At 37.4% G+C, this 72089-nt stretch overlaps 4 protein-coding genes across 4 annotated transcripts; all 4 read left to right on the top strand.

Moving 5' to 3' along the window:
* Positions 1 to 19672: 19672 nt before the first annotated feature.
* LOC104248434 (DNA-repair protein XRCC1) lies at positions 19673 to 26747 on the top strand. The gene is made up of 7 exons (XM_009804684.2): positions 19673 to 20025; positions 20589 to 20777; positions 21489 to 21600; positions 23628 to 23713; positions 23829 to 23939; positions 24270 to 24356; positions 26174 to 26747. Exons 1-7 carry the CDS (start codon positions 19846 to 19848, stop codon positions 26504 to 26506), a joined length of 1098 nt encoding a protein of 365 aa, XP_009802986.1. The 5' UTR covers positions 19673 to 19845; the 3' UTR covers positions 26507 to 26747.
* A 1252-nt stretch (positions 26748 to 27999) lies between these two features.
* On the top strand, positions 28000 to 45581 carry LOC104248435 (N-terminal acetyltransferase A complex auxiliary subunit NAA15). Its single transcript, XM_009804685.2, has 26 exons — positions 28000 to 28150; positions 30623 to 30701; positions 31989 to 32071; positions 32180 to 32329; positions 33168 to 33283; positions 34157 to 34262; positions 35141 to 35212; positions 35290 to 35405; positions 38008 to 38140; positions 38585 to 38662; positions 38743 to 38796; positions 38898 to 38968; positions 39835 to 39889; positions 39985 to 40080; positions 40301 to 40429; positions 40555 to 40637; positions 40722 to 40952; positions 41417 to 41549; positions 41626 to 41733; positions 42116 to 42247; positions 42500 to 42556; positions 42721 to 42818; positions 42938 to 42996; positions 43086 to 43197; positions 43308 to 43408; positions 44822 to 45581. The coding sequence occupies exons 1-26, from the start codon at positions 28100 to 28102 to the stop codon at positions 45016 to 45018; spliced, it is 2700 nt and encodes an 899-aa protein (XP_009802987.1). The 5' UTR covers positions 28000 to 28099; the 3' UTR covers positions 45019 to 45581.
* A 3836-nt stretch (positions 45582 to 49417) lies between these two features.
* LOC104248436 (auxin-induced protein AUX22-like) lies at positions 49418 to 54441 on the top strand. The gene is made up of 3 exons (XM_009804686.2): positions 49418 to 49923; positions 51110 to 51203; positions 54018 to 54441. Exons 1-3 carry the CDS (start codon positions 49608 to 49610, stop codon positions 54124 to 54126), a joined length of 519 nt encoding a protein of 172 aa, XP_009802988.1. The 5' UTR covers positions 49418 to 49607; the 3' UTR covers positions 54127 to 54441.
* Positions 54442 to 60674: 6233 nt separating this feature from the next.
* LOC104248437 (auxin-responsive protein IAA1-like) lies at positions 60675 to 63261 on the top strand. Its single transcript, XM_009804688.2, has 5 exons — positions 60675 to 61225; positions 61843 to 62033; positions 62115 to 62226; positions 62782 to 62843; positions 62985 to 63261. Exons 1-5 carry the CDS (start codon positions 60969 to 60971, stop codon positions 63014 to 63016), a joined length of 654 nt encoding a protein of 217 aa, XP_009802990.1. The 5' UTR covers positions 60675 to 60968; the 3' UTR covers positions 63017 to 63261.
* Positions 63262 to 72089: the final 8828 nt, after the last annotated feature.

The following is a 72089-nucleotide window of genomic DNA, read 5'->3' as shown; positions in this document are numbered from 1 at the left end:
CCCACGGCTAGTGGATCTGTGTTCAGGGGGTCGAGGAGGTCCTAGGGTGTTAAGATGGTGGTCACCGGCGTCGTTGCCGCCGAGTTTACGGTGAAGGTGCACAGGGGCGGCTAGGGTTTGGAAGGTATGTGTTTGGGACGATGAAGGGGGGATGTTTGGATGGGGGCGTGGGGTAAGGTTTTGGGTTTATATAGTTAGTGAGTGATCGAATCCTGGCCGTTGGATGAAGCGAGATGAAGGGCCAGGATCTTTCAGCTGGTGAGGAACGGTGTCGTTTCAAATGCAAGGGGTTGGGTTGGTCTGGGGTTGAATGGGTCGGGTTTAAATGTGGGTATGGAGATGTGATCTTGGTCGTTGATCATTCTGAGATCAACGGCCAAGATCAGGCATGACCAAAACGACGTCATTGGGATACCCCTGAGGCCAACTGACCTGGACCGGGCACAACAGTGTTTTTGGGCCTGATTCTGGGTCCAATTTAATGGCCCAATTCCGATTTAACTCATTTCTTTTTCATTCTTTTGATTTAAATAAAATTCCTAACTAAATTGTAAAATCAAAATAAAACCATACAAATATTAATTAATACTCAAACAGCAATTATCACTCACATTAAACATTTAATTAAAAATAAAATCATTTAATGACAACAAATAGAATAAAAGACGTATATTTTATGATTTTTCCTTTTAAAACCAAATTGTAGTTTGATTAACTCCTAATAATAAAATGACATCCTAAACTCACATGCGACATATATATTTTTTTTTTGTATTTTGTTCGACAAAACTAAACAATCATAAATAAAACTACAAATAACTGCCGAAAGTGCTACGTAAAATCCAAAATTGTACAACAAAACTATTTTTTTTATTATTTCTTTTGGAGTGATTGTCGCGTAAACAAAAATCACGTGCTCACAGCTGCCCCTCTTTGTTCGAAAACACCAAGAGTTTTCGTGCAAAGATAAAGTGAGCGGATATGAGCGATTTTTGCCTATTGGAATACTCCGTGTGAAGCACATTTTGAAAGATTTGACCGAATATTTGCTTCAAAGATTTCCTACATATCCTGGGCTAAACAGGAATCAGGTCAATGTAGTTCGGGAAACTTTGGCAGCTGGGACTACCATGGGATTTGCAATGCTTGCCGTTACCGCTGTTGTTGTTGCCACTACTGCTTTACTGACCCCCTTATTACAACCAAAGGAAATTGAAACTGAACTAACTATTTATGTCTGTCAACCGCTAGTTACAAAATTCCTATCTATAATTCTTTTGCAACTTGATCTTGGGTCTTAGCTGATTCTGCTTGTAGACTTCGATCCGAATCTTGATGCTTGCAAGTTGTAGGCGCTTGTTTATTTCTGCAGTATTGAATGAAACGGGATTAGCGGAGCTCGGGACCTTGATCAAATTTGGAGCGATCCGCCCTTTGTTTGTTCCAATATCTCGAAACATCCTCTTTTTGTCCTTTTCTTCTTTTCTTTATTCTGGATTGAGACTCATCCCGTAGGTTGTCTCGATCCATGCGCCTCGAGGTCAGACCTGCTGAGACAAACAAAACAAACGAACGAAATTTTTCTGCCCCAATATTACTAGGAAAATTTCGTGAATTAATCGCCATAACAACTTACAGAATTGATGAGGGGATTGGAAAACTCTAGTCTACAAAACGCAACTCAAGGGATTGGAGTCCTAATGTCGTCATAAGGTAAAAACGCTCAGTTCAGGGATTGGAGCCCTAATGCTGGCTAACAGAAAAATGCTCAGTTCAGGGTCGGAGCCCTAATGTTGGCTAACAGAAAAATGCTCAGTTCAGGGTTGGAGCCCTAATGCTGGCTAAATGGAAAATGCTCAGTTCAGGGTTGGAGCCCTAATGCTGGCTAACAGGAAAATGCTCAGTTCAGGGTTGGAGCCCTAATGCTGGCTAAATGGAAAATGCTCAGTTCAGGGTTGGAGCCCTAATGTTGGCTAACAGAAAAATGCTCAGTTCAGGGTTGGAGCCCTAATGCTGGCTAAATGGAAAATGCTCAGTTCAGGGTTGGAGCCTTAATGCTGGCTAACAGAAAAATGCTCAGTTCAGAGTTGGAGCCCTAATGCTGGCTAACAGGAAAATGCTTAGTTCAGGGTTGGAGTCCTAATGCTGGCTAAATGGAAAATGCTCAGTTCAGGGTTGGAGCCCTAATGCTGGCTAACAGAAAAATGCTCAGTTCAGGGTTGGAGCCCTAATGCTGGCTAACAGGAAAATGCTCAGTTCAGGGTTGGAGCCCTAATGCTGGCTAAATGGAAAATGCTCAGTTCAGGGTTGAAGACCTAATGCTAGCTAAATGGAAAATGCTCAATTCAGGGTTGGAGCCCTAATGCTGGCTAACAGAAAAATGCTCAGTTCAGGGTTGGAGCCCTAATGCTGGCTAACAGGAAAATGCTCAGTTCAGGGTTGGAGCCCTAATGCTGGCTAAATGGAGAATGCCGGTGATTCTAAACTGACCCTTTTTTTTGAGTTTTCTTCTTTTAGTAAAATGTAAAAGAGAATTTTGGGGAAACTTCCCTTCTGAGTGGATTCCTTTGCCGAGCCGTTTCTTGCACTCATGTATTTCTTTTCTTTTTGGGCGGTAACCTTCCTTTTGTACGGTTGCTCTGGGTCACACCTGTTTTAATTTCCAAACAAAGAACAATTGTCAGTTCGGCAATGACGGTTGATTCGGTGACCTTGATTGTTCTAGTTGCTTTGTCGCGTCCTTATTTCTGTTGAGAAACTCTGCCATTGATTGGATTCACAGGCGAAACCCTTTGGACTACTCAGACTCGCGTTTCCAGATTTTGTGATGATTTGCCTTGTAAGGCTTTGGTTTTTCCATCCCGTTCTGCTTGGGGATTTCAGTGGAGATTTTTATTGGGGAGACTCTGTGGGGATTTGTACAAGGGGAGGCTCTGTGGGGATTTGTCTAAAGGGAACTCTGTGGGGATTTTTTACAAAGCAGACTCGCTGAGGATTTGTTGGGGTAGACTCTTTGGGGAATTTTTACAAAGGGAGGCTCTGTGGAGATTTTTACAAACCGGTCCTACCACCTATTCTTTCCTGGTATATCTGGAACTTGGAGTTAAAAATGGAAGGGATTCAAAGAAAAGTAAAATGAATAACGGAGAAAGCAAATTTAGAAGAGAGCTGTCCCTTTCGGGACAAGAAGGACTTATCTAATGGAAATATGCTGACTTTAAATTGACATGACATGCTTTTTGGACTGGACGTCTGACCTTCAATGAGCTTGCATTTCCTCATGAACCAAAATGGATCTATGTTTCCAAACCGGTGGAACTTTGCCGAGACTTCCTGAGGTGGAGCCATTCTTTCGGCCGACAACGCCCTTTGCGGTTTTTCGCTAGTTGACCTCTCTCATTTATCTTTTTGTCGTCGCTTGATAGCACTATTTGCGAGTTTTTACTAAACAAGCTCTCTCATTTAGGTTTCTCTACTCCCGTCGCCTCGCGGTGCCCGAAGGTTTTCACCGACAAGACTCTCTCATTTTATTTCTCTCAATTCTGAATGTACCGGCCTCCAATCGTGATATCTCTTGGCTCCCCTACCTTTGGTAATTGATCCAAAGGACTTGTGCTTGGTAAAGAATGGTGGATGACACTACAACTTCTAAGCCGTTTGGTGTGCCCCGGTTTCAATTTCAGGGTAAATGAGATTTTATTGTTGGTGTGACTGAACCCCAGAGAGAGGCTGCCTACGTATCCTTTCGGAATCAAGTCAGACGTAGTTCAGGCTCAATCAATGTTTTGTTTTTATTTTTTTTATTTTTTTTATAGGTAGCCAAAGAAATGTAACCGGCTCAAAGAACTTGTAGAGAGAGTTGATAGTGTTTGGGGTAGTGGGAATAAAACCTTCATCATTTCAAATGTGTCAGGACCACTGGAGTATAACTCAGACATAGTACCTTTTGACTGCATCCGCATTCACTGTTGTTTCAGGATCATTTCCTTCAATATCACCTAGATGCAATGCTCCTCTCGGCAATATCTTCCTGATGATGTATGGGTCTTTCAATTTGGAGCAAATTTTCCTTTCGCTTCCTGGTGATGGGGCAGAATGCGCCTCAATACCAGTTGACCCACTTCAAAATTCCTGGGTCGGACTTTCTTGTTGTAAGTACGGGCCATTCTTCGTTGGTACAACTGCCCGTGACAAACCGCAGCCATTCGTTTCTCGTCAATCAAAGTCAACTGCTCCAATCGAGTCTTAACCCACTCGCTATCTTCAATTTCTGCTTCGACAATGGTTCGGAGCGAAGGAATTTCTACCTCTGCTGGTATCACAGCCTGGGTCTCATAAACCAAAAGATAAGGGGTTGCTCCTACTGACGTACATACCGTAGTGTGATATCCCAACAATGCAAAGGGTAACTGTTCATGCCATTGTCGGGAACTCTGGATCGTCTTCCTCAAAATCTTCTTGATGTTTTTGTTTGCTGCTTCCACAGCGCCATTGGCCTTGGGCCGATAAGGAGTGGAATTCCTATGCGTTATTTTGAACTGTTCGCATACATCCCCCATCAAGTGACTATTCAGGTTTGCCGCATTATCTGTGATGATAGTCGCAGGAATACCAAAACGACAAATAAGATTTAAATGCACAAAATCCACTACAGCCTTTTTAGTGACTGACTTGAGAGTGACAACTTCCACCTATTTTGTGAAGTAGTCGATAGCAACCAATATAAATCTGTGTCCATTTGAGGCCTTCGGCTCGATCGGACCAATGACATCTATACCCCAAGCAACGAATGGCCAAGGTGCAGACATGGGATGCAGTTCTATGGGGGGAGCATGAATCAAATTGCCGTGCACCTGACACTGATGACACTTTCGAACGAAGCTAAAACAGTCCTTTTCCATTGTCATCCAATAATAACCTGCTCGAAGGATTTTCTTTGCCAAAACATACACGTTCATGTGGGGCCCGCACACTCCTGCGTGTACTTCATGCATGATTCTTCCCGCCTCCTCGGCGTCAACACATCTTAGCAGATTGAGGTCCGGGGTTCTCTTATACAGCAACTCGCCGCTCAAAAAGAAACCACTTGCATGCCGCCTAATGGTTCTCTTTTGATCTCCAGTAGCATATTCGGGGTATTATTGTGTCTTCAAGAACCTCTTGATATCATGGTACCATGGCTGTGTACACGATCATGCCTCGATTACGTTACAGTAACCGTGTCTTTCCCTGATTTGGATTTCCAAAGGATCGACGTGGGTGTTGCCTGGGTAGGGTAACATTGAAGCCAAGGTAGCAAGTGCATCCGCTAGTTCATTGTGACACCGTAGGATATACCTAAACTCTATTGATTTAAAACGCTTGCCGAGGTCCTCCACGTGCTGTCGGTAAGGAATAAGCTTGATATCCCGAGTTTCCCATTCACCTTGGGCTTGCCGGATAATCAGGTCAGAATCTCCCATAATCAATAAATCTTCGACATCCTGATCGATCGCCATATGCATGCCCATGATGCAGGCTTCATACTCAGTTGTATTGTTTGTGCAAAAGAAACGCAGTCTAGCTGTAGTAGGATAATGCTGACCAGAGGGCGAGATCAAAATTGCCCCGATTCCTACACCTTTGGCATTTACGGCCCCATCAAAGAACATCTTCCAAACATGAGCGTTTTCCGAGACTACTTCTACAGTGTTTATTTCTTCGTCCGAAAAATAAGTACTCAATGGTTGGTATTCTTCATCAACCGGGTTTTCGGCCAAATGATCGGCTAACGCCTGGGCTTTCATTGCCGTGCGGGTGACATAGACTATGTCAAATTCAGTAAGTAAGATTTGCCACTTGGCCAGTCTTCCAGTAGGCATTGGTTTCTGAAATATATACCTCAAAGGATCCAGCCTGCTTATGAGGTAAGTAGTGTGAGCTTGGAGATAATGTCTCAACTTTTGAGCAACCCACGTCAAAGCACAACACGTTCTTTCTAGCATAGTGTACTTGGCCTCGTAGCCGGTGAATTTCTTGCTCAAGTAGTAGATCACTTGTTCCTTCTTTCCGGTTATGTCATGTTGCTCGAGGACGCAACCGAAAGAATTTTCCAAGACTATTAGATATAAGAACAGTGGTCTCTCTGGCTCTGGCGGGACCAAAACAGGGGGATTTGAAAGATATTCTTTGATTTTGTCAAAAGCTTCTTGACACTCAGCCGTCCATTTGATCGCTGCATCTTTCCTCAATAGCTTAAATATGGGCTCACACGTGCTCGTCAGCTAGGCAATGAATCGACTGATATAGTTTAACCTGCCCAACAAACTCATCACGTCTTTCTTCGTTCTTGGGGAGGTAGATCTCTGATGGATTTTATTTTTGTTGGATCTAATTCGATGCCTCTCCTGCTTACTATGAAGCCCAAAAGCTTGCCCGATGGGACTCCGAAAGCGCATTTGGCTGGGTTCAGCTTCAAGTCGTACTTCCTCAGTCTCTCGAAGAACTTCCTCAAGTCTTGGATGTGATTATCCTGCGTCCTGGACTTGACTATCACGTCGTCCACATACACCTCTATTTCTTGATGCATCATGTCATGAAAAATGGCAGTCATGGCCCTCATGTAAGTTGCCCCAGCATTCTTCAGACCAAATGGCATAACCCGATAACAATAAGTGCCCCAAGGCGTAGTGAAGGCAGTCTTCTCGGCGTCTTCTTCATCCATCAACACCTGATGATACCCAGCGTAACAATCTACGAAAGACTGTATCTCATATTTGGCGCAATTATCAACAAGGATGTGGATGTTGGGCAATGGGAAATTGTCTTTGGGACTCGCCCTATTCAAGTCTCGATAATCCACACATACCCGAGTCTTTCCATCTTTTTCGGCACTAGAACTACATTCGCCAACCATGTGGTATACTGGACTACCCGAATCACTCCCGTTTTCAGCTGCTTGGTGATCTCTTCTTTAATTTTGTCACTGACATCACTTTTGAACTTTCTTTGCTTTTGTTGAACTGGAGGACAGTCAGGGTGAATTGGCAATTTATGAACCACTAGATCAACACCTAATCCTGGCATGTCATCGTATGACCAAGCAAACACATCTTTAAATTCAAAAAGGAGTTGAATTATCGCGTTTCGCATTTTCTCGTCCGTGTGAATGCTCATTTTGGTCTCTCGGATTTCTTCAAGAGTTCCCAAATTAACCGGTTCAGTGTTAGATTCGGCTTAGGTTTATTCTCAAAGTGTTCCAATTCTCGGTTTATTTCCCTAAAAGCCTCTTCTTCGTCATATTCTGGTTCTTGGTTCATTATTTCACAATTAAATAGCTCGTTGTGATCTGGGCGTGAAGTCCGCAAGCATGTCATATTATTTAAAGCCGCATTATTATAACTGAAAGAAAAGATAAAGGAAAAATAACAAAAATCAGAACAAAGGAAAAATGAGAAAACAATGATTTTTATTTTCTTGGAATTTGGAAGATAACAATGTTTATAACTCAGGAATTCAAAACAACAATTGAAGGGAAAAACATCCAAGTTATATCCTGGGGATAACTCGTGATGCAGGAAAGGTGGCAGGGCAGGTCTACCCGGACTCCTGTCTAGTAGGGAATGGCGTGGCCTCCCAGTTTCGAAGCTTGGCGTTTGGCCCCACATATAGCATCTCAGCGGTGCTTGTGCCTTCTCCTGGTTGAACCATGTGAGCTTCGTAGAGCATTTCTCTCATTGCCCCACATATCTCCTCGATCTCTTCGGCCGTGAAAACCTCATCGTCTTCTTCTTTGGTGTATTTTGGTCCGACGAAAGTTTCATATAAATCCAGCAATGGCCGAGGCAGTTTCCAACCCTCATTTTTCCTCTTCTTTGCCCACCCTTCATCTTTTGGAGTGGGTAGGAAATCTATCCCAAAAAGTTTCTTGGTGGAAGGCAAGGTGATGGGTTCCGTTATTCCTTGCAATGTTCGTCCGAGCCCTTTCCCCGGCCTGAATCCATGTCGGATCATTTTTTTAGCCACCATGATCGAGGCGTTAGACAAGAAAGGTTGGGAGCAAGGTCTTTCCTCTTCATACTGCTCTGCTAGCACAACTTCGAAAGCCTGATAAACCGTGTGCTCGCTCCCTTCCCTTGGTTCAAGATATGGGATGGATGGGTCCCGATAAATAGACTGTTCGTCTTCTCCGTGGACCACAATTTCCCGGTCTTCGTACTCAAACTTCACCATTTGGTAAAGAGTGGAAGGCACAACTCCTGCCGCATGAATCCAAGGTCTGCCGAGGAGAAAATTATAGGACGTATCCATGTCAATCACCTGGAAAGTTATTTCAAACTCCACTGGTCCTATAGTCAACACCAAGTCTATTTCCCCGAGGGTATCCCTCTTGACGCCATCAAAAGCCCTTACGCAGACATTATTGGGGCAGATTTTTCCGGTCCCAATTTCCATTCTCTGCAGTGTGGAGAGCGGACAAATGTCAACACCTGATCCTCCATCCAACATTACCCGCTTGACATAGTAGTCCTCACATTTAACTGTCAGATGTAAGGCTTTGTTGTGAGCTGCTCCCTCTGGAGGTAAGTCGTTCTTGCTGAAAGAAACCTGGTTAATGGCGAAGAACCTCTCCGTCATCCGTTCCAGTTGTTCGACTGAGGTTTCAACTGGTACGTATGCTTCGTTCAGGGTCTTGAGCAAGATCTTTTGGTGCTCGGCCGACCTCATCAGCAGTGATAGCATGGACACTTGCTCGGGGCACTTGCGTAGTTGATCTACCACTTCGTAGTCTGACATTTTCATCTGTTGGAAGAAAACTTCCGCTTCTTCAACGCTTACAGGCTTCTTCGGTGGGAAGCGTCTCCATGTGGCGTTGTTTAGCTCTTGAGTGTTCGAATACCTTCCAATGAAAGTATTTTCCAGAAGTTCTCCCGTGACTTCTCTACCTTTGTACGTAACCAACGTTATTTGATAGTTCCACGACACTGTGGACAGGTTTGTCATCGGCTTCTGTGGCCCGCGTCCGATAACCACTGGCTCATTCAGCCGAGGTGGTTGAATCGTCCCCCGGACCACATAGGCCCCTTTTGGTACGTACATTGGTTTTGCCCTTTTAACTTCGAAACTATGCGGTTTCTCTGCTCGACCTCGTGGAACGTAAAGAACTTCATTCCTTACAGGCACCATCGTTACTGTCTTTTTCTCCACCTTCTCTTCGGGCTCGCCCTTGACAGTACTGACCTTCTTTTCCCCTTTCTCTATCTTCGAGGTGGTTTTAGGCCTTTTCCCTACATCGACGATGGCGATTATGGCTTTTAAAGCAGGATCAAATTCTTTGTCCTCGCAAATCATTCCAATCAGCGGCCCGTTATTGTGAGCGGGCAACGGATTGTTAGTCACATTTGGGACCTCCTCGTCCCTTAATACTATTTTCCCCTCCTCTATTAAATTCTCGACTACCCTTCTCAAAGCCCAGCAGTCATTTGTATCGTGCCCTTCTGCTCCTGAATGATAGGCGCACCTAACACCGGCTTTGTAAGTAGGTGATGCCGGATTGTGCCTTGTCTGAGGGACTGGCTGCAGGAAACCCAACTGGACTAGCTTTGGGAACAAAGTAGAATACGGTTCACCGATGGGTGTGAAAGTCCGTCTTCTAGGTGGTTCCTGAGGGCGGAAGTTATTTTGAGGAGGTTGTGGATTATAGTGGTTGCGGTAGGGAGGCTGATTTCTGGGAGGTGGAGCTTGGCCTCGATTAGCTTGCTGTGGCGGATGGACATAGGGCTGGGTGTTCATGACCATGTAGGGTTGAGGAGCATATGTAATATTTTGGTGGGGGTAGTAGTGTTGTGGGGTTCTTTCTGGAAAACGGGGCCTGGGATTACGATATTCCCTTGCTTCTGATGCTGCCATGGACGTTTCTTCCTTTTTCTTTCCTCTTGCCATTCCTCCGGACCCGCTTTGGACGGCTTGGGAGGTTGCCCTTATGGCTGCCTGACTTAAGATTCTACCCGTTTTCAAACCGTTCTCCACCATCTCCCCGATCTTGATTGCTTCCGCGAAAGGCTTTCCTATGGCTGACATCATATTCTGGAAATAGTCTGATTCTTGAGCCTGGAGAAAAGTAGTGACCATTTCTATCTCGTCCATGGGAGGTTTTACCCTCGATGCCTTCTCGCGCCACTTAATAGCATATTCTCTGAAGCTTTCTTCTTCAAGTTTGACAGAGAATTTCGGTCGGGTGCAATGCCGATGTTATACTGGAACTGTCTCACAAAATCTCTGGAGAGATCATCCCATATATGCCATCGAGATATGTCTTGGTCCATATACCATTCTGAGGCTATTCCTGCTAGACTTTCCCCGAAATATGCCATTAGCAATTCCTCTTTGCCGCCGGCTCCCCGCAGTTGGTTGCAATATTTCTTGAGATGAGCAATGGGGTCGCCGTGCCCGTTGTACTTCTCAAACTTTGGGGTTTTGAAACCCACGGGTAGGTGCACGTGAGGGAACATGCATAGATCGGTATATGAGACGCTCTTCTGTCCGCTCAAACCTTGCATGTTTTTCAAACTCTGCTCAAGGCTTCTCATTCTTTTGGCCATCTTATCTTGTTCAGCAATTTTGGGGTGCTGATCCTGCCCAGGTGCAAACTCGTATTGAGGCTGTGGAGGATGAGTGCTGGTGGCGAACCGAGTTGGTTCCAGTGAGAAAGATGGTGCTTGGAATGTGAATGAGGATGAGTCAAAATTTGGCTTGTCTGTAGCAGGTTGCGCCACGATCGGACAGGGAGGTGCAGTGAATATGTTTGTAGTTACGTCTGTTGTTGACATCTGGGGACAAGAATCAGAGGGTGATCCAGCAGAGAAGGCTGAAATGGCTGGGTACCCGAATGGGGTAGCCGGATAGCTTATGGGGACGTTAGAAGTCCCACTTGTCCTGGAGAACAACTCAGGGAACCCAGGGATAACACTTGGTGGGTCTTTTCCGTTATTCCAGTCATCCAGCATTTCCAACATGTGGAGCCGCAGGATTCTATTTTCCTCCACAGTTGCGGATTCGGGCGTGAGGACGGCCGAGATCGAACTCTCCTAGGATACAGGAACTGTCGGCAAAGGCATTTCTGAAGACATTTCTATGCTTCTCTTTGATCTTGTGAAGTAAGTGTGAGTACCACCTCTTGACTTATCAACAAGTAATTGAACACTCTCTTTCGACCTCGTGAAGTATGAATATGAGGCCAGACTTTTCACCAAACCAACCGCCTTTTCTAAAACCTGGAAGGACTCAACGACAAACGAACGATTAGTTCAAAACAAATAACAGATATGCAATCTCACGTTGGGGCATGATGCACCTACACAGTTAAGTGAATTCCTACATGTTTGCAACGAAAGCATGCGTCATTCTGGCTTCCTTTTAGGCTTCCCTTTTTTTTTATTTCTCTTTTTATTACAATTTTCAATTTTTGCAGTTAAAATATGACCGGATCCGATGAGGATTGCCTACGTATCACGATGCCGCGTGAATCAGATCATTACGTAGTTCAAAATAGAGAAGCACACATTTTATTACTGAAACGATCTATTACAACCCACATTTTTGAAAAAGGAAAAACAAACCTTGAAAATAAACATAGACTCAAACAGACTAATGCACCCTGATGCGAAAAGACGGACAAAAGATGCTAAGATACAGACTCAACCTATGAATACATTAAGGTTTCGAAAATTGGTGCCCGCGGGGCATCGTTCGGCCTCGCCGCGGTCCTAGGTGTGAGATCCCTTTCAAGTTGTTCCAGCTCATGCATGGTCTGCTTGACATAACCCATCACTGCCGAGAGAACGGTAATGCTGGTCATGTTCTCACACCGTAGACACCGTCTGATGATGGCATGAGCAATGGTCCTGATCTTATCTTTGGTTTGCTTCTTCTCTATGAGTAGGCGTTTTATCTGATCACTGCACGTCTTTAAAACCTGAGAATCCTGCATATGCTGATTCTTCAGTTGCCGTACTTCTACCTTCATCCGGGCCAACAAGTCGTAACAGTATCTGCTCTCAATTTGGAAATCCTCGGCCTGATTAACTGCTTTAACCTCAAGTGTAGCCATTTCTCTCTTCATTTCGGCAACAGTTTTCTCGTGGTCGCGTTTCAATTGATTCAAGTATCGGCGATGCTTATTTGCTCTTGTACCCCACTGCACCTTGAGCTCTGCCATGACGTTTTCAGACTCTTCTAAACCATCTCGACATTCCCTGACTTCACTTTTCATCCATTTTATCAACTGCTCGTCTGATCGACTCCTTGGTTGTTCATCAAGAGCCAATCTCAATTTCTGGATTTGGGCCCTAAGTTCTTCATTTTCTTGGGCCAATCTATTCTTTTCGCCTCGATCGGTAGCAACTTGCAAGTTGTGCTCATATTTCAGACCTTCCACTTGTTGCTTCAACCTGCTGATTTCGGTACGATAGCCTCTTTCTTTTGCCAACCAATCCCACTGCTTTTGCGATGACTCGGCGAAATTCAGGATGTGGGGTCTTTTAGCCGGCCTTTCGTGTTCGATTTCTCTTCTATACCATGCAAGGTAACTTGGTGCCATTTCACTTTTGGCCCGATCCTGTACACAAGTATCTGCTTTCAAATATTGACATTCATTCCAGATCTGGCGGATTTTTGCTTCAGGAAATTGTCCGTCAGGGCTTATCTCAATTGTTTGAGCACTAAGATCTTCCTCGTGTGGTACTATCTGGTATCTTCCGAGTTGTCTCAAGACTTGGCAGGGCGCGTAGGGTTGAATGCTCTTAAGTCCCATCAGTAGGAAATGAGTTCTAGTTGCTGGCATATACATTACCTCATCAACAGGCAACCATCCCAGTGTCCACTGTATTTAGCTGGCAGTAAGAGCTTGAAAGAATGAGGTCCATGCCATAACTCCTTTGGGCAGACTGATTTCTTTGGTTCTCGTGTAAAACTCTTCTATGCAAGTTTTCTCCGAGGAACCATGGCTCAAAAGCTCGGAACGATGGCAGAGATGTTCAGTCATCCACATTTGTAGCAGCAAGTTACAACCTTCGAAGAAATTCCCCCGGCTTTGCAGGCTGTGAGAGCTCGAAAGATATCGGATACCACCATAGGCGCGAGAGTATTGTCATTTTGAGTGAGTAAAGTACTGACGACCCCAGATATCTTCAGATCAATATTTCCATCTTTCCTTGGAAATACCAGAAGGCCCAAAAACGTTATCATGAAAGCCACCCGTCTGTGCTTATCCCACTTCTGACGACTACCTTTGCTGCATAGCTTGTTAATCGGATTGTTGAATCCTCCTACATGACCATACCTGTCGTATATGAAGCATGGATTACAAAAATCGGCGACCAAATCTGGGTTGTGGACCGTCCTGGGTATTTTTAGTGAGTCTAGAAACCGATGCACCGTGACAGCCCTTGGGGCGACCAGGTATTTTTGCCTTAATGGAAGTTCAGCAATTCCAATGTACCCAGCCATTTACTCCAGAGTCGGGGTGAGTTCAAAATCGGAGAAATGGAAAACATTGTGCGCTGGATCCCAGTAGGTGACCAAAGCTCTTATGATATCTCCCCGAGGCTGGATTTCCAGTAAACCCGTGAGACCTTTCAGATATTTCTTGACCTCGTCTTGCCCTTCAGCACCTAGATCATTCCACCATAGCCGTAGCTTGACAGGGATTTTAGTCATTATCGAAAAGTGTTCATTTTGCATTGTGCTCATCCTGCACATTTATTAAGGCGACTTTAAACAAAAATGATTTGACTCAAAAAAAAATATTTTGACTATTTTTTCTAAAAAAGAAGATCAGATTTTCGAACACGGCCTTTCAGCACTTCGGGGATGAAGATTTTAAGGCTGTGAGGGACAACCGACCAAAAAATTCTAAAAGACGACCGATAGTGGCTATTTATGCAAAACCAGCCTTCCGCCGTCCCTTGCGGGAACATTTGGCTATTTTTGACAAAAACAATCACTTGATTTATTTATGACTCTTCTAGTAGTAATGAAAACAACATGGGGAGCATGGCCTCACAGAGCCTCGGGGACGAGGATTATAAGGCCGTTGGGCAATTTGGTCAGAAAATAAACATGACCAATAATGGCCGTTTGTGCAAAGTCAGCCTTTCAGCGTCCTTTTGGGGAACATTCGGCTATCCTTGACAAAACGGCATCACCTGACTCATTCATGACGAAATTAAAATTCTAACATTCTGGCTATTTTGAAAAGGGGAGGTTGGACCCGATGAGGGTTGCCTACGTATCTCGCACCCTGTGAGAATCAAACCCGCGTAGTTCGGTCAATCAGGCGTAGAGTAAATAAACTAAACCCCTTCTGAATACAATCTTTTAAAGAAAAGGAGAAAAATATTTTTCTGGATTTTTATATTTTTTTTTTTTTTGCTTTTTTTTTTGAAAAGAAATGAAGACTAAAGAAATATTTTTTATATTATATTTTTTTTTACCCCCTTTTTTTGGAAATTTCGAAAAATCTTTTAAGGAAGTATTTGGACTATTAGTCCGAATTTATAAAAGAGATACTACAAAAGAAACAACATTTTTTTTAAAATTTTGAATTTTCCCCTTTTTTACTTTTAAATAAATATATATATTTTTGGATTTTTAATAAATCAGACTAAAAGACAAATTTTGTTTTCATTTTTTCTCTTTTTTCTTTTTTTTTAAGAAAATTCCGGCGATGTTTTGACACTACTTGGACATTGGTTTTATTTTTCCAAAAATAAGTAATTATCTCTCTACGCTGCTATTTTTTTTATTTTATTTATTTATTTATTTTTTAGAAACCGGTCAGCATGCAGAACTGAAGCAAATAAATGCGCAAAACAAACGGGATGCAGCAGGATGGTCTTTTCATTTCAGGTTGCCTGTCCTAGACGGATTCAACCCCTGTGTTGAGTCCCCTATGTCAAATGCAACATGATGCAAATAAACGTTCCTACTAGGGATCCGGCATGATGTTTTGTTATACTAGGTTTATAACCTGGGTATATGTTCTAGACTGTGTACCCGAGCGGACAACTCGAGTCGAGGAGGGGGCTACGTACCGGGGACCCGCGAGATCGTCCGGCTTTGTAACTTGTCCGGCCTCTTTCTTATTTCAGGTATTGACACTAACAGAATAGGGAGTCTCGACCAGCGAGCTTCTCCCCGGAGGTAAGAAGCGAAGGGTTTCGGCACAGTTTATATACATTTCAGATAATATCAAAGCGGTAAAAGACAACATTTAGCACGTTATGCCAAAACATGTAATAAATATCAGATAATAAAGCCAAATATAACAATTATTCTAAGCTCGAATTCTTGAACCCTGAACCAAAGGTTCTGGGTCAAATCCCCAGCAGAGTCGCCAGAGCTGTCACACCTCCTTTTTGCGCGCCTACCCCGAAGGATAAATGCGTGAGGGAGTTTTTCCAATTTAAGTGACAATATTCGAAATGAGATTATTTATTTAATTCAGAGTCGCCACTTGGGAAAGGTTTGGCTTTTGGTGTCCCAAGTCACCGGTTTATCTTGAATCCCAAATCGAGGAAATTTTCGACTTTCCAAATGAAGTCTGCGAACCAGAAATTCTAAGTAAGGAATTCTGTTGACCCGAGGGAAGGTGTTAGGCACCCTCGAATCCCGTGGTTCTAGCACGGTCGCTTAAATTGTTATAATGGCTAAATATCTGATTTAAATACATGTTGTGACTTATGTGCTTTTATTAAGTTTAAACCGCTTTTATTATTATCATTTATTTTTATAGAATTGCAACGTCGTGAAAATGCATCTCGAACCACGTCACAATCAATGCACCCGTGGTCGTCGACACATTTTGACTCCGTTGAGATTCGGATTTGGGTCACATCAATGTGCACCCGTGTTTAAGAAGGTTAAATTATTAAAGGTGCGCCTAAAGCAACTAGCGTATTGTTATTTTGGGAAGGCCGTAAAATTCGCTAAACGGCCTGTCCCGAATTCTAAGTATTTTAATATATACATTTAGAGGGCCCCGCAGCTTGTGCATTTTTGTTTGTCGAGGCTCGTCTCATTTTTTTAAAGGTATCCTAAAGTGACTACATTTCCATTAATTTTTGTTTCTAAAAATAAAAGAGAGCGAAAGGAAGATCTTATTTAGTTACATGCTACAAGCACATCATTTTACATACTAGATTAAGACGAATGTTAACATAAAAGAATATTACTTAAAATTTGAAATTATAAGTGAATACAAAATCGACAAAATAATATATTCAAAGACGATTATTAATCTATAACTAGGTTAGCTTCACATAATTATGTGGATAGACCAATAATTGTTTTTGACTAGTCAAAATAAACATCAACCTTGAGTCTTAGTGCTTATTAGAAAGTTTATTAGATCTAAATTTTAACCATCTTGCTAGATTCACGCCTATTAGATTAAAGCTCTTAACCCCGCACCATTGATTCGTATTCCCTAATATGTAAAAACCTGTCGATTCTATAGAGTTAATAGCCGCTTTATTTACATGGTGAGCCGATGCTAACATTAATTATTAAACTACACTATTAAACCTATATTGAAACAGGGAATTCAAACGAGAGAGTTGACATTAATGGTTAATCCATTGGCATTAACTAACGTGATATGAAATTTACTTGACATATGCGTTGAAATCAAACTGAATCGGGCCATGGTAAAACAGTTCAAAGATCCAACGGGATACATACAAATGCCTGCTAATATTCTGTGTTATGTTATCATCACCAACCAAACTAAATTGCTAAAAACACATGGACATATGTCTAATTGATCTAGCACTGTACTATTTAACAGTCCCAAAATAGAGTTCGAGTACGTTCCAATTCGTGCAAAGTAAATACAATTGGGATGAACCTAAACAGCCACGAACTACTTTATCATTCATCCTATTACTACATCTTGAGCACAAACATTGGGAAAGCATATGAACATTTCATTTCTTTGTTTATTTCAATTCAAACTTCCAATTCAAGCTTACATCCACCCATAGTTTCAGAAGTGTGTACCTGGATGCTGAAATGCAAAAGAAGAAGCAGAAGGTAGAGAAATCAGCAGCAGCAGCAAACATGAATGGCAGCAACAACAACAAATACAGCAGCAGTGACAGTAACAAAGTGCACCAGGAACAACTCAAACGAAACCCGAAAGATTTGTGAAAACCAGGTAGCAACAAACAACATGCAAAACTCAAAATGGACTCAAACTCAAACCAAGGTTGGACCAGTAGATTGCAGAGGAAGTTTCAACGAATTGGAGTCAAACCAAAAAAAGAAACAGTATCAACTACTGAGACTTCAAACTAAACCAAAGCCTGATAGAATTATGTTGCCAATCAAAAACTGAATTTGTTCTCTTTTTAGGACTGTTTTTATATCTCCAAAAAAAAAACCTCCTTAACTAATCGAGACCCTTCTCCTTTTATAGCCTTGCCTCAGACCATCTACAGCCTGTTAAACCATTCAAACTCCCTCCCATGTTCTCCTGCTGTTTTTCCACTCAAAGATAAAATAAAACCCTTCCCATGAGATTCTCCTGACAGCCTCTTTCTCATTATTATAAGGACTTATCTCTTATTATTTTAAACAGGTATGGGCAGCAGGAGTATGTCTTGACAGCACATGCTGTCCATTACACTGCAATGCACATGCTGCCCAAGGTTGAAAATGAGTAAACAATGCCATCAATTAAACTAAAATCTGAGACCTATCCTAGACTGCAGCTATAAATCAATCCTTAAATGTTTTATGATTTAGCTAACAGACTAATACACAGTGACAATAAACAAACTAAGCTGATTCACAATGCTTCAGTAAATCAAAATAGCATGAGTCGAATTGCTATCATTCCAACTGAAACTAATTGACGACGTATATCGACTCGACTATACTAATTATAACATAGGACAAGCAGTCGACCAAACAAACAACACAAAATAAGGCATAAAACTGTTCTTGACAATATTGCACGATACAGGGGAAAACCAGGCATTATTGATTCGACGATGTTAATCACATTGAAATATGTATACTACTATACGGATTCAACATAACAAAATAAACAATCGACCAAATAACAGGTCTTATGGAGATGGAGAACAACTGACAACAGAAATCCCAAAATAAACAAACAAACTAAATAAACATGCCGATAAACTAATCTAGACTAAATAAATAACAAAAGGGAACAGTGAACAAACCAGAAAAGCTTAAACACAGATGACCCAGGCCCGAGCTTGATTTGCCCATTTGAGGTCGGACAAATCCTAACCGAGGTGTTCTCGACCGATAACACTTCGATTAGGGTCTACTAGACCCCAAACTTCCGTTTAAATCTAAACAGACTCCACAAATTCTTGTGTTCTAGGGTTCGAATCTTCAGATTTGGGGTTTTGGGATTTGTGGGTAGATTCGGACCAAACCAAGCTTGGTTTGGTCACGAGGAAGGTCAAGGGGATACCTAGTATGAATTTGGGGTAGGTCGGTGTAGATCGAGGTCCGGCTCGAATCTTCAAATGAAGATTCGAGATGGTGGGGAAAGATTCGAGACCCACGGCTAGTGGATCTGTGTTCAGGGGGTCGAGGAGGTCCTAGGGTGTTAAGATGGTGGTCACCGGCGTCGTTGCCGCCGGGTTTACGGTGAAGGTGCACAAGGGCGGCTAGGGTTTGGAAGGTCTGTGTTTAGGACGATGAGGGAGGGGTGTTTGGATGGGGGCGTGGGGTAAGGTTTTGGGTTTATATAGTTAGTGAGTGATCAGATCCTGGCCGTTGGATGAAGCGAGATGAAGGGCCAGGATCTTTCAGCTGGTGAGGAACGGTGTCGTTTCAAATGCAAGGGGTTGGGTTGGTCCGGGGTTGAACGGGTCGGGTTTAAATGTGGGTATGGAGATGTGATCTTGGCCGTTGATCATTCTGAGATCAACGGCCCAGATCAGGCATGACCAAAATGACGTCGTTGGGATACCCCTGAGGCCAACTAACCTGGACCGGGCACAACAGTGTTTTTGGGCCTGATTCTGGGTCCAATTTAATGGCCCAATTCCGATTTAACTCATTTCTTTTTCCTTCTTTTGATTTAAATAAAATTCCTAACTAAATTGTAAAATCAAAATAAAACCATACAAATATTAATTAATACTCAAACAGCAATTATCACTCACATTAAACATTTAATTAAAAATAAAATCATTTAATGACAACAAATAGAATAAAAGACGTATATTTTATGATTTTTCCTTTTAAAACCAAATTGTAGTTTGATTAACTCCTAATAGTAAAATGACATCCTAAACTCACATGCGACATATATATATTTTTTTGTATTTTGTTCGACAAAACTAAACAATCATAAATAAAACTACAAATAACTGCCGAAAGTGCTACGTAAAATCCAAAATTGTACAACAAAATTTTTTTTTTTTTTATTTCTTTTGGAGTGATTGTCGCGTAAACAAAAATCACATGCTCACAAATGGAGTAGTAGAAATTGTATTGTTTTTCTTTTTTAGTTATATATTTCTAGTATATATATCAAATAAATACGAGTAAAAATCCAATACTAATCCACGTAGGAGAGAAGCTAAATGATGGTATAGATAATATGTTAGTACACCCATAAAATGAAGTAAATGTACTAAAAATATTCAATCAAATTGCTGATATCGTTAAAGTGATTGCTCTTTCTCAATATGCCCTAAATTTTATAGGTTCTTCAGCCATTGTATCACTATAAATGTAAATAAGCGTATTGCATGTTCAATTGACTTCTTTTAGTCTGAAATTGGGTGAATATCGATCGATAAGCAGTGCCGTTTGAACATGTCTGCGTCAAAGAAAGACCAAACAAACGACAGTGACAAGAATGGCAGGAAACGTAATCTTCCTTCATGGATGAGTTCAAGACAAGCCTCAAGTGGCTCAGCTCAGAGTAACGAAGCCGAGAATGAAGCAAAAGTTTCTACATCGACTTCGAGCGGTTCAAATTTCTCAAAACTTATGGTAAATTTTTGAGTTTTCCCAAATCGTAGCTGTGTTTGTTATGTTATGGGCCAAATGGAGCGGAATGATTAGTCAAATAGTCAGCAGTAACTAATTTTAGCTGTTTTTGTAATGTAATTGGCCGAATGGAGAAGAATGAATATAGAGGATTCAAGTAGTAGACTAGTACTGATTTTAGTTTTGTTTGTTTTGAAATGGGTCAAATAGAGCAGAATGAATACCTACGATTTATATTGGACACAAGCTAATTTTAGCTGCATTTGTTATGAAACGGGTAGGATAGGTTAGAAAGAATATACAGTGCTCATTGTCCGACCACTAACTAATTTTAGCTGGGGTTGACATGAAATGGGTTAAATAGCACAGAATGAATATATAGGACTCACATAGTTGAACCTAGTTAATTTTAGCTTCGTTTGTATGAAAATGTGGTGAATGGAGTGGAATTTAATACTCGGCATTTCATATAGTCGGCCCTACTAATTTGGGAATAGTTGACTGATTGAGCTCGTTTGTTGTTTCATTTAAATCTTGACCACTATTCCATATTCTGAATGCTGCAGGAAGGGGTTGTATTTGTGCTATCAGGTTTTGTCAATCCCGAGCGTGGTACATTAAGGTCCCAGGCTTTAGAAATGGGAGCCAAGTATGAACCTGATTGGAACTCGGGTTGCACACTCTTGATCTGTGCATTTCCCAATACACCAAAGTTTCGGCAGGTTGAAGCAGATAATGGAACAATTGTATCAAAGGTAGCTCTTTCCCTTTAAGTTGTATAAATGACTTGATTTCCTGCAAGTCCATTATGACAGAAAGGAGGCTGATGTACTAGGAGATAGTGATGCACCAAGTAATACATGTTTCAACGAAGAAATGCTGCTTTGTAGGCTTCAATTTTGTCATTGTGTTTGAAATAGAACTATATGCTTGCTCCTGTTCTCATGGAAAATTTTTGTGCCAATTTCCTTCTGCTTTCTATGCGTGTGTGATCCTTTCTATGCTGTTACCTTCTCAAAAATATTATTCTGTTTGATCTTTTCTATTTTATTAATGCTATTTCCTCCGCAGAAAATGATACTTCAATCTGTATATGAACATGAGAGTGTTTTAGACCTAGATGTGGATCTTACTTTTTTGATATTTCTGTAATATCAAGGGATAACTTACTTGAGACAAAAAACCTGATAGAAGTATTTGTTTCTTTTTTGTTGTGACTTCCTTCTGTTTTATTCATCTTTTTTTTTTTTTCGGGTTGGGCAGGGGGTGCTTTGCGCTGTATGTGGAAGTATTAGGCATCCACATGACATGAAAATGAGGGATTACCAGTGGGTGTTATTTTGTTCAAATTGGTTCACGTTGAGTACCTTCTTTATGTGGGGACATGGGGTTACTATTGGAATTTAATTTTTATTCTACAAACTATGCTCTCTCTAAGTCTAAAGGTTTTTGCTTGTTTTGTGCAGGAGTGGATAACAGAGTGTTATAAAGAACGAAAACTTGTTGAAATTGAAACTTACCTTATGCATGCTGGCAAACCATGGAGGTGTCAAAGTGTCTCTCATGAATCCAGCCAAGGTTACCTCTCTCTGTCTTTGTCTATCCTCCTCTCCCCCATCCCACCCCACGCCAAAGACGCAGACTATTTGTGTTTTAAACAAGGATGGGACTCATTGAACTCAATATAGTGAATGATACTTCTAACTAACCCATGTTTCAGTCATAATAGAGATAGGGTAGAACATTTGTCAATGCTGAAAATTGCATAGACAAGTGCAAGAGACACCTGAGATGAATTTAAATGGGGAATATGGTTAGTGAGGAACTGAGGATTCATATAGCGGACCCCTACTTGTTTGAGGCTGAGGCTTGTTAAGCGCAAGAGACTATGTCTTAGTCCACCCTGTCCACATTTAACTTATGGTTCCCCTCCCCCCCCCCTCAAGAAGAAAATAGAAAGAGAAAAAATAAGAAATATCTTAAATCCTTTTCCCCTTCGCCCTATAAAAGTTTGATTAACTTTTAAAGTGTGGCTCCATATTGAGCCCATCAATTTATTTAGATTAGGGTGCAATCAGCATAGATACTTCTGATTATGTCATTGGTTACCCTCTTTCTTTCATAAACATCTCAAGGATCGGTGTACTAATGTACTTTGTATAAAGCCGCTAAATAAATAAATAAACACATAGACACAGACACGATATATATATATATATATATATAGATTTTGGTGTGTGTGTGTATAGATATGTATATTTTGAGGCATCTACATGCACATCAAAGTACCTATTTACGATTTCTTCGTGTTTTATTTTAAAAGTATTGTTTTGCAGCTTTGCTTAATGAATCTAGCATGCTGCTACTTTCCTTTGAGTGTAGGCATGCTCATTTGGTGTCTGCACCTTGCTGACACAAGTACTCTGGATACATGTCTAGAGAGGTAGTCACTAGTTAGTATTGTAGCTTTTGGAATTAGAAGGTTATCAAAAAAATTACACTGCAACAAAATTTACCAATAACCTGATGGTGATGGTGAGTGATTAATCCATGAGTGGCTTTTTAATGTCTAGATTTTCCAACTTCAGTGAATTGTTTAAGTTTTAGGTTAATGAAATTTGTCTCTGGTGTTTGTGTCTCTCTTCAATCAACATGTAATGTCGAAGTACCCATTCAAAAAAGAAATGTATAAGTGAAACTTAGAATTATCTAATACAGCCTAATATATCTCCTCACTCGTGCTTTCGGAATTCCTGCTGTTTTAATCCATGCTTGACGTCAACTGATAACAAGATGCATTGCTTGCCCTCCCCAAATGTTTATCTCCTTCTAAGCATGCATGGTTTTTTCATGATTTGAGTATCTTATTATCCAATAAGTGACTATCCTTAAAATTTTGGACTGTTTCGAGAGACTTGCTTAGGCAATGTTATTCAATCGGTCCACATGAAGCTACTGCTAATTCAGATAAAGAAAATGAAAGGTATCTTAATTTTTAAGTGGCCAACCTATGTAGGACATACAAATGTAGGGAGAAACATGTAACTTCAAATGAGAAAAGATGGTCGAGTTAAAGTACATAAGGCTTCCCTAGTTTTTCAGGGTAAGAAGGGGTAGAGAAAATACTCGAGCTAGCGTTCAAATGCCAGGAGCTATGGTGCTGAAAAACCTATGCCATACTTCGGGGAAAAGCTTAAATGATCTTAGGCAAGAGGGTACTTGCACCTAAAATTGACACGGGTAGGGATAGAATATCTAGGGACCCGAGACTCTCTCTAAGCAACTTAGAAAAATTAGCGCCTTAAACTTTTGGAGAAGGGGTGCCTCCTCATGCAGTGACCATGACCATGCCTGCGTGACTTCATACCAAAATTCAGGTCTCTGCAAAGTCGTAAAATACTATGGGGCCTGATGACTATCCGGTGCCGGAAGGTCAAGGAAGTTGCTGACCTGATGACAGAGGAGTCATGGGACAAAGTCTTAATTTATTTTCATTCTTTTTAATAGAAACTTTCTTTTTCTCTGTTTCTGAAAGAAGAGAGATTTTCTTTAACCTATTTTCCATTTGTCTATATTCCACAACTGACCCATCTTGGACCTTGCAGATCAAAAACCATCCACATCTAGAAAATCTCATAAAAGAGAAGAAAAAAGTTCACCTTTTAAGACAACTACTACTCCTTCATCTGAGGTACTTATTTTTTACCTGTCTGTAATTACACAGGTTCACCGAATATATAGATTTGAAATTATGTATCAACTGTCCAGAGCTTGTTTTTGTTATTCACATTATCTTATTGTGACAGGATGTACGTGGTGATGAGGTAAAAGATGGGTTTTCTCCTTCTAAAGTGAAAAAATGGGCTATAGATGATCTTAATCGAACCATATCATGGCTGGAGAATCAAGATGAAAGGGTAAAGTGATGTATCTAATTTTTTGGAATCAGATGTTGGCTTGTACTTGAGTGTTCTCAATCTGACTGGTCATCTTCATTTAAGCATGAAATAGCTTTGTATTCTGTCTTATTAAAAAGAAAACAAAACAAAATGGAGTTCTGTCAAAGAATAGGTCAAGAATTTTGTTACTTCTTTTTTGGGTGGGAGCAAGGAGGAGAGAAGGTGAGAAATGCATTGGTGGAATTGCAAGAAAGAGTCCAGTGTCTGAATGAATACTTAATCCTGCATAATTGTATGTAGTTGTTTATCACAAGCTCTCTTACTCCATCAAATTTGATTTTGATACAGCCAGAGCCCAGTGAGATGAAGAAAATAGCTGCTGAGGGAATTCTAACCTGTTTACAGGACGCCATAGATTCTCTTAAGCAAGGGCAGGTAAATCTTTTTTGGCAAGAATTCTCCACCTTTTTTTTCTATTGAATGTTTGTTTTATACTGAATAAGAATTATGTTACTGGTCTCTTACTTGCCATTTTGGATATCCTTTAGTAATCTATATGAACACCCTCCCCCCCCCCCCCCCCGGAAAAAGCTTCTAGGACGATAGTAACTCTGTTATCAACTTAACCATTTGCTGTTAAATTTGTTTCCCTTGTCACCATTTGAAACTGCTATAGTTTTGCCTCAGGAGTTCCTTCTTGCCAATTTGTGGTAACATATTCAGTTGCTATAAATTATTTAGCACCATTGGTGTTGGACTTTTCTCTGCCTTCTTGAAGGTAGGGGTAAGGTCTGCGTACATTCTACCTCGCCAGACCCCACTTGTGGGATTATATTGGGTTTGTTATTGTTGTTGTTGTTGTTGATGATGTTGGGCTCTTTGTTCTTATAGCTGAACCCAATTGGTTTGGGAGTTATGCTTAGTTGATTACTAATGTTGGACTGTTTGCACATATTTGTTATTGCCGTGGATGATAAAGTAAGTAGTATTTTATGTTTGACACAAACTAGTTACCGCTGTTGATAGTTATTTTATGAAGAAAATAGTTAGCTCTCTACACCAAATAGTTAGATTGCAAATTTTTATCTAATTGATTTTTTGTTAGATTTTACCATACTATATTAGTGAAGAGCATTTTCATGATAGAATTTCGTTTATTAAGCAATTTGTCATGTCATCAAGAAATTTTATTTTATGAACTATGTTGCACAGACTCTCCAAAATGTTGCCGCACCCGTGTCGGATCCTCCAAAATACACTACTTTTGGAGGATCTGGCACGCACCCGGCGACATTTCCGGACAGTCCGAGCAACATAGTTTCTGAGAGTATTATTCAATCTCAAGTACCTTAAATACATGGAGGAAGGTTGTGAGAGTGATGGCAGTCAATTTTTCAATCTCAAGTACATTAAATACCTGTAAATGTGGTGGTGGTAACCAGCAAATGTCGTGTGTTTAGTCAGGGTGAACATTAGATGTTGTGGCTATCATGGAGGCACGTTAGGATTATAGGTGGTTTACTAGGGTGGTATTGGTGATGGTTGGCAGTGTAGAGGGGTGCTTAATGATAAGCAACTGGAAATGGTGTTAACGATGGCAAAAGACTGCTGGTTTCCAAGCAAGTGTTAGTAGAAGTTGGAGCGCTGGCACAGCTACATAGAGCTGAATGAGCAAATGACTCAGTTACATCTTGTAGCAGACTTGATTGTTTGTGCCTACTTGGAGTTTGAGTCCCATCAAGTGAGAACATTAAGCATAATGGGTGAATACAGTTTTCATATTAAGTGAATAACTTCAACAGGGAACAGATATTCTGACTGATGATTGACTTTTGAAAGAGTAAGCAGTCATTGTTAGGGCTAGAAGTGTTTGATTTGGATTTGAAGTTGAATTGTGTGTCCTAGGAAATGGAGGGTAGTTTGTCGATTTATTTGCTTGGCCTATTCTTTGAATATTGTGCTTCCTGTGGAGAAACTTCATCACGGTTTTGGTCCTTGAATGTTGTAAGAATTTTAGCTGTATTCATGTTAATTTTCCGGGACAAACTTACTGGAAATTTTGTTATAAGATTTATAATAGAATAGTTATACAGATAAATTCAAGTTGTAGAGATAAAAAAGAAAAAAATTGATTACTGAAATGAAAGGTTTTGGCATTAGTTGCATTACTCCAGATTTTGATAATGTGTCCGACTCATCCTCCATTTAATCTCTGTTTTTTGCTTGTTGGTCGTCATTATTCAACTCTGTAGGATATTCGCCAAATAACTGAACAGTGGGCATGTGTCCCTCGGGCAGTTGAGGAGCTGGCAACGTTTGATAGTAGTTCTGTTGGTTCAGCTAAACCACACAATGATCTTTGCAGACAAGCTGTGACCTGGAAACAGATCTATGAGCTGGAGTACAGAAATAGAGAAGATAATGAACTTTTGAAGATAAAAGAGCAGAGTACTCGTGTAAGCAGAAAAGCTGGTGACATTGCCAAAGATGTTGCAGCATATGACAGTGATGATACCATTGAGATGACGGAAGAGGAAATTAACCGAGCTTATAATGCTGTGGCATCTACCATTATAAAACACTAGGTGAGCGTGAAATGGGAGGTAGAGTAGACGTATATCTGCTTAACCGAATTTTTCAATTCCGCTCCTCATTTTTGGTTGTTTTTGTCTCTTTTATATCTTGAGCGAATATCAACATCCAAGAGTAGTCATCTGTAACCTGTTGTAGATAGTACAAAAACTCAATTACTTTAGGAGGGTACCAACTGGCTTAACAAACTCAATTCTCTTTCTGAGCTCAAGAATTGTTGCGAGTCCAAGTATATGTCTGGAGCGTAGGGAATCTCAACATGAATGCTATTGTTTCAAACCTTCATTTTTCTTGGTTGCAGATTGCTCATTAGGCCTGAGGGTGAGAGCTCGCATTTTAAACTCGTTTGTAGCGGTAGCATGGCTCCTCCAGACTAGTCAATGTTAAAGCTAACCCGAAAAAATAATATTCAAGCGCTCATTACTTCTCCATGCCGTATACAAAATAACTCATTCCACGCGAATATAAATAAAAGTTTTTGCGATGTGTCATCTTATAGTTAGTGTAGATGTTGCATTTTCATGCCATGCTCGAACTCCTTAATTTTCAATTTGAAAAACTCCAGGCAGATGTCCATCGAATTATTGATCTTATCTTTCTTGATTTTTTTTTTGGGTCAAATTGGTCTAGGCCCCAAAAGTCAGTAACAATATCCCTCACAAACATCAATTTCTTCTTCCCCCCTTATTTGTTTGTTATGCTCGTTTTATTTTTTAATTGTTGTTAGGAAGGAAACTTAGCTCCTGTTTCGCCATAAATTTTGGCAATTTTTATTCAATTTTTTTTTGAAAACATTATTTGTTCATAAGATCAATTCTTGAAAAAATATTGAATTTTTATTAAGCTCCTAAAAAATGGTTTAACGTAGTTTTTGGGTAAATTTTTTTTATACACTCACAAAGCTTCAATTTTTGTTTCAAATAAAATGCATGTGTAAACACATTCTTAACTTTCAAAAATTATTTTTTAATGTAACTTTAATTTTTTTTTTAAAAAGTTTTAATCAAATTTATGTCCAACGCTAGCTTACTATATTCAGCATTTGAGGGTAGGGAAAGACAATTCTGAAAATTAATCTCGAAATTTACCCATTTTAGTAACATCCTTTTTTCACCTACCCATTTGAGTAAACTAGTAAATTTCCAAACTAGTGTAAAATTGAAAAGTAAATTTCCCCGAGAGATGGAATGTACTACTCCGTGGCTGGGCACGGAGTTTAAATAAAAAATAAGACTTTTGTAATTTGTGGTCCTAAACAAGTTCAAATGGGACCCAGAGTATTTGTGTGATTATAAAAACTTCTCATTAAAGATAAAGTTGTAACTTTAAGCTAAATTATTACCAAATTTAGAAAGGGTTCATTCTTTTTGGAACGGACCAAAAAGAAATAGGTTGACATAATTGTAACACAGGAGTAACTAATTAACGAAATTACTCAAATACCCCCTGCGGACTTCCCCACCAAGCCCGAGAGCTGCAACTTTGAGTATATCTCACTCTCAGTAGGGTTGCAGCAGATAAACGCCACCATCTCCGTTCTACCTTCTCAATTCAGCCTCACTCTCTAGAACCTTCGCTGTTCAACAATGGGCGCGTCGCTTCCTCCTAAAGAGGCCAACCTCTTCAAACTCATCGTTGTAAGTTCTTCGATTCTCTCACAAAAAAAATTGTTTTTTAATGGAGGCTTGTAGGTCGTATTTACTTTAATTCAATTCCTTTGTCTTCTTTCTTCCAGTTAAAAATCTAGTTTTTATGCTAAATTACTTCATTGACTGATTTACTATGACGATTGCATTTGTATCTGTCGATGCTGTTTATTGAGTTCTGACTTTATAAGAGCAGGTAGCATTTGAGTTGCAATGCTAAATTAGGAATCGTAGTGTAATCGTGAATTTGAACTTGCGCTGGCGATTTTTAATATGGTTTTGTGCTGGGCAAATATGGATTCATTTGGTCCAAAATACCTGTTTTAGAGGAATTTCTACTATACTGACTAGGCATGTCAGTACTATGAGGATTCATGATAAATTGACTCCTTTCATGCTAATTTTCAACCTACCACAATCCTCCTCCTTTATCCATCCAAGAAATTTATAAGTTGAGTAACAAATGAAGCTCAAGATGTTTCTTAAGGTCTAGAATCACATGCATGGTTGTGGACTGAGGAGTTGGTGCAAATCTGCTCGACAAAAAAGAGAGTGGCATATGAAGTTACTACCAACACAAGAAGGCGATTCACAAAGCTTGGATTATCTTAGACGACTTATACCGAAAGTTATGGATACGGAAAGGGAAGAAAGAAAATGTATTAGCTTGGACTAAACTAAGTTAAGTGTACTAAGGAATATTCTTAATAAGTTTTGACAGGAGACAACTGAGATCAACCTTATTAAAATAAAAAAGAGATACAGATCAAAGAGAGATTGAGAGGCTATTTTGATTAATTTCTCAATACAAGTGTTGATGATTTTTTTTTTTTGCCAATTCTAATACATCCAGGATAGGCGAAATATATGTATATATACGGAAAAAACCTTAGCTATATTCGTGGAGTTAGATGTGTGAAAAAGAAGCTGTTCCAATGGAAAGACCTTTCCGCTCTCAACCACGAGATTACAAATCATCAAGGGAGTAAAGAGGGAAACAACCATTTTTGACGCCTGGATAGGGTGGTGTATCGTTTTCATATTACAATAAGAGTAAATGATGACACGAAGAGTATGAAGTTTAGAACATAAGAATAAAGGGATGTATTTTTAAAGTTATGCAAACTATAGTGGTGCTAAACTTAAGAGTCATAAAATGAAACTTTAGGCAAAAGTATGAAAGCATATACTAGGGACATTCATCAAAAGCCAGTTCACTTTTGTGCCCGGTGATCTAGAATAGGTGCTAATTTTTGCTAGAAGGATTGGTCGTAATGCGAATTTAAGATGGATGTGCGGTCGTGATGATTGGACAAGGTTATAAATGTTAAGATCAGACAGCGTGCAAGTCACACACATTGAGGACAAACATCACTTGAGATGGTTTCACCATGTTCGGGGTAGACCTTCAATTATGCCAATTAGTAGGTGAGATAGTATGATGATTGAAGGTGATAAAAGGGAACAAAGTAGACTTGAAAATCACATTGAAGGAAAGTTTTTCAAAAGATCTACATCCTTTTTTTTGTTGTTCTGGATAAGTAGAAAGACCTACAGTTTCTAGATTTGAAAGCAAGTTAGGATTAAGGCTTTGTTGTTGTTACTTCTTAGATTTACATTAAGTAGGGGTAGGTATGAGCTTGAGATTTAAAGAACTCTTGAACTACAGATTAATCACCAATATTGTAATGAATTAAGTTATAATATAGCCGAATAAATAGGGTATGTATACCTTATCAAGAATATATAGAGGATCTATATTGACGAAAACCAACTTTTTCAATTATTTTTTAAATATATTTAGTGTAAAAATGTGATAGATAGTACTTTGCATGTGGTTTTCAAACATATACTTTTATCTCCAAAGTTAGGAGTCCTTGTCCGAATTCATGTTAAAAATTAGAAAAAGGAGAGAATATTTGCTTGTGTATGCTGAGTAATTTTGGAAGGGAAGGAATCAGAAATGTTTTAAGAGTGAGAAGGAGAACGTAAACCGGCTAAAATTTAGTGTGTCTCTATTGATATTTCAGTGTAAAATGCAATTGTATATGATGTGGATAGCATACAAGACTTCCTGTTACCTCATCTAGTCTAGATAGGAACTGAATTTTCGCCTGTTATAATTTCAGAGCACAAGCTTAGGCTACTTTTGATTAATAAAACTTTTTTCTTATCTATCAGAAAAAAATCACACAGAAAGTTAGATGCTTTGACTTGTATCCTAAATCCAGTCTTTTCTTTTGGGTTGTGACGGAAGGAATATTTACTTTATATAGTAAGATTTGACATATAATCTTTTTCGTACTAAATCATATGACTAACATTAACATGAAATATTCCATTTAAATCGTTATGACTTTTGTACATATTAGAATGTCCAACCTTTTTTTTCTCTTCTAATTTCGTTATTACTGAATGGCCAAAACATGACTAATTTGGAGTCGAATTTCTCAATTGCTACAGAAATCGTATGAGACAAAGCAGTATAAGAAAGGTCTGAAAGCTGCTGACACTGTTCTCAAGAAATTTCCCGACCATGGAGGTATGTACAATTCTACTTGGTGCACATCTGGATTAAAAATCATAAAACGTTAGATAGAAATATCAGTTTGTTTGGTTTTTGCTCCTTCAACTGTAAAAGCCAATGTGTACCGTTTTAGGGTTGATAGATTGAGTTACTTGCTTCATGAAGTATTGCATTCTTCTCGTAGTGGAAGTGCCTGAAAGCAGTGATACATGAATCACTGTCTGGGAGAAGCGACGAGTTTTTTTTGGTATCAAATATAAAACACCTATCAAGATAACTTAATTGAGTGCTGCAGTTTCCTCTTCTTTTGCTTGCGTTAATGATATCAAGGTGATGGAGGGACACAATCAACAGCCTCCACTTCCTTGTATTATTGGAGCCAATAAATGCATAACTAGTTATAGTCAAATCTTCTAGTCTGAATCGCTATTGCTATGTCAAGGTTGGCTTGATATTCCATGGCTAGTATGTTACCTACAGATAGTTTAGTTGCATTGCTTCTTATAGTGGGACTGAGTTAGTGTCCTTAATCAAGAGGAGATTATAGAGTAAAACCAAAGGCTGAGTATGGGAGATGAACTAATCTCTGGATCTCTATTTCTGCATTCAAATATGATATGGCTAACTCTTTGAATTCTATTTCTGCATTCAAACATGTGTTCTTTGCCTTTTTTTTCCCTTCTATTTATTTTGATTGATAGTGAATCTACATTATTCGGAAACAGCCTCTCTACCCCATCGGGGTAGAGGTAAGGTCTGCGACTCTGCGTACACACTACCCTCCCCAGACCCCACTTGTGGGACTATACTAGGTCGTTGTTGTTGTTGTTGTTGTAGTGAATCTACATTATCTTTTGAATGCTTTTGCATATTCAGTAATTTGATTAATAATCAAAGATATATATTGTGTAAAAGGCTTTAAGCTGCGCTCAAAACTCCAATTGGCAAGGGTGTTCCTGAATAACAACCGTTTCCATTTTTAATTGGTCCTTGGCAAGTTAATTTGTAATCTGTAAATAGATGAAGTATTGCAACCTTACTTTTCCCTGGTAAGTATGATGGATAACAAATATATATGAAACCATAGGCGATATGCATGCCAAATGAAATTTATCCTTATATATTTTAGATCAGTTCTTCAAACTCTCACTTTAAGACCATTTTTCTGCTGGATGTGAAGTAATCAGGATGAGCTTGAGTAAAGTAGCACTAGTTCTTGTATTCTTGTATCTTAATGACTGTCCTTTTTTCTGAGACTTTCTAAGTTATTTGCTGTCATTTTACTTAATGATCTGGTTACAGAAACTCTAGCAATGAAAGGATTAACGCTGAATTGCATGGACCGCAAATCAGAAGCATATGAACTTGTCCGACTTGGATTGAAGGTAGAGTTAATTTAGTTCCCTTTTTTCTCTTAGGAATGGAAAGTTCCTAGTTTAACTTCTACTGTTATGTGTTATGTATATCAGGGTTAACTGCCCTTCTCTTTGCAGAATGACCTTAAGAGTCATGTTTGTTGGCATGTTTATGGTCTACTCTACCGGTCTGATAGAGAGTACCGTGAAGCAATTAAGTGCTACCGCAATGCCCTTAGAATTGATCCAGACAACATTGAGATATTACGTGATCTATCTCTTTTACAGGTTGGACTCATCTTAATAACATTCTTCTTTCCCTTCTGAGAATTTGCCTGCACTTAAGATGTTTTTCATTCAAGGTCATCAGGCTAAGCCTCATATCATGGTTGCTAAAGATTAGAGTTATATTGCATCTCAATCGCATATCTTAAACTGTCGTTAAATAGCTGCTCCCCAATGAGCAAGTCACAAGAATTCATAAGAAGCTTTCATATAAAAGGGAGGCGGATAAAGAATTTGCCTTAGTTTCTGCTTAACCTTTTCTTTTGTCTGGTTTTGAGCTTGCACATACAATTGAAGCACATTTATCGTTATTGTCTCATCGCTGATGTGTATCTGGAGCATTGGATGGCACTGTCACTGTATACCCTTCACCAGCAAGTGGATTAAGAGGGTTGCTTATGCTCGTAAAGTTATAATGTCTTAGCATTCATGCAAATCCTATTTCTTGTGTTCCGTGCTTAAAGCTGTATTATATTTCATCATGTGACATTCATGTGGTATATTCTCTTGGATCACTTGCTTAATGCTTCTTATGTCATGGATCCGACGATCCCAGTAACTTTTGGCATTCCAAATTAAGCTGCAGCCCTGGCATTAAAGGTTCCTTCTATGCTGTTGTAAGCTTCAATTGTTCCGGGTCCTTGATATCATAATTTTCTATGCCAAAGCGTTTTTTGCATGGTTAGCATCTAAAAATTTGGTTAGATTGGTGAGCAAGAGCTTTTTTTGTATAGCGTAGCAGCTCTGTTATTTTACTTCTGTCACGTTCATTATGTTTTGTTTTCATTTTCCATTGGCGTGCTTCTTTGTCCAACTTATGGGTTATGAGTATTCTTTGCAGGCACAAATGCGTGACTTGTCAGGTTTTGTTGAAACGAGACAGCAACTGCTCACTCTGAAACCAAATCATCGCATGAATTGGATTGGCTTTGCTGTTTCTCATCATTTAAACTCCAAGTAACTTGCTCTACTATTATAGAAATAGCTAGTACAACTGGTAGATGTGTGTTTTTCTCCTGGCGATTCTCTATATTGATGTCTGATGCAAATCTAGTTGAGGAGTTGCAGAACTGCTGCATTACACAGTGATTTTGTGTGTGAGATGTGGGACATCCATATTGGGGAATTTGATTTAGTTTGCATTTGAAATAGAGTATGATTGATTGTTGGCAGTGATCTGACTCCTTAGTTTGTCATTTTCTTTTCCCTTTTTTTCAACTATGGTTGTAGGCCATAGTCGCACATTGCAAATGTTTAGGATAAGATTAGTTTACTTCAGTAGAACAGAAATATTTGTTTACTTCAGTGATTTTTTTTTGGGGGGGGGGGGGTCTTTGGTGAGCGAACAGGAACAAAAGTTGTATTCTCTGTTTACTTCAGTAGAACTGAAAAGCAAATGAGGTAATATTTGTTTACTCAGTAGAACAGAAAAGTTAAAATCTTAGGTTTCGTGAAATTTGAAGATGCATGGCTTTTGTCCTTGTTATTTAGTCTCTCGAAGTGCTAATGGCATGGTTTTTTAGTAATAACCAGCCTCTTTAGTGGAGAAACAGTAAATAGAACTATTATTAATTGCTGAGAGGCATCACAAGAATTGGAGTTTGGTATATTCTAATGGAATAATGTGAAGATATTGTGCGATCAAATCATGTGATCTTCTGTTGCTGTTCCCTTGCCTGAATATGCTTAGTTGCTTACAATTGTCCCGTGCTGGTGGTAATGGTACTGTATCTTTTTGTTTCCGTTAGACTGTTTTATAATGGATGTTGCATTTCAAAAAGTAACATTGACTTTTAACATCAACCCGCATTTCATTTTGTTGTATGTTAGTGGATCAAAAGCTGTTGATATCCTTGAGGCATATGAAGGGACTCTTGAAGATGATTATCCTCCAGAAAATGAACGGTGTGAACATGGAGAGATGCTTCTATACAAGGTAACAATCTGCTGGGAGTATCTATCTCATGCTTCTGGTGATTTTGTTCTTGCTAATTTTTCATTTATTTGGGAACAATGGGAAGTGTGTTTGATTAGTGCAATACATATACCAGTGCTGTTCTGCTGCTCGATACCACCTAGGATTTGTACCTTGAGGCTTAAAATTTCCAGCAAGATTAATGTACTTTTATTTATTACTGCCCAAAATGAGCTGGAATCTCATGAGAATAGTTTTTTGGGATGGTGCTTTCCAGCGCCCTACTGTCAGCATGCTGAAGGTTTTTCCTTCAACCAACACATCTGGTTCAATTTTGGCTCATTGTAGTGCTAGTTTAGCAACACATTCCGAAAGCCTGACCCTGAGATACATAATTAATCATTAAAAACTGACTCTGGATAAATGGTTATTTCCTTGTTTTCTGATATAGTTCTATTCAAAAAACCTGAAAGGCCCTCAGCTCCTGTAAAATGTTTTTGGATAAAAGCTGCTATGCATAGCTGTGAAATTAAACATGAAAAACCATTCACTTGCTTTACTTAAACACCCACAAGGAACTAATTTCGAAGATCTTCCTGATTTTGACATTTCTGCGTCCTGCTTGAGGTTATAAGTAGAATTTGGGGCTTGAACTAATTTTCGTCAGGTTATGCCTATTTAAACGAGACTTCACTGGTCTTATTTCAATTAAATTACAATTGCTTTTCAACTCTTTAATATGTGAAACAAATTACTACTTTATGTGGTGATTTATGCATTTTGCAAGTTAGACCAATGAACGCCTTTTGTTTTTGGAGCACTTTGTTATCAACTGCCTTAAGAATTATCTTATTTTTGTTCTGAAAGCTTCAACTTCACTTGGTTGTAATCTGTTTCAGATCTCTCTGTTGGAGGAATATGGTTTTCTTGAGAGGGCCCTTGAAGAGTTGCACAAGAAAGAGTCTAAGATTGTAAGTTCATATAATGCAGTCTTAAAGAAATCAGTTTGAAGTTACACCCGGATGTTGACTTTATTATGCCACAATAGGTTGACAAATTGGGCTACAAGGAGCAAGAGGTTTCACTTCTTTTGAAGCTTGGCCGCTTTGAAGAAGGTGAAAGATTATTCAGAGTGCTGCTCTCAATGAATCCTGACAATTACAGGTGCATTATTATCTCAGTTTGTTTGTCATAAATTACTGAGACGTTTCGGTGATGCTGTATATAATTATAAATTCATTTTTACAGGTAACCTGTAATTTTCTCTGTGTGCACATCTTTTCGCTTATTCTAGGATTAGGTCGTTCTTTGGTTAATAAATCAGTATTCATTTTGGTGCTCTTTCCTGTAAATTCTGATAAGTAGAAGGAATCTTCATAATTAGTTTTCTGCTGTTTAATGCAAAATGATAAGAACGAACTCGAGTTTTCATATTTCTGTGTATGTAAGGTGTTTTTTGAGAAAGATAACAGTTTTATTTGAATATTTAGCACAAAGTCTGTGCTAAGAGCCGACGAGCGCAAAACACAACACGAAATTATTGCTCGCTAGTCAAAGATAGTATAGTTTAATTATCGTCTCCACAGGGATTGTATTTGAACAATGTTTGAATAATCTTCCTTTAGTTACTATCCAGGGAAATTAACACTTGATTGGAATGATTATCAACTATAAGTAACTACTAAAATTTAAGCAATTATCAATTGATCACGGAAGACAAGAGTTGAGTAACACAAAAATATCAGTAAGAGAAATAAGGGTAATTGACTAGACATGTGCAAGACACTTGACTCGGGATCCAATTCTTGAAGTAGTTCACTCTATAATACTATTGATTCTCGCGAATTTACCAGATAATTAGATTACACTTGAAGTTAAGGTTGCTCTTTCGATTAAACGTTAATCCCCAGAAATAATCCAATTGAAGCACTATGAATACTTGCTATGAACATAATGATGGTTTTAGTCTAAAGGATAACTTCTCACAAATATTTTCCTATTTTCTGGTTCGATTAATAATTCAAAAGACTCTTTCGATTACCTAGTTGAATCACGAACTTAAACTAGAGCTTAAGATGTAAAGAAATTCAATATGAAACTCTTCTTTCGATTAAGGAAAATAATGAACCGACTTCACAATATAATTCAGAACTCCATCAACTAAGTCAAACAATTGTCAAGAATCGAATCCCTAACAAATTATCAATACACTATATCTGTCAACACCCTATGGGAAAACTACTCCATAGCAATGGAAAAAGTCATCTCAATGAGGTTTAAAGACATAGAAAACATCAATTGATTAGATACAAACTCCCGTATTGCACCGATCGTTGGTTGAAATCTTGGTGAAATCTCGTGTCTTCTTGCCTTAGTTGCTTCCCAAATCTTTCGTAGATCAAAAGTCCTTTCAAATACGTGTTGTCATTGTATTTATACCAAGTAGGAACGAGCCCGGACGAAACTACCCTCTCTAAGCCGAAGTAGGAGAATACTCTTGGCAAAAATGCACAGACGCGACGCGCCACGCAGCGCACCATCCACCGTGCCTGTGAGACTTATCAGAGGGCTTGTCCAATGTCAAACTCTGCTGCTGTTTTCTCTGATTCGTTTCCGCCTCACGTTATAGCTTTTGGAGCTTTAAATCCAAAGCACAATCCTTTCCCATTCTCTGTGCTTGTCTTCCATTATTAGTTTATGTCTCTTTCCTTATGCTTCATCATTACATAATTATTGGTCCCACCAAAATGACTTGCAATTTTACATCTAGTAACAATGAAGCCACTGTTGAATGTACATGTTCCACATCTCAACAGCTTCCATTATTTCTCTTACTTCTTCACTTCCTGGTTTGCGTTCAACTTGTCATCTTTTGATCAGCTTTCATCCAAACTTGCTCCTGCACATAAGAAACACCTAATTAGTATAAATTCTTTACTTTTAAGCTCAAACACAATTAAAATATAGCAAATAATAGGCTTTCATATTTCTAGCCTACCATCAAGAGCCATCTTTACAACTTACAAAAAGCAAAAAGCCCCAAGAGTAAATTTTTGTTCTTCTTACGAAGATTTTATAATGCCCAACAGAGATTCTATGTCATTTACAAACTCACCTTTGCACCAAAAATAAAACAGAAGTAGGCAATTCATTGGCTTATTGTGTCTTTTTGTCCTTTATAAATGGAGATCAAAGTAACCAATATAATTTGGAAGGTTGTTTCAGCTAATGATTCAAGGTCCAGTTCTCAAGCAATGTGTTGAAGAAACTTGTTATCTAGTTGTTTTCTTCTTTTAACTTCAAGTTACCTTGGAGTTAGACACATATTGCTGGTGCAATGGATGAGCTGTTAGGAGTGCCAGAACTACCAATAATATTTTAGGATTTTTCAAAGAAATAGTAATTTTTTTAAAGGCACGGTGATCTTTTCTGGTACCTCAGGTTTGTCATGACATTTTTATGCCTTCCACAGTTGTTGTATACAAGGTACAAGGTACAAGAAGGAAAAGAAGCTAATCGTTGCATTCCGTTCTCTTCCTTTTCTTCCTTCTGAACCTGATCTGGGGTGATGCTCCATGTATTTAGTCCTACTTTCTAATGCTCTTGCCTTGGCCTTTTCTTTGTTGTTTTCTTAATCACATGCATGTGTCTTTCTTGTCATTTTGACCTTTCTCTTTTCTGTGGATGGACATAGATGGTTAGCTCCTCTTTTACCGAAGCTGAAGAATGAACTGTACCTGTAATATGTTCTTTCTTTAACTTTCAGATACTACGAGGGGTTACAAAGATGTCTGGGACTGCATTCTGAAAAAGGGCAGTATAGTTCTGATGAAATTGATAAGTTAGAATCTTTGTACAAGTCACTTGCCCAGCAATATAGTAGATCCTCTGCCGTAAAGGTAACGTGTGCTTTATCCTGCCTACTCTCAAGATAATAGCTGTCTAGCTCTGTCCAATAATCATTGAATTTATTCTGTTGCCAATGATTGTTGGGCAGTGGCTATTTTTTCTTTTCCATATCCTGTCGAATCGTTTTAAGGAAGTTCCTTAATTATATTTGCTGTCAGCAAAGTACTGTGTATATTTTGTGATAGCTGATCTTGTTACCTTGCTTTGTTGTCTCTTTGGACCTTATTACGGTTGAAGTATAAGCTATACTCTCTCATGATTACTGTTTTTCCTTTTTAAAATGTTAAAAGGACATTAACAGATTTCCTGTTTCTGTCTTCAGCAACTTGACATGCAAACATCTTATTACTAGTCTATCACCATTCTTACCTGTTGCAATCTTGTGGAAATATCATAAGCATCCGCAGTGAACTTTCTTTTCCTATTTCTTTCAGAGAATTCCACTTGATTTTCTCAGAGATGACAAGTTTCGGGAGGCAGCAGAGAGTTATATTCGACCTCTTCTAGCAAAGGTACTTACTGGCTAAAATACTTTTTGGTCTCCGTGGTCTTTAGAGCTAAGCTGACATGTCTTTTGGTGATGAATATCTAGGGTGTTCCTTCGTTGTTTTCTGATCTTTATCCATTGTACAATCACCCTGGCAAGGTTAGCTTATATCTTCCTTCATGTACTATTACGGGGGATGCATGGGTTTATTATGTTCCTGCTTATTTTGGTGTTTGAAATTATTTGTGTATCTGTTACAGGCCAGTATTTTAGGTGAATTGGTTCTGAGGTTGGAGCAGTCAATTAAGACTACTGGTGGATATCCCGAGAGGTAAGCAAAGTCTGTCTGTACTTACCGATGCGTGTTGCACTTATTGCATGTCACATAAACTCATAATAGGCTTAACCAAACTGCTGGTCAAACCGAATAAACCATTTACCATGAGTTGATTTATTGTTTATTTTGCCCCCTTTATCTTATTTGATCAGTAAGAAGTTCTAATTTGCTTTTCTTCTTGCACTACCTTGACCTTCTTGAGACCAGTTCAGGGTTGGACGCTAGTTTATAGGTTTCTTATTACTAGGTAAATTCAGGTTACATTTTTTACTTTAAAGAGCTGCAATAAATAATTCATTTTTTGCTAGTTTCAGGCTAAGAGATGAATATATGTGTGTGTGTGTGTGACCAAAATCAAAGTGATTCTCATGATAAAATTGCGTGTATCACAATAAAACTTCAACATCAGAGCTGATTTCTCAAATTTGACTAATGCACTCTCAATACTATCTATCAGAAACAACCTCTCTTCCTTCATAAGGTAGGGGTAAGGTCTGCGTACACATTACCCTCCCCAGACCCCACGTGTGGGATTGCACTGAGTTTGTTGTTGTTGTTGTTGCACTCTCAATACAACTTCAAGAAATGAATTTTGAGGAGCTACTATTTATTTTTTCATGCATGATTATTTGGTTTTCTTATCCTTTATCACGCTCTCAATCTCTTCTAGCAATCAAACTAGATGCTCTTTGATTCCATTGAGATCAGCTTAAGGGTATTCAGTCTTAGAATTCTACAAGGTGTAATCAGTGCTTACCTTGATGCTATGGTTTCTGTGGATTTTGATTCGTTTATTTATATATTTATATGTTAGAATATACTCTTCTACTCTACATGTAACATTATTCTCCCTGCTGCAGCGAGGGAAAAGAGCCTCCTTCAACACTTATGTGGATATTATTTTATTTGGCTCAGGTTTGCTCACATCTTCCATAAATATTCAGAGCTTTCATGTCCATTTCTTTGTTCCTTTTCACCTTCCTTATTGCTGAAAAACTTTCTTGCTGCAGCATTATGATAGATGTGGACAGTATGACATTGCTCTTATAAAAATTGATGAGGCAATAGAACACACTCCTACTGTTATAGATTTATACTCTGTAAAGGTATATTTGCTCATCTATTTTATCAAAATATTTTCTAATCTGTCATAATTCGTTCCTGTTGCTGTTACCATTTGTTTGTTGACTTTGATATTTGGCAATATCCCTGGTAAAATCCACCCACACACTATCTATTAAGTACTAGTTTATCAAGAAAAGTTCCTCTTTTCATGTGTCTAATTAAGTTCTACTTGTATTTGGACTTTGGTTCTCTATGACACAGAGCCGCATAGTAAAACATAGTGGTGACTTGGCTGCTGCTGCAGCATTGGCTGATGAAGCCAGGTGTATGGATCTTGCGGATCGCTATATTAACAGTGAATGCGTTAAGCGTATGCTTCAGGCTGATCAGGTACAAAGCTTTGTTATGTTCGTTTTCTTTAATTTTATCTCTCTAATCGTTGCTGGTAGTTTTCAATTTCTATGCATTTTTCCTATATTTGTCTTTTCATTTCTTTATGCTGGATGTATTTGAAGGTAGCATTGGCCGAAAAGACGGCTTTATTATTCACAAAAGATGGGGATCAGCACAACAACCTTTACGATATGCAGTGCATGTGGTAAGTCTCTTCACAAAGCTTGATCATGATCTGCTTGGGTTTGTGATCCTTTTAGCAGCTTTTGTTTGATGAATATTTGAAAAGGTATGAACTGGCATCTGGGGAAAGTTATCTGCGCCAACGCGAGCTTGGACGGGCCTTAAAGAAATTTCTGGCAGTGGAAAAGCATTATGCAGATATCACAGAGGACCAATTTGATTTTCATTCTTATTGCTTAAGGAAAATGACACTACGCATGTATGTGGAAATGCTGAAATTTCAAGATCGGCTCCATTCACATGCTTATTTTCGCAAAGCAGCAAGTGGTGCTATCAGGTACTGATTTTGACTTCGCTAAAATTGTCAGAGGTTTGGATCTTCAGGAACCTTGGATTTTTAATTTGTTCTGCTATTATTGACCTTGATTTAGCTGTTTTGCTATCTTCCCTTGAAATTTACGAAGTATTCCTATGAAAGACATTTGCCAATCTGGTTACTGGAACGATTCTGCTCAGTATACACATTTTGTCCTAGGTGGTCTACTAGCTCACTTAATGTTTCTGTGACTCAAGCTTATTATGTTTCCTTGGGCATCTTTGATTCAGTTGTTATTGACCTTGATTCAGTTATTGTGTTATCTTCCTTTGAAACTTGTGTTTGGATAGACATTTGCTAATCCGATAACTGAAATGATTCTGCTTAGTATCCATGTTTTGTCCTAGATTGTCGGCTAGTGTACTGAACGTTTCTCTGAGTGAAGCTTATTATGTTTCCTTGGGCATCCTTTTGCTTGTAATTAGATGTTACCTGAGGCTGTATGATTGTCCTCCAAAGTCAGCAGCTGAAGAAGATGACGAGATGTCTAAGTTGCCTGCCTCTCAAAAGAAGAAATTAAGGCAAAAATTGAGGAAAGCGGAGGCCCGAGCTAAGAAAGTACTCAAATTGCTTCCTATTGCTTTTGAAAAAATTAACTTAGTGTGAAGTGACTTAGTCTTTTGCATGCTTTTAGGATGCAGAAGTTAAAAATGAGGAATCAAGTTCCACTTGCGTTGCAAAATCGGGGAAGCGCCAGTTGAAGCCTGTAGATCCTGATCCACATGGTGAAAAATTGGCTCAGGTACTTTTTGTTTGTAACGTGCTGTCACATCTTCTACGCATGGTGAATTTGGACTTCATAAACTCCAGTCTGATATATGCACAATATGACACAATAAGTAGTGCTGTATGACCCTAGTGATGTTACAAGACACTCGAAATGATTTTATATGGAGTCTAGTATGCTGAGGAATAACTCCATCACCATTTGAATTTTTACTTTCCATGAAAATTGAGTTCATGAAACTGAGTGGTTAACGTCGTATATCTGTGAGGTCATGTTAAATATTTGGAGTCTATGTTTCCAATAAAATGGGTGGAACAAATCTTTATTAATTTGAGGCTATTCCAAATTTTGCATATTTTGATTGAATAAAATCTTCTCAATACCGAGAAACCTTCAGATTGAAGATCCTCTGGCCGAAGCTACGAAGTACCTGAAGCTGCTCCTTACGCACTCGTCTGATTGCTTGGAGACACATTTACTGTCGTTTGAAGTAAACATGAGGAAACAGAAAATCTTGCTTGCCTTGCAGGTAAGGTCCTTTGTAACTCAACAGTTAGAAAAGTTCCTCTTCCATTTTACTCAAATTTCTATCCATTTATATATCATTTTGTATGGTATATCTTTGCCGGGTACTGGTTCCAGTGCATTTTAGCGGGCTTCTTGAATTACCACCCTTTTCTTTTTTCTGGTGTAATTATCCATCTAATGCTCTATCAGGATTCGTCCTTTCCTTTCTGTATGACCATTTATAAACGTTCTCTTTGATTTTTATCTTTTCCAGGCTGTAAAGCATCTGGTGAGGTTGGATGCAGATAATCCAAAATCTCATCTCTGCTTGGTATGTTTACCTTGTTTAAGACTTTTGAATAATGTTTTCTGCAGTAGTGTAGATTATATTCGTTTGCCTCGCCAACTGTTTGTACTGGGTTCAAATTCTTGTTGAACTCTTTGCAACTCTGAGGATTCTACATCTTTCTTGATATAAAATGTGATCTCTTGCAGATAAAATTCTTCCATAAAGTAGGAGCATTGCCTGCTCCAGTAACTGACGCTGAAAAACTTGTGTGGCGTGTCTTAGAAGTCGAGCGACCTACCTTTAGGTTCCCTTGAACCATCCACTTTCCGTCTATCTTTGACGTTTTAGATATTCATTTATTAGACAGTGATTTATCCTTGTTATTAGACTGAGTTACCTATTTGTTTCTGTTGGCTTTTTCAGTCAGTTGCACGAGAAATCTCTAATTGATGCAAACAATATTTTCCTTGAAAAGCATCGAGGTGCATTTTCGGCTGGCATTAATGGATTTGACATTCTCGGTCCATGTTTCAGTTGCAAAAGAATGACTTCCTTTGTTGTATGTGTGCAGAATCATTGATGCACAGGGCTGCAGTGGCTGAGTTAATGTATGTTCTGGAACCAAACAAGAAGGCTGAGGCTGTCAAGTTAATTGAAGACTCGGTTAATGATCTTGTTTCTTTGTAAGGACTTGCAGTACTGGAAATTAATTAGCAGTCATATCACATAGCTTTCTCTGTATCTGTTATCAAAACTTTAAGGGTTCTGTTTTAACTTCTCTCCAAATTATTAGAGACGGAGACCGAGGAGCTGATAGTACATGGAAACTGAAAGACTGCATCTCACTTCACAAACTCCTGGAAACAACCTTTAATGACCATGATGCTGCATTGAGTAAGTTATTCACTCTTTGTCATCTCATACTGTTCTGATTCTTCATATCATGCATGCTATTCTTATTTCGTTAGAAGATAAAAAAAATACATACATAACATTTCTGCAATCTTAATGGGGCAAACTAAATTAGCCACTCATTTTGTTTTGGATTTTGTGACCAATACACCTTTGTGGCTTGAAAAACGATACAGTCCATGTCAAACTGCTAAATTTTAGAAAGTGAGTGCTTTTGTTCTGTTCCTGTTCATTTATGTTTTTTTGCAGAGATGTTTCCTTTTTGCTCTATTCCGATTCTTCCATCTTTTTAAAGAGATTTTTTTTATGGTTCTTTAAGAAAGATAGAGGAGAGTTCAAATTAATTCATCCTAGGTCAGATGGGACATGCATCGTTGACTCGATAGACATTTAGCACTTGACTGGTCATATTCATGTTTCTCCTTAATGTTCTGCACCATGAAAATCATGGTTTTGTTATGGGACATGCATATCATTGACTTGATAGACATTTAGCACTTGACCAGTCATATCCATATTTCTCATTGTTGTTCCACAGCATGAATATCAGGGTGTTGGTGGTATTCTCTAGCATCACGAACATTTACGAGATTTTAAGTCAAGATAACTGCCCCCCCCTCCAGTTTATCTCCCTGAACTTTAGCATTGAAATAGGAGTAAACTTCTAAAAGGTGCATGTTATTCGAGGAAGTTGGCCGACACCTCATTCGCATTCCATCTGATTGGAATTATTTGGCCCGTTTTGGGAACATGCTTCTTTTTTTGTTTCCTCTTATCTGCATTTTGGTATTATATTAAACGCTTAATTATCCAACAAACTATTCTTAGTAGTAAATTCAACCTCGTGCTAGTCAATTGTGGCCATCCAGGGTGGCAGCAGTGATAGATCACCCAAATTTGTTCATTTCAAATAAATACATCTTCAAATGTAAAAATGTCTTTTTTTTGTCTGCTTGTTTTCTCTGATTGATTTTAGGTATTTATAAACAATTACCCAAAGAGAAAAATCGGTAACTATCCCATTCCCATTAAGTGCGACACCTACAAGAAATGACTTTTAGCTGTAGTCGCAACTTCTTCAGGCCTTTATTCTACACACTGTTGTCTGAAGTTTAAGTGCTTCCTTATTACTTTACCAAAAGAGAGAAAATTAAGTTGTATTCTTGTCTTTTATTTTTCTGTGTCTTTTAGTAATAGTATGTCCCTTCATCATTTTATGCCATTTTCATTAGGGTGTATGGGTCTTGAGTGATAGTTCGGTTATGCTACTTACCTATATGTGCTAACATTTTTTAGCAAAATGGAGACCCAAAATCCTCATTTTTGTTTGACAGACAATTACATTTGATAGTTAATAATTCTCTGGAGAGTGATGTGTTTGACGCACTCATGTAGGGTGGAAAGCGCGCTGTGCCGAATACTTCCCGTTCTCAACATATTTTGAAGGCATTCGTAGCTCAGTTGCTACACATCAGACACAGAAAACCCCTGAAAATGGAGTTGTCATCTTGAATTCTGGTGAAAATTGTGCTTTGCCTTCACCAAATGGGAGATTAGATAAGCTGGACAAACTGAAGGATCTACACATCTAATTGTCTTTCATGCTGAAGTAAGTTGTCCACAAGAGTACTGGAGAAGCTAACTGGAACCGCATGTTTAACCTCTGAGCGCCTACACACCAAATGCAAAGGTTCCAGTTGAATATACAAGGTCCTACCAGGGCTGTGGGACATCAGATGATTTTTTGCTTTGGATGGACGTCCTTTTGCAGCAGTTCTCCACCCATGGATTCAATTTTGTTGGCTTATGTGTATATTTGATCTGATATTGTTATGATGGTATAGCATTCTCTGGTTGCTCAGGGTCTGGTAAGATACCAGAAAAAGAGTTTCTTTGGCAAAGTGCAATGCGATTTCAACAACTTATAGATTGAAGTGAGCTCTCCGGAGGTCTTTCGAGTTTGATCTTGTATACCACTAGCATAGACGTCTGCAAAGGCGTGTGTATTTTTCCATTTTGTCGAGCATTATTTCATGTATAAACGCAGTTCTATGTGAATTTTTTTGCATTAGTACTCAGAGTGAAAAATTGATAAGAGTTGCTGGGATGATGTTCCATGATTTGTTGGACAAATCGAAGGTCATAAGTCTGTCTATCCGAAGCTTTAACTAGACCTAAGTTTCTTCTCCCTTTCTTGGTTTTGTGCGTGTTTTTTCTAGCCTGTTTTATGCGGTGTTTAGGTGGCTTGAGGCTCGAGCCTCGAGCAGATGCGCTCCATTTATTAATATTTTTTTGGTAATAAGGGTTGATATTATATTTTATATATAAGAGAAAATAAGAAAGAGTTATTACAAACTGGGATTTTCTAGCTCCGAGAGTTCTCGAACATTCCTCATTGGAAGCATGTAAACACATAGGGTGGAGGAGCTAAATTATGCAGGAGATGCAATGGTTGTTGGCCATCCGAAAGAGCTTAGTTCAAGCCAAACGTTGCCAGTGTCATTTCCATTTTGTAATAGATAGAACACATTGCCTGAGTATCAGTTTCTTATTGAGGAATTAGATTTTGTGCCTTTGCTATCTGTAGCCTTGCATAAGTGCATGAACTGGTGAGCAGTGAAAGGAGGGTCCTGGAAAATGGAACGATAAGAACAGAGCAACTTCCAAAGCTGGCCAAATTCAAAATTTAAACTTAATAGATTCAAGTTTCAAGTGTTTTTAAAAATATGGATTCAATAATTAATATGGTGAATTTAATTGATCTCATACTTTTTTTATTAAAACAACAACAACATACCCAGTAATATCCCACACTGTTGGGATCTAGGGAGGGTAGTGTGTACGCAGACCTTACCCCTACCTTGTGAGGATAAAGAGGCTGTTTCCAATAGACCATCGGCTCAGGAAATCATAAGCAACATATTAATGAAAATATAGACAAGAAGGGGCAGTACCAAAAGCCATATAAAAGCAGAATAAAAACAACATGACAGAAATGTGATCAACAATGAAAAATAACTGTTAGTCAAATTCTAGTTAGGATGATCTATAATGTTTCCACACCTCTCCTTTAGCATGACTCGAACCCAGGACCTAACAATCGTGGGTGGAGGTGCTTTTACCGACCGGGCAAATCTCACTTGTCAGTTGATCTCATACTTGACATTCTAAATCCGCCACGTTCTCTACTTTATAATGAGTGGCGAAGTTGTAAACCTATTTGGTTTCTACTATCAATTATCGTACGCACCAGCACAACGGTAGAAGACAAGCAGAGATTTCAAGAAACAAGAATATCAATCTTTTCGTACGTAGTATATATGCATGTCTCGCAACACAACAAATCCATGCAATTTTACGTACTAGACGCTTCGTGAATCATCTATAAACCTATAATTAACGTTATGTGTCGTCATTATGTACGTGGATTTCAGTGAAAACGAAAGGAGATTTTACTACTATAATTTTCTATGTACGTACTGTGAAACCTATAGAAGTTACGTGAATGGACTCGGTTCTGTCTCAACTTATGTTTGACACAATTTTAAGGTGATTTCTCTTCCTTTAACCACAAGCTTTCTTTTGACATATTTCTAACAGTTAAAGGCTAAAGCAAACTCCATGAGAAAACCTCCATTATTTCAATAGCTACTTATTTGAATGCATGCCCCACGTGCCATTCACGTGCTACGAGGGCCTAATAACTTGGCTTCCCAACATTATCTTAGCCACACATTTCATATACTCCTTTCGTTCGCAATTTATGCAGTATTATTTAACTAGGTACAGAGTTTAAGAAAATAAATTAAGAATTCTTTTTGAAATTTATGGTTTGCGATAAGCCTTAAATATTTGTATGGCAATAAATTATTTTATAAAAGTAAAAAGTATAAAAATTAAATTATTTTTAAATAAAAAAAATGTATTACTATTCGTTTTGGAAAAACTAAAAAGGAAACTATATGCTACATAAGATGGGACCGAGGAAGTAATAAGTTAATTGATGGTCTGAACTGAAATCGAAAGAAGAGGTTAACTTCCCACAATGTGATATATTACACTGTTTATAAAATTACGCTGCGTTGGGCACGTTAAATTTTTTAATTAATTTAATTAAAAGTTTAATCAAATGTAAAGATTACACAGCGAATTGACTTGAAATGGTCATAGAAGAATATATAATGCACTATTCAAGTTACCAACTTAAGATTACTATACATATTGTTATAGCTCAGATTTACTTGAACGTGCATGTAAAAAACTGTACATTGTCTGCCCAGAAGTTAAACTCTTTAATTGACTCTGGTAGTCGGGTAGGGGCCTCAAGTGGCAGAATGGGTATGTGATTGACTTGGAGTGATCACAAACAACATTATGATTTGGGTCAATGTGTTGGGGACAAACTCTATATTACATGTGTCCTTATGCAGGACGATGTTATTAGTCTGTTTCATTGCCTTGTCCTATCCTAAGGAAGCGTATGCTAGTTTGGCGTTACCGGTAAACTTGTTGTCATATGATCGGCCAGGAGGTCACGGGGTTCAAACTGTAGAAATAGCCTCTTGCAAAAATGTGGGATAAGATTGCGTACGATAGACCCTTGTGGTCCGGCCCTTCTCTAGACCTCGCGCATAGCGGGAGCTTAGTGCATCGAGTTGCCCTTTTTTCCATAAAAAATCTAGTATTAGTACCCGTGCAATGCGCACAACATTATAATTAATGCCAAAGAAATTGTTTTATTCTCTCGGTTCTATTTTTATAAGGTCGATACAATGCTTGAGCATCTTCCCATTGGAAAAAAAGAAGATATCTGAGGATCATGATTAGTAGTAATCAACATTAGAGGGAAATGCCCCTTTTTCTAGCTTTTTTTCTCTTTTGGAAGGAAGACGGTCAAAAATTTCATTAATTTGCATAAGTCCTATTACTATATCATTGCTAAATAATAGAGTAATTAGAGCAATATGTGGATTCAAGGATATATTATTCAATGCATGATTTTATGTACTAATAGCGGTGGCAGATTCTCAACGAAATAGCTTCTAATTCCTTTTTAAACAGAATTGCATGATATTCTAATTGTTCTTTGACTTAAACTTTTTGCCTCCCTTTTTAGAGATACTATGGTTTCTGAATTTTGGTTGTAGTTGTTCTTTGATAGGATATTGTTGGAAATGTTCATACAGATTTGTACTCGCCACAAGAAGCAATATATATTATTCCATAGTTTGCATTTAAACTTCTATTAATTTGAATATGTCAATGTGACTAGTAAATGATAATGTAAGACCTATAACTATAATAACTTCTATAAGTTGCATTCCTATCCTCTCATAAGTATATACTCATAATATATATCACATCATGTGTTGAAACAACCTACTTTTAATTTTTGATACGTCTCTTTTCGGGTATTTTCATTTCCTTTTGCATTCTAATTCTCTATGATCTCCAAAACCAAACGGTTCACTATATATTTTCCGGGTAAATTTCATAAATGGTCAAATAACTATAATTTTTTTTCTATCAAAGTTATATACTACTATGTTTTGTTACGCAAAAATCATAGAACTATCAATAACTCAGAAAAATACAACATTCTAGTAGTATTTTCCGAAAATAAAAAATACTAATAAAATCTAGAATAAGAAAATACTACCGAAAAGTTGTATTTTCCGGTCAATATGATTTTTGAGTGGGAAAACATAGTTATGATTTTGGTGAAAAAAAGTCATAGTTATATAATAATTTGTGAAATTTATTCTATATTTTCCATGAATTTTCTCGAAGCCTCACTTTAATAATTACACAACAAATTCGGTGTATTTATTTTGCAGACATATACACGCATGTGTGTGTCTAAATATATGCATATAAATTGGCAAACCCTTCAATCAGGGAGATCACATGGCATGTTTTTTATTTACAAATATCAAACACTACTCACTAAATCTCCAATATTTATATAACCCAACGTACGATTTTTCTCCCATATAAAATTAGAAAGTTGCCGGTCCATATTAGTGTTTTAGGTAACATATAGTTCCCTACCATTTTTTATCTCATGTGACCGACCATTTAGCCTTCATTGACCTGGCATTGCTCCTCTCTTTACTATAAATTAAAACTACTACCCTTTTGCTTTTATTACTAACTCAAAAATTGACTCGAAAAAGAAATAATGGCGACAGAACTTGAAATTACTGAGCTAAGATTGGGAATTCCAGGTGAAAAGAAAAGGGTATTTTCAGATATTGACAGTGATCGAAATAGTAGCAACGTTAACGACGATGATGATGTCAAGTGTCACAACAAAAATCGAGTTGTTGGTTGGCCGCCGGTTTGTGCTTATCGAAGAAAGAATTATAGCTCTAAAATGTACGTGAAAGTTAGCATGGATGGTGTACCTTTTCTTAGAAAAGTTGATTTGGGGATTCAAAACGATTACTCTGAATTTGTCATGAATCTTGAAAAGCTCTTTGGTTGCTATGGCATTTGTAAGTTTTGTTGTTTCTTTAGTTTATTAATTATGCCATGCAGAATTGCAAACACACAAATTTACCTCATTAAGAAATTTTAGACTATCAGAAACGTTAGTTCTAAGTATCTTTTTATAGAAAATTAAATGTCAATTGATAACTTGTAAAACATTATAGATGACCTATTACAACTGAAATTATACTGTTAGTAAAAAAAGGGTCCTTTTGTATTATTTGTGTATAATAACAACATACGCAATGTGATCCTACAAGCAGGATTTGGGGAGGACGGGGTGTATGCGGATCTTACCTTTATCTCGTGTGAGGCAGAGAGATTATTTTTAATAGACTCTCGACTCAAGAAAAGCATTTTCAGAACAAATTTGAAAAATACAGAAGTAAAAAACTATCATGAAAATGCAGAAGGGAGGGGAAGTATAAATTAGAATTAAAAATTAAATTGAAAATTAAAAAGAAAAAAAGGAAAATTAAAAAGATGATAGTGAAATTAGTGCATTACTTCTACAATATTTTATACTCCCTCTGTTCACCTTTACTTGTCCACTATGAACTTTGCACTCCCCTTAAAAAAACAAACGAAGTGCATAATTTATCATGATACACATATTAATTGATGCATATCATTAATGGATTTGAGAAAATGATTTGAAATAAGTAATTAATATTATGGGTATAACAGGAAAAAAGAAATTGTCTTCTCTTGATATGCTAAAAGTGACAAGTACTCCCTCCCAGTGGCGGGGCCAGAATTTTCATTAAGGGGAGTCAAAATATAAAGAAAGAAACTCACCAAGAAGTCAAGGAGTGTCATTATATAGTATATATACATATTTTTTTTAAAATTATCGAACTAAACAATGTAATTTTTCGACGAAGAGGGTGTGGCTCCGCCACTGCTCCCTCCGTTCACTTTTACTTATCTACTATTGATTTAGCACACCTCTTAAGAATAAAAATAAAGTGCATAATTTACCATGATACCCATATTAATTGGTGTATAATCTTAACGAATTTGAAAAATAATTTGGAATAAATAACTAATACTAAAGGTAAAATAAAAAAATAAATTATTTTTCTTTTGATATGCGAAACTGAACAAATAAAAATGAAAATTTATTTTTAAATGAATACTAAAAGTCAGACAAAGGGAATAATAAATGAGATTGGTGGGAAATATGGACAGGCGAAGCGTTGAAAGAAGGAGACAGTTCAGAGTACATTCCAATATACGAGGACAAAGATGGAGACTGGATGCTTCTCGGCGACGTTCCCTGGGAGTAAGTTCACTTCTCTACTAGTCAAATATATTAAAAATAGTTTGTTTGTTTTTACTTCTTATTTTGCGACAGTTAAAATGCGACGAGGGAGTATTACTTTGTTGGTAGGATTTTCACTGCTATTAATAATGATAATTTTGACACAGTTAAAATGCGAATGCAGAATGAAGGTATAGAGTTTATTTGAACCTAGTATTTTTAGCGCGAAGTATAAATTTATTATAATTACAAAAATAGTAGATATGGAACTATTGCTTTAAAATATAGTGGGTTCTATGCTAAAAATTTTAAGATTAAACTCATAGTGCTTAAATACGGATAAATTTCACAAATGGTTACAACAATAATTTTTTTCACCACAGTCATATAACTTTGTTTTCTCACACAAAAATCATAAATTTTTTTACTAACCCACACAAAAATCATACTAACCGAAAAATACAACTTTTCAGTATTATTTTCTTATTCCACAATTTTTTGTTTTTTTTCTATCTAATAAATAATAATCCAATTTAAATAGGAATAAACCTAAACGGATCCACCCGATTTAATACCCATATATAAAAATTAAAATAATACTCAAAGTAAATCTTTCAAATCACGATACCTTTATTTTTCCTTTTTTCTTTTCAAGATTTCATTAAAATTTATAGAATTTTTGTTTCAAGTGCTCTCTAATTATACCTCTCTTTTTTTATTATCAGAATCTCGTACATTCCAAACTAAGTTTTTTTGTCGGGAAAAGATTAAATTTTAGTATTATTTTAATATATGTATATGAGTATTGGGCCGGTTTGAGTTGAGTCATTTCTATTTTAAAAAAATAAAATAAATATGAGCCGAAACTAATTAATTGCATTCGCTAAACAAAAAAAAAAAAAAAAAAAAATATATATATATATATATATATATATAATTATCGACTATTATTTTTTGGAGTTGCTAATAATATATGTTTCTCCTATTTTAATTGAATTATTATCTATTAAATTAAAAATAAAAAATAGAAAAACGTAAAATAAGAAAATACTACCAGAAATTTATTTTTCTCGGTCACTATGATTTTTATGTGAATAAGTGAAAATTTTATGATTTTTATATAAGAAAACAAAGTTATTTGTTTTTAATGAAAAAATCATAGTTATATACTGTAACTATTTTGAAAATTTACCCGCTTAAATCTTAAATCCGTCTTTAGTGACTTGAACATTACGACTAAACTTGTTAGAGAGAAAAGAATTGATTTAAATACTAAAGGTTATATTCTTTCTTTTTACCAAAGATACCCCAAATTTTGGGAAGAAATCCCTGAATTATGATCAACAAAATATTCAACCATGTATGATAAGTCCGATCCTACCAAGTTAAACTACTTAGCATAAATCAAACTCATTGATTTAAAAAAAAAAAAGAATTCCAAAAATATATTCGAAGACAAAAGACAGGAAGTCTAAAGTATCCCCACATAAAAGTGAAAGGACAGTGGGAAACTGAGTTTGTACAATGATTTTCACCAGCCACAGTTTCTTCTCCAGAAGTCAGAAATTGCCGACAAACACGTATTTTTTCATGAAATTGTTGAATCAGACAAGAATGTCCCATAGGACAATGTATATAGCAGGTCAAACAGTAATTATCACATTAAAAGCTTTTCTGGACCACGTTTTCTCTTGGACTATCATTAACTGTTAAGGCTCGTTTGTTAGAGTGCATAAGAATAATGCTGAATATGGTGTATTGGTAATACTGATATTAGTTATGCTTGCATTAGTTATCATGATATTAGTTATGCTGACATATTTCTTATCCATTATTTGGTTTAATGTATTAAAACATTGCACAATTTCTAAAAGAATTGTTTGTTTACAAAATACCCTCAAAACTAGTCCATCACTCAAACTTTTTAAAAGAGACATATGTTGAGAAATTTTTTTATATGAAAAAGTTTTAAAAAGTTATTTGATTTGTCTACATATATTGTAAAATAGAACTAAATATTTGTTTATAAAAATATGCTAAGTATTTATTTATTTACTAGAGATATAATTTTATTTCTCACTATTTGAATTATTTTAAACTTGCATCAATATAATAACTAGCATATTTTAATCAAGCATAAATTTTGAAGAACAATTTTGTCTTTAACTAAGCTAATACGTGCATTAAAACTCATTGCATTGCTAATACCATGATTTTCTATGCATTAATTATGCATATGATAATACCAAATATGATGTATAACTAATGCTTGCATAACTAACGCATAGGTTCAAAATGTCTACCAAACAAAGTATTATTAATACACAAAGCTAATGCAAACATTATTTTATCTAATGCATCCTACCAAACGACCCCTTAGACAACTTTAATTTGCTATCTCGTCCTAGTACATAATCAATTATATTTTGAATATTTCTTAATCTATTTTTTTATTTATATGTATTATTTTCCTTTTAACTGATCTTTTGGTATTAGTAGAAGGGAATCTTGGAGTAACGATAAAATTGTATCAGTGTGCAGGGGCATAGCTAGCCCATCAGCTATGAGTTTGGTCGAAGCCTGTAACTTTCGTTCAAATCCTGTATTTATCTTATGAAATTTATTCAATTATTAACTTAGGGCTCGGTAACTTAAAAAGATTAGAGCATTGAAGCAATTACTAATGCTAGTATTAGGGTAGACTGTCTACGTCATATCCTTAGAGTCTTCTCCGGACCCAACGTTAATGCGAAATATTTGTGCATCGGTTCGCTCTTAATCTTTTGGTGGGGAAAGGTGAAAAATCTAATGAATATATTAAACCGTGATTTACAGGATGTTTACTGAATCATGCAAAAGGCTAAGGATTATGAAGAGATCGGATGCAAAGGTGATAGGAATTCGAACAAAAGACTTTCTCAAGGGAATGTCCAAAGACAAATGAGGATTTAATTTTCAATCAGTGGATTATTAGTAAGAAATAGAGTGATTAACCACTGGACGAGTGGCCTCTCATATAATTAATTACGTTATTAATGTTTTGTTCGTCTGTTTTGTTTGAGAAATACCCTACATCAAATGTGGCTGTAATTTTAGGTGTTGAATAAGTATATGATTTCCTCTTCTAGTTATTTTGTTGCTCTATTATTGTTGTATAAGTGTAATCCAGATAATGTGCTTAAAGCTCGCAGCTACTGCATTTTCTTTTAGGACATGTAATTTCTCTTCTTTTTTTTTTAAAACAAAATCGTTTGTCTTCCTTTTTATCTCATTATATATTACTGGTAACTTTGTTTTATTGCAACGTCAAATATGGGGAGCTTTAGTCAAGTTTCCTAACACCATATTTGAAAAATTAATCTGCGTCACAATTGTTTACAAATATACTCTAAAAGATTTTCAAAAATCTTCTCAGCCATTAAAATTACGTAAGAAACTAAGCCATTAAAATTTACAAATAATTTCTGGTACGCTAAGGTAAGTTTGGTCACTATTGAGATATCAGATTAGCGGGTATTTAGAAACAATGTAGTAATATATTATAACCTCAACGTGCTACACGAGATTTTATATTATTGATTTCAAAAACAGATTAATTAGAGAAACCAACAACAAACAAATATTAACTGTTTTTTTATAAACTTAATTAATTTGATAACTAAGAAAATAAAATAAACTTGTTGTACTAGATACAAATACACTGATAATGTAAAAAAATTATTATACTAACAATGGGCTTAATTAAATCCTTTTCTAATCTAAAGCAGGACTAATAATACATTGACCCGCGATACGCAAATAGCTCTAAAATAGATAATTTTGATTAATGTGATGGCTAGGTTCATTCTCTTGTTTATCTATTCAACACGATTGAAGGGAGTCTTGGCGCAGCTGGTAAAGTTGTTGTCATGTGACCGGGAGGTTATGGGTTCAAGCCATAGAGACAGTCTCTTGCAGAAATGTAGGGTAAGACTACGTACAATAGACCTTTGTGCTCCGGTCCTTCCCCGAACCCTGCGCATAGCGAGAACTTAGTGCACCGGATTGCCCTTTTATCTATTCAACATGATTAAAGCTTGGATCAATCAAACCCCTAGAATCCAGTGAAAAGGTAATATATATATATATATATATAGGTTCATGCATATATCGGGTAAAACGGCAAGGTTCTGTATCAATCCAACTCATTTCCCATGCATTATGTATCTTTCTCTTGGGAATATGAAAAACAGATGAACAATGAAAGTTTCCACTATAAGCATAACTTAATTTAACGCTTACATGCATGCATGCTCAGACTTCTAATGCAATCCAAACATTTATCAGTCAAACATCCATTTTTGAACAAGCAATGGAGTAGTAGGTACTCCGTCCCAATTTATGTGACGCATTCTTTTAGCTTGTTTTTAATATTTTTATATTTAAAACTAATTTAACTTTAAAATTTTCATGTTATCTTTTATGAGATGATTATAATCATACAAATATGAATTAATTGTTTTAGACCATAAATTTCAACTGTCTTTTTTTTTTTTAAAAAAAAACTTCATACTCAATCAAAGTGCATCACATAAAAGACCAACATAAGTAATTATTTCTAAAGCACACGAGAAACCATGTTCTCAGGTCAAGTTTTCAGTTCTCATGTCCAACGTGAATTAGGGGTGTAATACATTATCAAAGTCGAAAAAGAGAATCAAGAATATAATATTATTCAGTAGAATAATATAATCAAGAATATTATGGAGTATTCAGTTTATTGCTAAGATCAATGCAGGTTCTTCAATAGATGCATAATTTAGTAGTAACGTATCTATTCTAATATATACCAACCAACTAATTAAACTGCCATCCATAATCTCCTCAAAGATACGTCCGACAGAAGGCATTCTTGTGATTAATGTTTAGGGAATAACATGATTTTAATAATATTTTTTTTTGTTAATCTTAAATGGGATTCGGTTAATTGATCCATAATCACATGATTAAGACTATGTTCTGCTAGAAACTTTGAATTGTGTAATTTGCACTCATTCTCTTTTTCTTCAACTGCAATAAGCACTTCTTGCCTATTTGCATATATATATATATATATATATATGTCGGGTTTGGCTTCATCTCCCTGCAAAGACTTATCAAAGTGCAAATTCAGTATCATGATCTGGAGCTTTTGATTATTACTCGTAAACTAGGCGTAGAAAGCAATGTTACTATCACGAAAGGCGAAAGCCTGGGCGAATTGCTTAATTCGAAAAAAAAGTATCACAGTCCGTTCGTAATAAGTAACTAGTCCAACAAAAAAAAATAAAAAAAATAAAGGAGATCTAAATCAATGTTATAGTCGAAATCTATCATGAAATTATAATCATGCACTAGTAATTTTGCTCTTTCAAGAGCTAGAAGATACATGCATGCAAGCTGATCAAGACATAACGATTATTGAAAAATAGCACAAGAACGAGATACAACATCTAGTTTAATATATATCTTTCAGATTTTTGCCTACATATGTTTGTTAGTATTAATTAGTTACTGAAGTAGATTGTACACGAAGTCTAGACAGCGCATGTGGTTTTATTGTTGTAGGTCTAAATTTCACAAGTTCTTGTCCTTTACAATTGATTTTAACCAATGAGTACGTAGTCACTCATGTCCTGTCTGTAATTTTTATAATGAAATTCATGCCATTTCCAAAAATAACTTGCACACGCACAAGAAAAGTTGATAAACTCTTTGTCCCTTTTTATAAGAGGTCAATCTAAGTATGCATTCCTTCACAAAAAGGATAATACTCCTTCCGGTCCAAAATAAGTGATTTTTTAGCTTTTTTCTTGTAGTTCAAAATAAGTAATTTTTTCAGATTTCAAGAATGAATTAATTATTTTTTTCCTCCATTGCCCTTGGAGTAATTAATGTTAAAGTATGTGTTAGAAGTGTTTATGTGAAGATAGTAAATGTTAATATGACCAATTTCATTGCTAATTAATGTTAAAAGGTAAATTTCTTAATACGTGCGAAAACAACAAAAAAAAATAGCTAATTTTCGACTAAAAGGAGTACCATCTAACTGCCAAATATGCAATGTCCAATCAATTCAAGAAAAATAACCTTAAATATTGAAACACATCAAGAAGACAGGTCCACGTCTACTGTTCATCCCCAAAACTCACTTTAATATTTTGTCATGTTCAAATATTAAATGAAGAGTCTGTCCACTAGGCCACTACTGAAATCATTAATTACCAGTACTCATGTTATGCTTAACCAGTGACAAAATCATGAAATTCAATAAAAGTTTTGAAGTTTTGAACACACTTTGCTAATGGGTTATGCAAAGGTATTCAAAATTTATTTTTTAATTAATAACAAATATTTTTTTTTTGTAAAAGGTATTTAATTGACTACCGTTGACCCAACATAGCTTCGCCCTGTGTTTAACCGTAAAGCTACGAGATCATATATCATTACATATGCATTAATATATGTGTTCAACCAAAATATGGAGTCATGTGTGGCATGTGCTTTTAGTTACACTGGTTTAGACAGTACGAACTAGTACCAAATTACAATATGCGCACAGTTCATAAAAAACGTATTGCGATTAATACTCTATCATGTCTACTTTAATTTATTTTTTCAATTGTTTTCACATATATTAAGGGATTAATTTTTTAATATTGATTAATAATGAAATTGATCATATTAATTTTTAGGCGTAATGGTTTCCTGGTCACTTCAATTAAATTTGTACCGATTTGTAAAGCCTATATATGAACTTATATTTTTCCATTTGAACACTTCAACTTAACGGAGTGAACACTAATAAACAACAAAATGGATTTATTACTTGATATTAAAATGTTAAAATGAATTAAAAGACAAAAAATTATATTAGCTGTGCTTATATAAGTTACTTTCATTCAATTACCCCGTGATAAATTCCCTCAAGTTTAGTACTACGTGTTGACGAGAAGGTAGTATGGAGTGAGTATGTGATGAAGATAAAAATTTCTTCAAAAGTGTTCAAACTTAAAAAAATAAAAGAAATTCTTTCATAAATAATGTTCAATATATGTTATATATCTTTAAAATCTAAATATATTTATCTATATAGTCAAAACCTCTTTATAACAAGCTCGTTTGTTTCAAATATTTTTGGATGCATTATAATAACATAATATGAAAATTGATTCCGAAAAAGCTTAGTTACAATAATAAATTATTATTATATACGAAAAAAGTTATAGAGAGATTTAACTCGTCTGCAATGAATTTTTTTTGATAATTAACAATCCTTAGCTTCGCCCATGATAGTACGTACTGCGTAATAATTAGTCCTATTTCAATTTCATTGAGTTTTTTGCAGAATAAATGGTAGACATAAGTAAGCATACAATAAAGAGTGGACGTGTCGGTTGGCGTGACAAAGGTAGTAATAAGTCAAAACCCGACAAAGCAACAGGGTCACATGATTATCCTTTGTGGGACCCTTTTACTTTCTTAATTTGAGTTTGGGTATAGCACATGGACTCTTCTAGGTTGACCTGTTCCCTAAAGTACCCCAGACATGTAGGGCCCACCAACTCTTTCATCACCTTTCTGTACACACGGGCGCCAACGCCATGGTTTTGCTTCATTCAATCACTTGTTCGTGCAGCGAGATACTTCGTTCGTTTTAATCTATGTGAACTTGTTTGACTGAATATGAAATTTAAGAAAAATTAAGGTTGGTAGAATTTATGTTCTTAAATAAGTCAAAAAAGAATCTAAATTATTTATATGATTATAAATGATTCTCATTAAGGGTAGAGTTAGAAGTTTAAATTAAATTTTTTTCAAATTATATTTAAAAAAGAGTCATTCTTTTTGGGCCGAAAGTTTCCTAGAAACAGCCTCTCTGCTCCTTAGGGTATGGGTAAGTTCTGCGTATATATTATCCTCCCCAGACCTCACTTGTGAGATTATACTGGGCCGTTGTTGTTGTTGTTGTTGTTGTTGTTGTTATCATTCTTTTTAAAACGTAAAAAAAAAAAAAATAGTTTCACATAAATTGGAACAAAGGAAATAGGATAACGAATTCTTAAACTAAAAGGTAAATTGGGCTTTTTCCTCTTGTAAATTTTGGATACGTGAAGTTTATTCATTTCAAGATCGGAGCTTTAGTAATGACAAAGGGTAAATATAAAATGATTTTGTTGGGTGTAAAAAAAAATTTCATATCGATAGCTGAAAAATTTGGGAGTCTATATATAAAGCGTAAGGATATTTTAATGGTGTGAGGCAGAAAATCATATAGGTTTAGCCGGAAACGAATAATATCACGCCGTATTAAAAGTATTTACAGGCGTTTTAGCCTAAAAATAGCATCATATCCCAAATTCAGCGGGACGAGTGGTAGAGTAATAGTGCGAGGTTCGGTTTGCTTACCTTTATGAGCTCGGAGACACGGACACAAAAAGAAGTTAGTTGTGGGTTTCAATTGCCAAAAATACTGTAACAATGTGGGTGATACACAGTGAAACTCAAAAATTGACCAGTCGATCGTGGTAATGGGCCACGTGGAACTGGTTCAAAGGTGAGATCCATGGATCATATGGTAGTGGACCAGGTAGAACTTAGTTCGACAAGGAGGTCTTATTGGATGTGCGAATAAAGTTTCTAAATTGATAGGTGAGAAAGTTGGGATCTTACATGTAATGTGTATGTCGCGCTTAATGGTGTGAGACCTTTTGGTCGTGTGAGCTTGATTCAAAACGGACAATATTATATCGTATCAACAGTATCTATGAGCCGTTTTAGCCCAACAGATTTGCTAAGGAAAAAGTATATATTGACAAAAAATAAAAGGAAGAGCAAAATTAAATAATTTTTAAGACAAATTTGATTTTTTTCTCTCTATTATTTAACAAAATTTATCCAACATGAATCATGATTAGGCGAACAAATAAACTTTGGACATCTAATATGATTAGATAAAAAGAACCTCTTTTTCCAATAATGACTGAACAGCGCAAGCAAAGACATGGGCGCATATAGTCCCGGTCCTTTTCAATATGGTTAAAAGACGATTTTTTTTCTCAATAAATTCCACCATGTTCGTTATAGAGCTTTCAATAATTACAGAGTGTCACTGCACTATTTTTTTTTAAGAATTAGATTTAATTTTGTAATTCTGTTTATAAAATTAGCCACTTTATCGCCAGAGTAGCTACTAATACTCGAAATACAGGTAAACACTAATCTGCATTAAAATTTGAAGCAAATTTATAGTGCGAAATATTTTTATGCGGTAAGTGGAGTAAAAAGCAAACTCTTTTTCAACAAGAAAAATGCTATTTCATAGGTCTCAATTCTATGTGGTATTTTTGAGATTCAAATCTCTTAATTTTAACCATATATATATATTATAAATCATAATAATTAATAATTTAAAATATTAAAAAAAATTAAAAAATTATAGTCAAAATACAACTCGTTTGACTCTTAAAATTTGAATTGGGTCATATAACAAAGAGAATGATTCACATGAGACCCAAGGTTGCGGAAGTAATCAAATCGGAGAGATGCATGATTTCCCATAATTCACTCCCTTAATTAAACGGAACTGCATGCCCATCTGTCTAAACGTGTTGAGAGGAGAATGGTTAATTAAAATGATAGCCTCCTTCCACATTCCCAAGCTTATATAGTAGCCAAACATCAGACCCAACACTTCTCGTAGCCCCTTTTTTCAATTTGTAGCCACTTTTTAACACCTTGTAGCCTACAGAACTAGAAGTAAAAAAAATGTCATCGGAGAAAACAAAAACAAAGGACTTGTCGGAATCCGATGTGTCCTGTCTCAGTTTCGAGGAAACTGAACTCACTCTTGGGTTACGCCGAGATTCAGAAAAACAAATCTGTGGTGCGAAACGTGGACTCTCATCTGAAGCTGTTGAGTTGAGCCTAGGAAGCTTTACTTCCACAAATCCTCAAGATCAAAACTACGAAGATGGCCATTATTGCAACAATGAAATCTCCACCGCAACCAAACCTTCGGCAAAGTAAGTTCCCTAATAAAAACATAAAGCTCAACTTGTACACATGATAACTACGCGTAATTAGTTACCTGCAAAATAAAATAGGTTAGCTGCTACAATAAATAATATACAGTACATTTGTTTGGTTGTAGTATTTTCTTTTTTGTTGGTTAATCACATATAGTTAAGGTGATCAACAGGTTAAGAAGTACACCTTAACTACAGTGGCGAAATCAAGAATTTTGCAAAGAGTGTTCTAGTTTTAATATAGATGGATAAAAAGTGATTTTTTATTTATATACGCAATATAAATTTTATATGCACCGTATAATATTTTGATTAAGGATGTTCAACTAGCCACGCTCCATTATATGTGGTTACGACACTGCTTAATCATAGATGGTTGTATTTAGGGTTCTGCGTATTTTTTTTTTCCAATTACATTGGGGGAAAGGAAAGAGATGCTACGCTATTTATGGGGTTTGAATCCTCCGCTTGTGGAAAACAGGGAGATTACCGAATGAGCTTGCCATATACTAACCTCTAGATGGTTGTATATATTAATCATAATTGAAGATTTTTTTTAAAAAAATTATTCTTAGTGCACTAAAGTTTGACAAAATTTTGAAAAATAATATTAGGACACAAGTAATTGGATGGCCACCAGTGAGATCAAACAGGAAGAATATAGGAGTAGTAAAGAAGTGCAAATACGTGAAGGTGGCAGTAGATGGAGCTCCCTACTTGAGAAAAGTTGATTTGGAGATGTATAGCAGCTATGATCAGCTGCTAATTGCTTTAGAAAACATGTTTACTTGCCTAACAACTATCTGTAAGTATAATCTTTCATAGTTTCTCAACTTCTTTTAAGTATAATCATGATGTTTGGCGTAATATTACTATGGGTTTTTAGGTAACTTTGTAAATGAGAGGATGCTTATGGACCCTACAAATGGTGTGGAATACTTGCCAACTTATGAAGACAAAGATGGGGACTGGATGCTAGTTGGAGACGTTCCATGGAAGTATGTTTTACAACATTTCTCTCCTATAAAAAGGCTGCCCGGTGCATTATTAAGTTTCCGCTATGCACGGGATTCGGGAAAGGGTTGGGCCATAAATGTCTATTGTACGCAGTTTTATCTTGTATTTTTGTAATAAGCTATTTTTACGACTCGAACCCGTGACCTCTTGGTCACGTAACAACAACTTTTTCAGTTACGCCAAGGCTCCCTTCACGAAGGGCAGCCCAGTGAAATAAGCAAATTTCTCTCTTCATATCCACCTAAAAATATTTATAAATAACGACATTCATAATAAGTGAAATTGATAACTTGAAAAATAAGGGAAGCAACTTCATTACTTGATAGTTTAAAACTGATCTCCCGTATTTATAAGCATCATACTGAGGTCTTTTTCTCTAACTAAATGCCAAATTGATATAGTATAGTGTCTTAAACTGTCAGTACTGTAAATAAGTTAAATCCTGTTTGTTATATCTTTTTTCCTGGCTTTTACGTGGGGTTTCTTTTAATTGTCTATTATTAACATTTCTTTTATGATTTATTTTGTGTTGCCAGAATGTTTGTTGAATCTTGCAAGAGGCTCAGGTTGATGAAGAGCTCAGAGGCCATTGGATTAGGTACATTTAATTTATCTTTCTTCTCAATTTGTTATTCCTGCTTCATATAAGAGTTGTGAAATTAAATTAGCTTAATTTTCAGATGCCATAGTAATAATTTACTAAATGGACGAATTATTTTGTTAATGGTGTGTACTGCAGCTCCAAGAACTAACGAATTAATGGCGAAATGATCGAGTACAAGTTGATTGAAGAAGTTTTCTCAGCTTGGCCTGCATGTACATTAGTAGAAGCAGATCCAAGATTTTGGAAAAAATGGGTGCACTGTCAGGAAAATATCGATCTAGGATATAAGTTTTACGGGTTCAATCTATAGGTCTTACTATTGCACCCATTATGCTTTTGGAATTATAAGTTTAAAATTATTATTTTTAAACAGTAATTTTCTTATACTTATATTTATATTCCGTGCCGAAAATGTTGGGATAAGTTAAACCTATTGACTATATATTACATCACCCGCTAATACTAGTTTAATATGCATATTCCATTTAATTATATAAAATTTGATGGTGACAATATATATATATATATATATATATATATATATGTGTGTGTATTCCTATATTTTGTTCTGGACCATTTCTACTCTTAATGTTATGTATGTCATTCTATAGTGGCTTGCTAGGTATGCTTTCACGTGACACTTGTAGATCGTCTCACAAAATAAGTTCACATAAAAAATGCTGCGATGGTTTTATCTTAAAATATAAATACAAGTCATGCGGGGTGAGTTCGAGTAGGGGTAAGGTCTTGGAGGTTATGAGTTCGAGTCTCCCCAAGAGCAAGGTGAGAAGTTCTTGGAGGGAAGGATGTCGGGGGTCTATTTGGAAACAGTCTCTCTACCCTAAGGTAGGGGTAAGATCTGCGTACACACTACCCTCCCCAGACCCCACTAAGCGAGATTATACTGAGTTGTTGTTGTTGTATAAATACAAGTCATGTTAAGTGATATATCGTTCAAAGTTAAAGAGTAAAGAACACATCTTACTAAGATTTTGATCTAGATTTTAATTTTTCAGTATGTACGTTAGCAAGGGCAACTTGCAGCGTCCACAAAGAACACGGATGCTATCAAAAAATATATTTAACTATTGCTAGAAAATAAGACATACAAGGCCGGATAAACAAGACTAGGTAGAAATGGATGTAATTAACATGCCATTTAAATTTAACTTACCGATGACGAATTAGATTTTCAAGGTAATTACACTCACTCCGGTCCATAATAAGTAATTAATTTACCTTTTTATCTTGGTCCAAAATAAGTGTCCATTTATACAATCAAGAAAAAATTCAATTTATTTTTTCAAAATTATCCTTATGTACGTATCCCTAAAAAGTCTTTTATTCTTCACATTAAATTATGTTGCAACATTTAATTAAGGGTAGTTTAGTCACACTAACTAATTTTGTCTAGAATTTGGTATTTTCTTAATGGGTGTGCCCAAGACAAATTGATCACTTATTGTGGACCGGGGAGAGTATAATTTATGTAAATATGTGTATAATCGAATATAATCAGTGTAATAGATGTATAGTGGCTAGAAAAAATAAATAGTAAATATGATGGGCTATTTGTGTAAAGAACTCGAGCGGCTAGTAAAAATAGCACCGGCTAGCCAGTTTTCGGACTGGTCATTTAAAAATAGCCAGCATTTGCAAAGTCATTAAAAAATAACCACTATTTTGCTGCGACAGGAACCGGTTCAGCATAATATACTGGAGATCGATGCACCTGTGTATGAACTTCCAACATATTATGCTGGAACTCCAATACACGAAAAGTTCTAGTATAATATACTAGAGATTGAAGCACCGGTATGGATAGGACCAGTATATTATACTGGAACTCCAGTATATTATACTGGAGTATTTTTCCGGATTTTGAACAGTATTTTCGTTCAAATTTATCTTTAAATAAAAAGTGGCTAAATTTCGATTACTTTTAAAACTGTAGCTATTTTTGAATGACCACTTGTAAATTTGGCTATTTTTGAATTTCTCCCGAGAGTCTATGACTTGTTAATTTAATGGATAGGACCTCCTTGAGTCAAGAGCATTGGGCTCTTAGAGATCACCAGTTCGTAAGCCTAAAAAAGACTAGCCCATGGTATCTTTCCGGCGAGCCTGAATTCAATTCTCTGAGCTCCAAAGTAATCCCCGAATTTTCTCAATTTATTTTGTTTTTCATCTATTTTCTGTTTTGATCTATTTTTTGGTACTTTTGATTCTGTTATTATTTCTATGCTTTCTGCTGTTGGTATTGATATATTGTCTTTTTCGTCTGCTTGAGTCGAGGATCTATCGGAAACAGCCTCCCTACTCCTTGGGGTAGGGATAAGGTCTACGTACACTGTACCCTCCCTAAACTCCACTTGTGAGATTTTATTGGATTGTTATTGTTATTGTTGTTGTTGTTATTTTCTCAGAACAGTTTTGTGGTTTGTGGGGATTTTTATGCTGTTTTTGCACTGTGAATTTGACTGTTTTCTATTTTATTTTATGAATTGCTGTTTGGGTTTCGTTGGATTAAGTTTTAAAAGTGTACTTTCTTGGTCGAATCTTACCTAAAAGCCAGCATCTTTTGTTGTTTTATTCATTTGAATGGACAAGTCAGTAGTGCAAATCAATGATACTTGGGAGTTGGATTTTATTACTTCCGAGGGATGTTCTGGTCACGTCTTAGCGCGTTCATCTTAACCTGCTAATCACTAATTACTAAACTAAGGCCTCACTGGCAATTTTTAGTTTAAAATGAAATTCAGAGCTTTCTTTTGACTCTTAGGGATCGTTCGCTGGAGGTATAAGAATAGTGCTGAATAAAGTATATAATAATACTGAGATTATTTTTTATCCATCGTTTGATTTGATGTATTAAATTATTGCATAATTTTTAAAAAATTGGGTGTTTACAAAAGTACCCTCCACAATTTTTTTACTTTAGCTATAACAATTAACTACATAGATAACAAAATAGGAAATTCTTTCAACATTGAGAGGTAACATCTACCTCGAGCAAAAGACTGAGGCTCTTTTAAGTGATCCATTAACCTAAATGGATTAGTACAAAAATAATAATGCAAAAAAATAAAGTAGTACTATCAAAGAATTAAGCTATAACAAGTTTACTTTTGATGCTCCATTTTCACAGTATGTTGCTCAATGAAGTGAATCTAGGTAAAGTTGTGACGTTAATTCAAAATTAGATGTTTGACACTCTTGGGCTATATTCTGTGTATAATAATCACTTGTTTGGAACGATAACATGGTTAGTCACATGCAATTCCCACTATTTACATAACAAGAGATCATCTAATAGTAAAACTTTTCATTACTGAATTGAAGTTGTGATGTGATTCTTCGAGTTAACAAAGAACCAACCGACCAGGATCAAGATCTTGAAACGAAAACGTGGTTTGTGGGCCTGTTTCAAGAAACAACGTATCTTAAGTTTTAGGATCAGAATCTGATGATTCAAAAACGAGGTGAAAAATGACGATCTGAACTATAAGAAAGACTATTTACTCGTTCAAAACAAGTAAATATTGATGATGCACCAGTTCAAGAAAAGTTATGATCATATGATAACAAAAAAGATCAAGACACGTGTTCTTGGATGATCAAGAACTATAAGATTCCTAAAGTCACCTCTTGGAATCAATTAACGTGATAAAGAAACACCACACACAATTGAAAACAAGATAAAGACTATCACCACCTTGCTTGGAACCAAAAATAAGGATAAAGAAGACACAATAAAGAAAAATACTCTATTGCAAATTAGGGTAAAGCTCAAAAACGTAATTTTTTTTTTCTACAAGGCAAGAGAACCCTTTATATAGGCCTAGAATCTCTTCTTTGATGACTACAATTCCTATTCTAATAAGAAAATAAAATAACTAAAGACAAGGAAAGTAAAATCCCTATTCTACAAGGAAAAGAAACTAGAATCCTACTAAAAGGAAAATCCTTATTCTAAAAGGAATAACACAAATTCTATTTTAAGAAGGAAAGAATCTTGGCTTCTTGAAATCAATCTTGCGCTTCTTGAAAATAAGTCCATATGTTTGGACTTGAGCTCTAAAATATTATCTTGGCCAAAATTAATAAAATTTAACAAAGATTCTTCTTTTACATCAAGTTGGTGGTCTCTTGCTCTTTGACTTCCAACCTCCTCAAGAAAACAAGAACGTATAGCTCTAAAATGGAGCAATCTGCATCAACAAATTGAGAACCATATTATTTTTAGTGATTCATTCTTGGCGGTGGCCAAGTTGTGGAGAGAAATTCATCACTTCTTCTGTCACAAACAACTTATCAAATTATAGAAAAATTACCAATGAGAAGTAAGATCAGAGAAACAAAAGAGAAATTAAAGAACTATCATAACAACTTTATATAATTACATAATAGAATCTCAAAGTTAAACGACTACAAAGAGTTTGAAGAACTGCCATAACAGCTGTATAATTATACATGCATTTAACATTTACACTGGAGTTGAGCTATTTTGTATGCGGCAAAATTAGAGGACTTAATTCCTCACTATCAAGCCACTTCAGAAGAATGCATCGAGACCCCGAGGACGTGGAGCCACGACCGAGTCCCCTCTCTCGGGGATCGTCGAGACCCGACTCAAAGAAGATGGATGTCGAGGCTAGAGCAGAAGGGGAAGCTTCAAAGGCACATGGCCAAATCTGACAGAGCCGGCCTATCCAGAGCCTATGCCGAAGCGTCACATCTCGCCGTCCCATCTCCATACTTTACAATTAATGCATGTTGTATTATAACCGGGTTCCCCTCCTATATAAAGGGAACCTACACTTCTTTGTAAGGGGCTGATGTTGCTCCAACTATTCCTTCACAAGATCAATAATATCTCTCTCTCTCTCTCTCTAACTTGCCCGTTCCTACTAGCTCGAGGCCACTCTAACACTTACTATTCTCTCACTTGTTCTTCATTTATTGCTTGGTATTGGCCATAAAGAGCCTTGTTTAATAAAATCTTAACTATTATTCCATTCCTGGCTACCGCCGATAGCTCGAGATCGAGCCTAGATATCGACCTCGAGGTCCTTCATCGACCATTCTGAAGCCAGGACAGCAGGCTCCTCGGTTTGATCATTGCCCCGTTTTAGCTTGTATTTTATCATCAAACTTCATATTCTTAGCATTATCTATCCTAACAACTAGCATAAAAATAGATCATGTATTTTTAGAATCCCTTTTACAAATTTAATTGTTGTTACCATTTTCACGGTAAATAGTTTGGCGCCCACCGTAGGGCTAAAAATAATAGTGATTATTTTCTTGCTGGTTTCGCTACAAAAACGCAAATTATCTTTCACACTTTTTCTTGTCCAAGATCTCTTGAATTCAGCTCAAAATGTCTGGCTCGGTAAACAGAATCGAGAACGATAACCTCGAAAACCACATGGAAAATGGCGTGGCTGTTCCAGCTGCAAGAACGCAACCACAGAACCCCGATAACGCGCCCGAGTCGATTCTAGCGGACGCGGACTCACAGGACACACAACAGATCGACGAAACCTCACATACCGATAGAAGTGTGCGGCAGAGCGACCGACATGAAGCCCAAAAAACCCCAGCCCGGGAAGAATAGGAAGTCAACCTTCATGTTATTTTTGAAATGTTGCAGGCACAACAGTTGGCCATCGCTCAGTTACAAAGTCATCCGAAGACTCCCAGCACAGCAGCGCCGGAAATAGCTCCCCCCGCCGAACAAGTTCTCGAGAGATCAAACAATAATGGATCGGTAGCCGACCCTGCCATAATCAAGATGCTTGAGGATCTCACCAAAAGGATCGAATCAGTCTTGTAGAGGTTCGTGCAACGTCCATCCCCCAAGGAAGCAGCCCCGGAACCCATTTCAAGGAAGTCCAGAACGCCAAGCTCTATAGGTACAACAGGACCTCAGATCCAAACAAACACATCACCACCTATATGTGCGCGGGAAAAGGCAATGACCCACAAGATGATGACTTCGAGCCCGCCTTATTGAAGAGGTTCGGGGAAACACTTTCGAAAGGAACCATGATGTGGCGTCATAATCTAGCGCCCGATCCCGTAAACTCTCCTACCATACTGGTAGATTCCTCCGTAGAGACGCGCGCCGATGCTATCGAAGTAGTGATGAGAGATCCCGACACATCCAGGGCTAAACAAAGGGAGAATGAAATGCCACAGGAATTCGCACCTTATTCCCTGGTGGAATGAACATAATTGCCCCCGGCCTCGGATGACTGGGCAACACAGACCTTCACTCATAGCTTAAATAGCCTAAGACCAACGATATTAAGGCAGTTCAAACAAAACTTGATCGGGTATCCAGCCAAGACCTTGTCGGATGTCCGTACCCGGCATCGGTCGCAAATCAGGGTCGTGGATGACCATCCGAGAGCCCCCTCGTGCTTACCTTACTCAATCAGGCTCCTGGCAAAGAAACCAATGCCAAACAGAGGGAGGTACCGCCCATGCGCCGGAGATGGGGGGAACGCCCCGAGATGCAATCTACCTCGCAACAATCGGAGAACGGCCCGAGGACAATATAATCGAGGAATCAATAACTAAGCCAGATTTGACGAGGATGCATAACCGACAAGGGCGCTTTGCCCATCAGAGTACAATTTCCACATCGCTATACCAAACATCATGTTTGCTATAGGCAAAACCGGAGACGTCAAATGGCTCAGACCAATTCGGCCGAATTCCTCTCAAAGGAATCACAACCCAACGCAGGAAATACATAACAAGCGTGGCCGCGGGGCCGAAGACAGCCCCCAACTCCGAAGGAAAAATGCCAAGCCGCTCGACAAAAATCACCATCGGAAATTGACGAGCAACCGAATTCAAGTTCAGTACCTAGTACAGAAGGCTGCCAGGAGGAACGAAGCAAACAGGCCGCAACGTATTACCATGATAATAGAGGAGTGACGACCCTCTCTAAGGACTTGTAAAAGGGAGAGTAAAATTTCTCGCCACCGGAGAAAGGAGGGTCTAGGGATATACACCCAAGGACGCCCTTACACTCAACAAAGAGGGTATCGAGATCTCGTCTCGACCTCACGATGATGCACCGGTAACCTTCTTCCTCACTCGATCTATTTTAAATAAAACATGTGCACATGAGTACAGGTGGCTCGATTCGCACTGACGGGCTAAAGATGATGAGGCGGTTCGGACCGCCGGGTCAAAATGCAACCACCTCTCGAATCTTTGGAGGATTCCAAACGACAATCGCTATGGCAAGGAGAAAGACCATTTTCTCAGTATGGCATGACTGGCCCGGACCGGAATGCCGAGTTCCATATCATCAAAGGAGGCGCAAGGCACAGACGCCCTATCTAGACGACCACGGGCGCATTGCCCGAGGACGGGGCTGCCCCCACCATGCCAAAAGGATGAAATCCCCTACAAGGAACGAAACTAAATCCATCGGCAGGAAGCAATACACGGCAAGGGGAAATCCCGCATCACATGACGCATCGCCGACACCAATATCTCCACTCTCCAATGAGCCAAAGGGTAAGCGAACCCCATCGTCGGTCAAGCCCGATTAAACACAACGGAGGGCTGTACTATAATCCGTGCCCCAAAACAACAATAATGTACCAATCCTCGGAACATCGCCTACGCGTCACACGGTAAAGAAAAACTACCTCCCTTCTTTGTTATTTTTTCACTAACCTGTATGCAGACAATAAGCCAGGGCGTTCGGAAGTTCCAACTCTACCCGGAGACCTCAAGGCCTTAACAGAACCTGCAGTGCTCTTTCCCCTCGACCGGACTTCCTCCCCAAAGAGGGTCTCACCAGCAAGGTTTTTAGCGGAGCAACGTACCCCTAAGGAGGATCCGACAAGATCGTAGGCCTTCTTCTGCAATCAAACGATGAAGGACCCCCCCTTTTTTTGAAGAGGTCGTCCGCTCGGAAAGGCCAGGGAACGACAGACTGATCTTCAATAGGGAATCATGTACCGAACCAAACGGTCCAAAGAGTCGCGCCCCCGCGGGCCGAGCTCACAACAATAAAACGATATGTAATTACACCAAGCAATAAAAAGATATCTTTCAGCATCTCACACTCCAAAAAAGGGAATTTCAGCATACTCTCGGTAGGGATCCCTCCACCAAATGCGTCCCAAAGTACTCGGAGACTTAGCATCAACAACTTGGCATCTGCACGACCTAGGGTCGGAACTCCGGGCTCATAAAGCCCCAATAAGGTAACTCTGAGCTCACGAATAACGGCCTTCGAGCCTAAGCAAACTCGATAACTCGGAGACTGTCGTCAATCGCCGTATACTGGAGAACCCGAGTTCATAAGACCCCAAGCGGGCAGACTCAGTGTAACCAGATCCATTCTACATAGCAACAAAAACTGTAAGACCTCAACAGGCATGACAAACTGTAAGACCTAAACATGCATGACAAACTGTAAGAACTCAACAGGCATGACAAACTGTAAGACCTCAATAGGCATGAAAGTTTTGTAAGACCTTTCTACAGGCATAAAACTCAATCCCGAAGTTTAGGCTATACGTCGTATTTGTAAGAATCCCAAAGGGCATAACCTCGGTGTAGACACCTAAACTATCACACGGGATAAAAAATAGCTCCGTCTAAACATATATGACTACTGTCAAAATGGCTACTCCAGCCAAATTAATGCAATTCGGGGACGCCCGACTGTCGCTTACAAAATCGCAGGCCATTACTTCAAATATACTTCGAAAAGAACCGGTTAAAACAGGCTTCCCTCAACAGGCAAACGAGCTTCGACCATGTCAGCTCCAAAAAACACATGGCTTCGAGCTACTCAGCCTATGAGCTAAGAACCTTCCGAGGTGCTCGAACATCGCTGTTATGACTTGAAATCGAGGTTCTTCCAGAACCGACGACGGGTCAGGCAAAATCATTTCAAAATGACCTTTACGAGAGGAATACAAAGCCTAAAAAATGCCCATGAGCAAAAGCGTAAGATCCACTGTCTCCAACAAAACGATCCTCCGGGCCGCACACTAAAAGGTCTCGACGACCAAACAGTGTAAGAGCCACTGTCGCAAGCTTAAAAATTGAAAACTTGAGGATAAAATGAGCTCGAGTCGTAACCCGATTCGGAGACCGAATCCAAAATAGTTAACTACAAATGCCCATGGGAAAAAACGTAAGAGCCATTGTCGCCAACTGAACAAGCCTCCGGGCCACACACTTAGAAGGTCACTT

Source organism: Nicotiana sylvestris, chromosome 6, assembly GCF_000393655.2.
Source record: "Nicotiana sylvestris chromosome 6, ASM39365v2, whole genome shotgun sequence".
Taxonomy (NCBI): domain Eukaryota; kingdom Viridiplantae; phylum Streptophyta; class Magnoliopsida; order Solanales; family Solanaceae; genus Nicotiana; species Nicotiana sylvestris.
Note: the sequence above shows the minus strand (reverse complement) of the source record. Positions and strands in the feature narration are given on the sequence as shown.

Bases quoted from the DNA above. Each gene is read 5' to 3' on its own strand.
- LOC104248434 (XM_009804684.2), top strand. From the start codon at position 19,846: ATGTCTGCGTCAAAGAAAGACCAAACAAACGACAGTGACAAGAATGGC. The intron at 20,026-20,588 runs GTAAATTTTTGA...TGAATGCTGCAG, and splicing joins CAAATTTCTCAAAACTTATG to GAAGGGGTTGTATTTGTGCT. The intron at 24,357-26,173 runs GTAAATCTTTTT...TCAACTCTGTAG, and splicing joins ATTCTCTTAAGCAAGGGCAG to GATATTCGCCAAATAACTGA.
- LOC104248435 (XM_009804685.2), top strand. From the start codon at position 28,100: ATGGGCGCGTCGCTTCCTCCTAAAGAGGCCAACCTCTTCAAACTCATC. The intron at 35,406-38,007 runs GTGCATTATTAT...TTTAACTTTCAG, and splicing joins ATGAATCCTGACAATTACAG to ATACTACGAGGGGTTACAAA. The intron at 38,969-39,834 runs GTAAGCAAAGTC...TCCCTGCTGCAG, and splicing joins ACTGGTGGATATCCCGAGAG to CGAGGGAAAAGAGCCTCCTT.
- LOC104248436 (XM_009804686.2), top strand. From the start codon at position 49,608: ATGGCGACAGAACTTGAAATTACTGAGCTAAGATTGGGAATTCCAGGT. The intron at 49,924-51,109 runs GTAAGTTTTGTT...AAATATGGACAG, and splicing joins CTTTGGTTGCTATGGCATTT to GCGAAGCGTTGAAAGAAGGA. The intron at 51,204-54,017 runs GTAAGTTCACTT...CGTGATTTACAG, and splicing joins CTCGGCGACGTTCCCTGGGA to GATGTTTACTGAATCATGCA.
- LOC104248437 (XM_009804688.2), top strand. From the start codon at position 60,969: ATGTCATCGGAGAAAACAAAAACAAAGGACTTGTCGGAATCCGATGTG. The intron at 61,226-61,842 runs GTAAGTTCCCTA...AAATAATATTAG, and splicing joins GCAACCAAACCTTCGGCAAA to GACACAAGTAATTGGATGGC. The intron at 62,844-62,984 runs GTACATTTAATT...TGTGTACTGCAG, and splicing joins CTCAGAGGCCATTGGATTAG to CTCCAAGAACTAACGAATTA.